Source organism: Bubalus kerabau, chromosome X (assembly GCF_029407905.1).
Source record: "Bubalus kerabau isolate K-KA32 ecotype Philippines breed swamp buffalo chromosome X, PCC_UOA_SB_1v2, whole genome shotgun sequence".
NCBI lineage: Eukaryota > Metazoa > Chordata > Mammalia > Artiodactyla > Bovidae > Bubalus > Bubalus kerabau.
The window spans coordinates 62,579,952-62,652,040 of record NC_073647.1 but is presented as its reverse complement, the minus strand read 5'-3'; the positions used below and the strand labels follow the sequence as shown (position 1 = coordinate 62,652,040).

Sequence of the window (72,089 nt, the reverse complement as noted above, 5' to 3'; positions counted from 1 at the left end):
ATCCCATCAGACTTTTCTGTCCATGGGATTCTCCAGGCAAGAATACTGGAGTGGGTTGCCATGCCCTCCTCCAGGGGATCTTCCCAACCCAGGGATCAAACCCGCTTCTCTTATGTCTCCTGCGTTGGCAGGCAGATTCTTTACCACTAGTGCCACCTGGGGAGCCCTGTAACAGTATAATTTTCAAGTAATTGAATACAATTCTAAAATGACTTTTGTGGTTTAATTCACAGATTTGTCCCATATTTTCAAATTATTTCATTTTCACTGATTGCAAAATTAATATAATATTTTTGCTAAAAACAAATAATAGTCTGGTATTTTTTTGACCTCCATCTATATTATGGTACTAATCAAGTTTTATAAATTAAAAATCAATATGTATATGCATGTGTGCTAAGTCACTTCAGTTGTGGTTGACTCTTTGCCACGGTATGGACTGTATCCCACCAGGCTTCTCTGTCCATGGGATTCTCCAGACAAGAATACTGGAGTGGGTTGCCATGCCCTCCTCAAGGGGATCTTCCTGACCCAGGGATTGAACCCGTGGCTCCTCTGTCTCCTACATTGCAGGCAGATTCTTTACCTATGGAGCCACCTAGGAAGTCCCATGTGTATACTGTATCTAAATATTAACTTTGTTTATCAATGGGTGTTTGAGTTACTGGTTATTTATATTATCACCTCTGAACTTCATTGTATTTTCAAGCAATTTACTGCTGCTATTGTTGTTGTTCAGTTGCTCAGTCTTGTCCGACTCTTTATGACCCGCCCCCCCACCCCGCCCCATGGACTGCAGCATGCCAGGCTCCTCTGTCCTCCATTATTGCCGAGATAGTGACACTGCTGTTACTGTTGCTACTTAAATGTCCAGTGATACATGGTTCCATTGCGTATGGGTTCTGTGGTGCTTGCCCTGTAGGGAGCTCAGGGAACTCTGAGCATTAGCTCTGCATATTTTATTTATTCCTGTGAGGAAAACAATTATTATCTCTATTCTCTAGATTAGGAGACTGAAGCTGGATAACAACAGACATATTTTCTAGGGTTGTGCCTGCTCAGTCACTTCAGTCGTGTCCGACTCTGTGAAAGAGAAAGACAGAGATGGTAACCAATGCCTCTCTGACTCCCATATTCTCTTCAAGATAACACCTAGTTCAGCTGCAACATAATTCCTCAGCTACAAATTACATACTTACAAAATTGAGAGGTGTTTTCATGTTAGAAAAGCAGCAGGATGCTGTAAAAGGAGCTTATGTTTTAGGCTTGGTTCAGTTTTCAAGAAACTTACCTTCTTTGTCCTTGCTTTATTTTCTTCATCTATATCATAGGAATTATATATCTGGTCCCCATTGACTGTGGTTAGGATTTAAAGGGTTTAAAAGATGCTGGCATGAGGATATGTAATTTCTCACCCTCCTCAGAGGTCTTCTTTCTCCAGAGTAAAACCTTTTACAAAAGGACCTCAGGAACTTGAAAATGAAAGTGAAAGTGAAGTCGCTTAGCTGTGTCCGGCTCTTTGTAACCCGGTGGACTGTAGCCTACCAGGCTTCTCTGTCCATGGGATTCTCCAGGCAAGAATACTGGAGTGGTTACCATTTCCTTCTAGGAACTTGAGGACTGGCTAAATCACATGGCCACCATGCTAAGGCCACTTATCCCTTATCTTCATGAAACAACCCATGGAGCCAACCCAGAAAATTAAGATAACCAAGCCTTGAGCCTGGAATCCCATAAGGCCTCCAGATAGAAGACTTCTGGGTATTATGGGTCAAGATCCAGAACTCTTCATAAGTCTCCTACAGGATGGATGAGCCTTTGTGCCTTGGTTGGGTAATATGTTAAATAAGACTAACAGCATCTTCCTCATGGGATCATGGTGAGGGGGAAATGGAAAACCCATAGGAAGTGTCTGGCATGTAGCTGGCCTGCAAAAAATGCTGGACCAAGCCTTAGCCCACCTACTCCATCCTCCAATAAAAGGGATGTCTGACACCATAATCCCTCTGAAGTGTGTCTGGGAATCTAACCTAAATATGAACCCCTCATGTTATGATTGAGGACCAGGGCCATTTTAAGCAATGAGGTGACTTATCCAAAGGTGTTGGGAAAAGGAGAGGATCTATTTGTATTTTTGCCATACTCTACATTAGAGACTGTGGCTCTGATTATTAGTGTGGGGTCCCAAAGTTTCCATATGCTGTTCTGGTCTCTTGCTTTTGACCCCAAAAATCTTACATCTGAAAAGTCTCTCAGCACAGAGTCAGAGAAGTTACCTAATGCACACCAATGACATTTGTATATATACATGGATGTATATTGCACAGCTGTCTATACATATATGCACATACACACATATAATGAAATCCTCATGATAATAAGAACAAGAAAAGGTCAGTTATTGCTGAGTAGGGGCAGTGATCATAATTCTTGTTTTTTCTGATACTTATCTTTATTTTATGCATTTTAAAATTTGAGTACATTTCCCAAACATCATGTAAATATGTTTGAAAGTATGATAGCACTTAAAAACTGTAAACATACAGAACACCTGAACCTATAATAAGATGTCTGCGAATTTATCTTGGTCTTATTTCTAGATTTCTGCTTGATAAATATACCTTACAGTGTTTTTTTTGTTTTTTGTTTTTTGTTTTTTTTGAGCAGTGGTTTGTTTAGAAGGAGGATAAAGTGAGAAAATTCAGGAAACTGGCAGAACTGTTGAAGCAATGGCATTGAAGCTGCCTTCTAGACAGGAAGGGGCTGATATTTACTGGGGTCACAGGAGTTGAACAAAGGGAGACACCTGATCTGGAGGGCTAATGTTAAGGTCAGCAAGAGCACTGGCAATAGAATGAGGGGCCAATTTCACACTGGCATTAGTTTCCTTTGGGAGTTTCACTGACCTTTCCTTGTTTAATTACTGTGCTGGGGAAGGCTGTTAGGACCACAGAAGGTTGAGGTGTAAGGAAGAAAAAGAGGAATCAAGAAATAAAGCACGTAGTTTCTGCCTGCTTGGGAGCTGAGCCTGTCTCTTGTGTGCCAGGCAGTGTGACTGCTGCCTTATCAGTGCTGTCAGTTTTTTCCTCTCCGTTCTTGGGATGTGGGAATTTATCACCTCCATTTCCTAAGTAAAGAGACTGGGACACAAATCAGTGAATCGTCTTGACTGGGATCACACAGCCACTTAGTGTTAAACACATGAGAACTAAAGTCCTTCTGCCTCCCAGTCCTACATTCCTTTCTGGATGCCATGGAGCCACAGCTGTAAATCCCACGGTTATAAATCAGCTGAAATAAACATCTTGACTTTCTGTGCAGGGTAATGGATATGCTTTATTTCTGAGAATCAAGTCCCAGACTTTTCTCTGTGATTAATTAACTGCATTATCTTGGACAGTTGGTTGGACTGCTCATTCCCCAGGACTGCTCATTCCCCAGTTGATTTATGTCAAAGCTCTGGCTTTGGGATGGATTTTCAAGTTTTCTTTGACTTTTTTACATCAGCTTTATGTTTCACTGTTTCCTCTTTTGGGCACTGAAGGTAATGATGTGCAGGCACTCTCTTGAGCACCTTAGGTGCGAACCTTTTCTAAACTAAATCTTACCTGATGAATGGATGTGAGATGAGAGTTTCTGGTTGAAGGCCACGACCTGGATCTGATTCACTCTACAGCAGACACATAAATACACACACACACACACACACACACACACACTCCAATGAAAGTGTCAAGTATAAGGAAGAGAGGAAAGGATCTGAATGTGTGATGTGTGACAACCAAGTTCCCTTCAGGAGAGTCAACTATCTGGACCACTCTTGATGCACCTCCATCTTCACCAAGCAAGAAGTTCCTTGTGTCTCCTGTCTGTCATTCCAGCTGTGCTTGTGTATCTGTTGCTGTTGCTCAGTTGCTCAGTCACGTCTGACGCCCTGTGACCCCATGGACTGCAGCAAGCCAGGCTTCCCTGTCCATCACCAACTCCCTGAGTTTGCTCAAACTCATGTCCATTGAGTCAGTGATACCATCCAACCATGTCATCCTTTGTCATCCCCTTTTCCTCCTGCCCTCAATCTTGCCCAGTATTAGGGTCTTTTCAAGTGAGTCAGTTCTTCGCATCAGGTGGCCAAAGTATTGGAGCTTGAGCTTCATCATCAATCCTTCCAAAGAATTTGATTTCCTTTAGGATTGACTAGTTTGATCTCCTTGGAGTCCAAAACACTCTCAAGAGTCTCTGTGAGTCTGTAGGGGAGACATAAGCTAAATATCTTAGTGCAGTGCTGACCCAAGCTTTAGTTTCTACAAGTGCTCGGAGCGATCAGCCTGCACTTCGCATTCCTTTAATTCCTTTGATTTTTAGGTTTGAGAAAATTTTTATAATTTGATTGCCATTTCTTTTTAGGATGATCTGTTTTTATTCATTGCCAATTCTTTTTATTTCATTTACTGTCTTCTCCCACCATTTTACTACCTGGTTGGATGTTAGACACAGTTTTCCATTGAGTAGTGGACGGATAAAGCAGTACATTCATTTTACAAATATTTGTTGAATGCCCACTTTGAACCAGGCATTCTTCAAGGTCAGAAGAATCAGCAGTGAAGAAAAGAGACATAAATATTTGCCATCCTGACACTTATATTTTAGCAGGTAATGATTGTAAAATGTTGGAGAATTACCCACAGTGTTCAGAAGAGAATTCACTGGCACCTTGCTAGACACAGAAGATATAGTATTAAACAAAAGTTAAACAAAAATGTCTGCCTTGCTGTAGTTGCACTGGGAGTCAATCTGAAAACTTGGATGTGGTAGCCCCAAGTACTCCTTGAACTGAAAGTTCAGTGATCAAAACCAGTGGGCTCATGTGTTTATCTTTAAAATTTACATTTTGTGACAGTTTATTGAGATATCATTCACATACCATAACATTTACCTATTTAAAGTATACAATTCAAGGGGTTTTTTTTAGTATTTTTGCAGATACATGCAACCACCATCAGAGTCAATCTTAGAATACTTTCATTAACTTTCATTAGAGAGAAATCCTGTACCTTTAGTTATCACTTCCTAGCTCTTCATTCTCCCTAGCCCCAAAAAGCCACTAATCTATTTTATGCCTCTATGGTGGCTCAAATGGTAAAGAATCTGCCTGCAATGTGGGAAACCCAGTTTCGAACCCTGGGCAGGGAAGAGCCCCTGGAGAAGGGGATGGCAACCCATTCCAGTATTCTTGCCTGGAGAATCCCATGGACAGAAGACCCTAGTGGGCTACAGTCTATGGGGCTGCAAAGAGTTGGACATAACTGAGCGACTAACATGGCTGTGCTTTTTAGGGACATGTCATATAAATGGAATCATACAATATGTGATCTTCTGCCCCTGGTTTCTTTCATTTAGCATATTTTCAAGGTTCATCCATGTTGGAGCATGTATCAGTACTTTTGACTGGATAATATTCCATAATATGAAAATGCCACATTTTGTTTGTCCATTCAAATGAAATGTGGATGGGCATTTTGTTTACTTCCACCTTTGGCTATTATAAATAATGTTGCTACAAACATTCATGCACACATTTTTATTTGAACACGTGTTTTATTTTTATTAATTTATTTGGGTGCACCAGGTCTTAGTTGCAGCATGTGGAATCCAGTTCTACGAACAGGAATCAAACCTGGGCCCCCCATTGAGAGTGCAGAGTCTTAGCTGCTGGACCACCAAGAATGTCACTTGAACACCTGTTTTAAATTCTCTTGTGTATACAACCAGGAGTGGAACTGCATGCATGTATTCATTTTAAAACCAAGGCAGATAATAACTGCATAATTGATCAGATAGACAAAAGAACAAGCCTGTTTTCATTATACTACCAAATAGCTGGATATGAACAAGAGCCAGAAGGGAGTATGGACAAATAAAATACCTGAAATTTTAAGGGAGGGCTTTAACAGTTAAGTTAATGCTTTCTCATGGTTCACAAATAAAAGTTACAAAAGTAGAAGGCAGTAGGAATTGCTTCTGTTATCTACAATTGAAGCCCATTAAATTCATTACCTAAGCTTTTATGCACTTATGTTGAATATTTGCAATACAATTCTTGTAAGGGCATAAAGCAAACCATTCTGAAAACAGACAAAGTTTGTCTTAGAGGTTTCTAATACAGACCAATATCTACCTCCTAAAAACTGAGCTGGCAAAGTTGAAATATTATTTCCATGTAGCTTCACTCATTGGGTCAGAGGAAAATATCATGGCGAGAGGTAACTTGGCACAAAACTGAATTTATATAATAAATTCAGATAACATGTTATCCTCAAAAATCCCTTTGTGATCTTCCAGCAGGAAGAATATAATCCTTTCTTTGATAAGAACACATGACAGCGCTAAATATGGCAAATGACGGTTCATTATATCCTGTCAAACATTCTTCTAGTCTGCCATTTAAAAAGTTGTTTTAAATATCCTTATCTTTTACTTGTTTAAAGATTTTACAATGTGTCTATACATCATATTCTCCTCAGAAAGATTGTGTAGCACATTAGTGGTGTGACATGGGAGACTTTTAATTCCAGGAAGGCTAAACTCAAAGGTTTATGGGGGTCATAATGGGAATGTAAATAATAGAGGCAGATATGTACATACATATAATGTGTGTGTGTATATATATATATAAATTTTGGGATGAGCCTTTGATTCCACAGATAAATGCTCTCTCTCTAGTTTTCTTAAAATGAACAATGCTCTTGGACTTTTGGCTCCCCACTTTTGTTTGACTAAGCGGAGGCAAAAGTAAAAGTGTTAGTCACCCAGTCATGTCCCACTCTTTGTGACTCTATGGCCCATAGTCCACCAGGCTCCTCTGTCCGTGGAATTCTCCAGGCAAGAATACTGAAGTGGGTAGCCATTCCCTTCTCCAGGGGATCTTCCCTACCCAGGGGTCAAACCCACATCTCTTGAACTTCAAGCAGATTCTTTAGCGTCTTAACCATGAGTATTGCACAATTACCTTTAGATATTACCTTTAGATAAAAAGTCAATTAAGGATTCTGAAATAGAAAAAGAAGGAATAAAATTAAGAAAGACAAAGAAGCTGACATTATATACTTCTTCCAAACAATAAGAGATGAGAAGAATTTATTGCTTGAGTTATTACGGAAGTTAATGAAAATGTTTACCAAAAATTCAAAACTATCAAGAGTAAGTATATTATTCAATGAGAAAAATGGGGACTCTATGGTTGGCCCCCAGGAACCTTCCTAAAATAAGAATGGCTCTCATTTTTTACCTGCCATGAGTAGTGTAAATATCACTTTCTTATGTTGTACAAGGATTGCATTTATAAGCTCTTATATATTGATCACAGTCCCCTTTGCATCAAGGAGTGATGATCCACATTTCATAGATCAGGAAATCAAGAGCATAAGGGATGTTCCAGAGAAAGGACTAGAAATAAGTAAACTTTTATTCAAGCAAACCGCAGTTACAAGTTCACATAGTGAAAATGGAAATGTCAACCGGATGTCTAGATTACAGAAAGTTAGCCCTAGTTTTGCTGAGCTTTGAACACTATTTTTAAAATCCTATTAATATGAAAACTCAGGACACCTTTCACCCCAATTTATAAAGTTTAATCTGCTAATACATTAACTGTTTACAAGAGAAAAGAAACCTATTTTTCATTTGACAGAAAAAAAATTCATCAGTTCAAAAATATCTCATTGTGAAAACTAGACAGGGAGCATAGAAAAACATAATTTCCTACTGCATGATTTTTCTTGAAATTACATATTTTAATTTTAATCCATTCACCCATACAAGATTGAATGACAATATATTTGCTTGTGGGTAACATAAATTCAGACCATACATATTGAGAACAAAATTAGACTGCCTTCATTCCTATTTAAGGGATGTCTGACAAAAACATAGTTTCACTATGAATGCTCTCTATTAAATTCTCAAAATAAATACGACTGAATACAAAGCATCCTTGTTCTCCAACTGAGACAGTCCATTTTCATGCACTGGAAACAGAAATGATTTGGCAGAAGGCATGAGTACAGGATATTACATTAAAGTGAAGAGGTCATGCCGCCACCGCTAAGTCACTTCAGTCATGTCCGACTCTATGCGACCCTATGAACAGCAGCCCACTAGGTTCCTCTGTCCACAGGATTCTCCAGGCAAGAATACTGGAATGGATTACCATGCCCTCCTCCAGGGCATCTTTCAGATCCAGGGATTGAACCCACTTCTCTTAAGTCTCCTGTATTGGCAGGCAGATTCTTTACCTCTAGCGCCACTGGAAAGCTCAATATTTTATCAAGTGTACATGTGAATGGAAAATAATAACAAAAGAAATAGATATTGCTTAGTAGCAAAAATCCTGCTAACAGAATTTGTATGGACAAGATTAGATAAACTATAGAAAGTACTTGGTACATATTAGGCCTTTAAGAAGTGTTAGTCCCAGAGGCCTTTTTTCCATAAATAAGGAGATTTTGATATAAAATAAATAGCATAACTGTAATAAAGGACATATGCATATATACACACAAGATATGAAATGTACACACATTTATGGGCTGTGGTGCTATTTTGTTGTTTTGTCATAGTGTGTTTTCTGATGGAATTTGGAAGAAGAAAGGATATTTGTGCCATTTATTTTTATTATTTGATGAGTTTTCCTATCTGATTTTTACTCTTCAGTTTGGTGGTGGTTTAGTTGCTAAGTCATGCCCAACTCTTGCAACTCCATGGACTGTAGCCCGCCAGGCTCCTCTGGCCATGGATTTCCCAGGGAAGAATACTGGAATGGGTTGTCATTTCCTTCTCCAGGGATCTTCCAGACTCAGGGATCAAATCCAAGTCTCCTGCATTGCAGGCGGATTCTTAACTGACTGAGCCACTAGGGAAGCCGTGCAAGAATACTGGAGTGGGTAACCATTCCCTTTTCCAGGGGATCTTCCTGACCTAGGGATCAAACTCCAATCTCCTGCATTGGCAGGTGGATTCTTTACCATCTGAACCACCAGGAAAGCCCCACTATTCAGTTTAACACAAGAGAGAAATAAACACACACACATACTCACTCCATACAAGTAGGAGGTAATTGTAGTCATTTTTCTCCAAATAAACAAGGTCTGTAGGTGGTTGGAAATGAGAATCTGGGAATCAGAGATATGAGTGGGATGGATAAATGGACTCAAGCTAGCAGTGTCCCATATATGTATGCTGAATAAATAAGTGGTTGTGAAAGACTCAGCTTTGGGAATCATCATCAACAAAGGAGGACCTCCCTGGTGGCACAGCTGTATAGAATCCTCATGCAATGCAGGAGACACGGGTTCGATCCCTGGGGTCAGGAAGATCCCCTGGAGAAGAAATGGCAATCCATTCCAGTATCTTTGCGTGGGTAATCCCACGGACAGAGGAGCCTGGCAGGCTATAGTCCATGGCATCACAAAAGAGGAGGAAACGACTTAGTGACTAGATAACAACAAATCAACAAATGAAACTGTACATACACTTCCAATTTCATATATATATGAAAATTTCACATATGTATGATTTTTTCAAGTGTATTGAGCACTATTCATTTTATATTGTCTTTATTTCTCTTTGCAAAAATTGACGCATTTTCTTTGCAGCAAAGGTAGCCTGTTGAGACTGTCACCACCTGCTGGTCAGAGCCAGAATGGCATGTCTCAATATCTGCAGCTGCTGCTGCTAAGTCGCTTCAGTCGTGGCCGACCCTGTGCGACCCCACCACATTGACGGCAGCCCACCAGGCTCCCCCGTCCATGGGATTTTCCAGGCAAGAACACTGGAGTGGGTTGCCATTGCCTTCTCCAATGCATGAAAGTGAAAAGTGAAAGTGAAGTCCCTCAGTCCTGTCCCACTCTTAGCGACCCCATGGACCACAGCCTACCAGGCTCCTCCGTCCATGGGATTTTTTCAGGCAAGAGTACTGGAGTGGGGTGCCATTGCCTTCTCCAATATCTCTGGGAGGAGGCTAAGAAAGGGTTTGGGGAGAGAGGGGCCTTTGGTCTGACCCACTATACAGGGCTTGTTGGAGGTTCGAATGGCAGAGATAGGCCTTACTACAGAAGCAGATACTTCTTGTTTTTCTGGGCTCTCCACTGAAGCTCCACCCTTATCTCATGAAAAAAAAGCAGTCAGGGTGAGGGTCTCTGAGGGGATGTATGTCTGTGTACGTAACTATTGTGGGTTCTATCCTTTTAGACACGTTTGCTTTATACAAGCATCTATACATACACATATGCAAATTATCAACAACAATTGCAATTATATTGTTCATACATCATGTAACTTTTTAAAAACAATTAACTGTGAATTCCTTTTCAGGCCGGTAGATTTGTATGAAATGTTTCTGGGACTGGACTATAACAAGTCTTGTTTCCAAAAGTGCATCTTGTTTACTTTCCTCAACTATAAAACTAATATATGTTTGTGATTGGTAGAAATAAAACAAAAAAAGATATGCATAGCAGGAAATGAAATGATCCTATATCTACCTCATTTCCCTCTGCTGAGAAATCCTTTTTCAGTGGTGTGGAGCACATTTCACAAATACTTTTCTCCAATATATATGTACACAATACATTCAGATGCACAAGATGTATGAGCAGATATATGCACTTCTGTGTGTGTGTGAATGGGATTACAGCAAACCGTATCAGGCAATTTACCTTTTTTGAGCTAAGAATAAAATTACCAAAACTTATTTGTATAATTATTGTGGTTGGTATCTTTTCATAAGTTTAATTGCAACCTATAGTTTTCATTTATTTATCTGTATCCTAATTCAAGAGAATTCCTTGTATACAAAATGCTTTCTGAGGTGTATATGGATAATTTTCTCTTCATTTTTTCATACATCTTTCAATCTCGTTGATTTTTATGGTGAAGAACTCAGTACAGTTCATTGTCAATGTTTTGAAGGAGTGTTTTGAAATGTTTTTATTGCCGAATTAAGGAATTAATCATGATTTTATTTTGCATAGTCTCGTAACTTCCATTTGAAGTAAAACTTGCTCATTTTGCCAAATGATTATTTTTCCCATTGGAAAATAAAACAAAAATTGGAGGTCAGTGCCATCTGGTGACTAAATCCAGAATTGCAGCTTGGCATCACTTTTTTAGAAGCCTGTAGAGAAAACTGCGACCCCTTGTGTCCAACCTTCTCAGCCTGCAATGTGGGAGACCTCGGTTCGATTCTTGGGTTGGGAAGATCCACTGGAGCAGGGATAGGCTACCCACTCCAGTATTCTTGGGCTTCACTTGTGGCTCAGTTGGTAAAGAATCCGCCTGCAATGTGGGAGACCTGGGTTCAATTCCTGGGTTGGGAAGATCCCCTGGCGAAGGGAAAAGCTACCTACTCCAGTATTCTGGTTTTGAGAGTTCCATGGGCTGTACAACCCATGGGGTCGCAAAGAGTTGGACAGGACTGAGTGACTTTCACTTCCCTTCCAAGGAGACAAGGTAGGGCTTCCCAAGTGGCGCTAGCAGTAAAGAACTCGCCTGCCAATGCAGGAGACGTAAGAGACATAGGTTCGATCCCTGGGTCAGGAAGATCTCCTGAAGGAGGAAATGTCAACCCACTTCAGTATTCTTGCCTGGAGAATCCCATGGACAGAGGAGCCTGGTGGCCTACAGCCCATAGGGTCACAAAGAGTCAGACACGATTGAAGCAACTTAGCACACAGCATGCATAGAGGAAACGGAAAGAGAGCCATCTGGGGTTTATATGGCAAAGGAAATGTTAAGTGGTGACGCAGACAGCAACCATGAATATTAACTCCTTTGACAAGAAGTTTTCTATTGCCCTTCTTTCAAATTAAAAAAGGAGAGCTTTTATGTGTGTGGTTATAAATATAAATATGTGTAACTTTTTAACTTTACAATATACTTAACATCTTTTAATGATCTAAATATATATTTTCAGCATTACTTTTAAAAATTTTATTGGAGCATAGTTGATTCACAATGTTGTGTTAGTTTCAGGTGTACAGCAAAGTGACTCAGTTATACATATACATATATCTATTCTTTTTCAGATTATTTTCTTTTATAGTTATTACAAAATATTGAATAGAGTTCCCTGTTCTATAAAGTAGGTCCTTGTTAGTTATCTATTTTATATATAGTAGTGTGTATATGCCAATCCAAAGCTCCCAACTTAACCCCCCATCTCCATTTCCCTCCTGGTAACCGTAAGTTGTTTTCTACATCTGCAACTCTATTTCTGTTTTGTAAGTAAGTTTATTTGTACCATTGTTTTTAAATTCCACATATAAATGATATCATATGATATTTGGCTTTTTCTTACTTAAACTCAGTATGACAATCTCTATATCCATTCATGTTGCTGCATATGGCATTATTTCATTCTTTTTATGGTTAAGTAGTATTCCATTGTATATATGTACCACATCTTGTTTATCCACTCCTCTGAGCATTACTTTTGAAAATAAAAACACAACTAGGTTTATCTCATGCTGTCATAATTTTATCTTAGATATTTTGCTTATTTAAAGTAGTGTACATGTTCCTCTAAGTCCCTGGAAACACTGAAGAAATACACATTTATAAAAAGAATTATTTTGTATATAAGGATTTATCTCCCCTCTTCAACTTTTATGTCCCACCTCAAGATAACCACTTGATATATTTCTTGATATTCTCCAGATATGTTTGTGTGAGATTGTTTATTATTAAAATTACATATGGAGACTTCTCTAGCAGTGCAGTAGTTAAGACTCCATGCTGCCAATGCAGGGGGTGTGGGTTCAATCCCTGGTCAGGAAACTAAGATCCCACATGCTGCAAGGCAGGGGGAAAAATTGAAAAAAAAATAAAGGATACATTTAAAGTATAAAAAAATAAAATTACACATGTATGTTCTTATGACAATATATATTCTTCAAAATTTAGATCATATTGTACGTTAAGTTCTGTATCTTGTTATTACATTTCTTTCATCTTTGGTGTGGTTGAGCAGTTTTACTTATATTTGATTGCCATTCATTTTTCTTCTTTGAATTACCTGTTGGTACATGTGAACATGACTCTTTCAACTAGTCAGATTTCCTTACAGATCAAGCATATTAATTAAGTCTGTAAATTATGTTGCAAATGTGTCATGTTCAGTGTAGACACCTCCCCCAACCCACTGCACTGATCCTATATCGGCCTCCTTTCCTCATGCATAGATACTTGAAGGATATTCTCCTGGGAAGGGGTGGTCTGGCACCCACGGTGGACTTACCACTACTGAACTGCAATAGGTCCCTTCTGACTTCAGGGAGGTGACATTTACTGGCACCTATTGCTTACTTCTGGGATCCAGGCCACTTCTCTAGGGGCATTACATCTGTGCACATTGAAGCTACTTTGCCTAGGAAGTTTTGTCCACTGGCTTCTCAGCACAGAGCTGTAGTTATTTAAATATGGTAGCTCTTAATTTGAATAAGGAAGAGGACAGAAAAATAGTCATTTCAGAATAAGGATAATCATTATTTTAGTGAAAAGTGTTCTATAACCAGTATTTGAAAATAGTATTTTGAGGATTTTATACATTTTGCCAAATTAATACGACCCAATGAACTACAGCCCACCAGGCTCCTCTGTCCATGGGATTTCCCAGGCAAGAATACTATAGTAGGTTGCCATGCCCTCCTCCAGGGGATCTTCCCAACCCAAGGGTCGAACTTGTGTCTCTTATGTCTCCTGCATTGGCAGGTGGGTTCTTTACCGCTGGGCCACCTGGGAAGCCCTTTTTCCAGTATATATCTTAATAAAATATACAGATATTTATCCAAATATAAAGGGATGATATGGGGAGAGAGGAGGGAGGAGGGTTCAGGATGGGGAACACATGTATACCTGTGGCGGATTCATTTCGATATATGGCAAAACCAATACAATATTGTAAAGTTAAAAAATAAAATAAAATTAAAAAAAAAAGAATATTCTTTTAGAAAATTGTGATCACTCTCTACATGCTGTGTTGATATTTACCTGTTTCACTTAGAATAGAGCTTTTTTGGCATTTCATCAGTTATATGTTCTGTCATGTTTTCAAGTGTTTCATTGTGCTTAATTTTCAAGTGTTTCATAGTTTTTAATGCACATTCTCTGTTCTAATCTTTGGCTTATTTCTCTGTTGGTTAAGACCCAGAGATACTAACTCCATATCTGCAATACAAGTTGCAGAATTTTCTTCTGTCCTTTTATATATTTGGTAGTTTAAAATTTTGCTATACAGATGGTGTTTTATGTATATACAGTGTGTATATATAATATATATATATATATATACACACAGAGAGAGATATATATATCACACACATATATATTTATCGACAATGACTTCAGATATAAAAGCAGTAAAGCTCATTGTTAAAGAGAAACCCTAGACAATACACCTAGCTTCAGTGAATGCCTGCTCACATAACAGAGCAGAAAAATAATGGCACACTTAAATTCCAGATTTTGAGTTCCTGAGCATTTTTTTTAAGTTTTTATCCTTGAGGAGATTTGCCTAACTTCTTATCAGTCCTGTATCCTGATCTGAATAATGTCAACAATGAACAGTACCTTGAATAGCTATAAGGATTAAATTAAATAAAGTATGAAGTACCTATTGATTAAAGTCCTTGTGTAAATGTCAGTAACCTTTTCTCAAGTCATTCTCCAGAGAGAGAGCAACAGCTTTGCTTTCATGTCAGGCTTGCTTAACACTTCAGGAACTAGAGTGACCATCCTGGTACAAGGTTTCATCTTGTAATCAGCACTGTGTTGAGTAAGTACCCATGAGCAAAACTCCAGGAGAGTTTGAAACAGTCAGTCCTTTAAGCTTTGGAAGCCCATCCTTAAAAAGGAAGCTAATGGGTATATAGTGGAGAAGGAAAGATTCTGTTTCTGAATCGATGTGTAACCCTGTAAGAGTACCGTGCTTTGTGGGCCTATACTTGATCATTCATAAAATGGGAATAATGATACCTTCCTCACAGGTCTCTGGGGGGAAAAAAGGAGAAAACCTATAGAAATGTCTCACACACTGTAGGACTAGGACAAAGAGTACTGCCCAGCCCATCCCTCCATCCCATGAAAGAGATGACTTTTAAATAAACCAATGAGCATATCTGTTATAGAAAGCATCTGGAAATGTAGTCAAGGAAGAAAAACATACAGATATTTACCTGATGCATGAGCTTTTGGTGTCATTTCTGTGTTGTGAGATGAATTGCATGAGAATTTTGAGAAAAAAAAGAAAATACTCTGCTTTTATTCTAGGTGATTTCCTGTCCCCTTTTCCACCTTCTGATTTGCTATTGGAGCAGCACTTTCCAACTGAGCCTCAGATTTAAAAAAGCATATATGGGAAAAGAGAAGTGAAAATCAACAGAGAAAGAGATATATTCAACTGAATGCAGAGTTGCAGAGAATAGCAAGGAGAGACAAGAAAGCCTTCTTCAAAGAACAATGCAAAGAAATAGAGGAAAACAATAGAATGGGAAAGACTAGAGATCTCTTCAAGAAAATTAGAGATACCAAGGGGAACATTTCATGCAAAGATAGGCACAATAAAGGGCAGAAACGGTATGGATCTAACAGAAGAAGGGATTAAGAAGAGGTGGCAAGAATACACATAAGAACTGTACAAAAAAGATCTTAATGACCCAGATAACCACTATGGTGTGGTCACTCACCTAGAGCCAGACATTCTGGAGTGTGAAGTCAGGTGCGCCTTAGGAAGCACTGCTGCCAATAAAGCTAGTAGAGGTGGTAGAATTCCAGCAGAGCTATTTAAAATCCTGAAAGATCATGCTATTAAAGAGCTGCACTCAATATGTCAGCAAATTTGGAAAACCCAGCAGTGGCCACAGGACTGGAAAACATCAATTTTCATCCCAGTTCCCAAGAAGGGCAGTCCTAAAGAATGTTCAAACTATTGGAAAAGCATATATGTGGGTCAAGAAGCAACAGTTAGAACTCTGTATGGAACAACTGACTGGTTCAGGATTGAGAAAGGAATACAAGGCTGTTTATTGTCACCCTCTTCATTTAACTTATACACAGAGCACATCATACGAAATGCTGGGCTGGATGAGTTACAGGCTGGAATCAAGATTGCTGGGAGAAATACCAACAACCTCAGATATGTGGAGGATATCACTCTAATGGCAGAAAATGAAGAGGAGCTAAAGAACCTCTTGATGAGGGTGAAGGAGAAGAGTGAAAAAGCTGGCTTAAAACTCAATATTTAAAAAAAAAGACAACTAATCATGGCATCCAGTCCCATCGCTTCATGGCAAATAGAAGGGGAAAGGTGGAAGCAGTGACAGATTCTCCTCTTGTTGGGCTCTAAAATCACTGCAGATGGTGACTGCAGTCATGAAATTAGAAGACAATTGCTTCTTGGAAGAAAAGCTATGACAAACTTAGGCAGTGTATTTAAAAGCAAAGACATCACTTTGCTGACAAAGGTCCATGTAGTCAAAGCTATGGTTTTTTCAGTAGTCATGTAAGGATGTGAGAGTTGGACCATAAAGAAGGCTGAGCACTGAAGATTGATGCTTTCAAACTGTGGTGTTGGAGAAGACTCTTGAGATTCCCCTGGACAGCAAGAAAATCAAACCAGTCAATCCTAAAGGAAATCAGCCCTGAATATTCATTGGAAGGACTGATGCTGAAGCTGAAGCTCCAATACTTTGGCCGCCTGATGTGAAGAGCCAACTCATTGGAAAAGACCCTGATGCTGGGAAAGATTGAAGGCAGAAGGAGAAGGGAGTGACAGAGGATGAGATAGTTGGATGGCATCACTGATTCAATGGGCATGAACTTGGGCAAACTCCAGGAGATGGTGAGGGGCAGGGAAGCCCAACGTGCTGCCTGTGTCCATGGGGTCACAAAGAGTCGGACATGACTTGGTGACTAAAGAACAACAACAACATATGGGAAAAAACAATGAAAGGTCTGCTGGACAGGAGACTGGGTTCAGGAGGCCTGTGCCCATGTCAAACCACGAGCTTGGCTGAATTCCTTACTCTGTGCTGACTTCAGTTTTAACACAGAAAAATACTCAGTACTTAAACAGTGGATCAGGGCATGGGTTTGAACTTAGGTCCCTTTACTTGCAAAATGCATGATCTTTAGTAACAGTTTCCTTTCTCTAAGTCTCACCTTTTCTCTGGTGTTAAGTGGGAATCAAGGCAGTATCTGCTCCCTAAGGTTACAGTGAACATTAAATGAAATACTATATTGAAAGCCCTCAGAGCAATGTGCAGCACCTACAGTGCTGAATGCATGTTTGCAGTATTCATTGTAATTACCATTACTCCTCCAGCCATCCAAAAGGACAGTCCTGTGAGTGGGATTTGCATAGCCAGGAAACATAATTATTCTGTGGTGCTGTACTTTCATCACCATTGGGAGCAGACTGATTGACATACAGATTAAAGGAAAACTGTAGAAAACTCATGAACAGGACTGAATATATATTTATTTAATATGAAAAAGGTGTGGCATTTCCAAAGGTGTGGATTAAGATGCATGGCTTAAGAAATTGCATATGTATAGTTATAAAAATTCAATAAAAATTGAAGTGAAAATGATGGATGCACACCATTATTCATCTGTAAACTGTGGATTAGGGGATGATTATGATGTCCAGTTCATTAATGGTAACAAATGTACAACTCTAGCATGATGTTGATAATGGGGTGGGGGAACTTCCCAGGTGGTGCTAGTGGGAAAGAATCTGCCTGCCAATGCAGGAGACATAAGAGACACGGGTTCGACCCTTGGGTCGGGAAGATCCCCTGCAGGAGGGTGTGGGAACTCACTCCAGTATTTTTGCCTGAAGAATCCCATGGACAGAGGAACCTGGTGGGCTACAGTTCGGGTTGAAAGAGTCAGACAGGACTGAGTGACTGAGCATGCACACATGCACAATATATTTGGAAATGGCCATTTACATATATTGTGAAAAGATCACCACAGTAAGTGGTGATATCATATAATATCATATAGATGTTAGAAAAGAAAAAAAGGTTTTTTCCCCTTGCAATGAGAACTTTTAGAATATACTGTCTTCATAGCTTTCCAATATACCATAAAGCAGTTTTAACTTCAGTCATCATGTTGTACATGATATCCTCAATATTTATTAATCTTATAACTGGAAGTTCATACATTTTGACCACCTTCATCCAATCCCCTCACCCTTCAAGTCTCATGTCTGGTAACCACAAATCTGGTTTCTTTATTAGTTTTCTTAGATTCCACATATAAAAGACATCATACCGTATTTATCTTTCTCTGTCTGACTTATTTCACTTAGCATAATGCCCTCAGCGCACATTCATGTTATAGCAAATAGCAGTTTCCTTAAAGGCAGAATATTATTCCATTGTATACATTTTCTCATTCACCTGCTGATATACACTTGGGTTGTTTCCATGACTTGGCTATTGTAAATAATGCTGCAGGGAATATTGAGATGCAGATATCCCTTTGACATAGTGATTTTGGTTCCTATAGATACATTCTCAGAAGTGGAATTGCTAGGTCATATGGTAGTTCTATTTTTAATTTCGAGGAACCTCCATACTATTTTCCACAGTGGCTGTGTCAATTTACAATCCCATCAACAGTGTACAGGGGTTCCCTTTACTCTGCATCCTCACTAGCATTTATCTCATCTTTTTGATGACAGCCATTCTAATAGGCATAAAGCGATACCTCATTGTGGTTTTGATTTTCATTTCCCAAATGATTAGTGATGTTGAATACCTTTTCATGTACCTCTTGACCATTTGTGACATCTTTGGAAAAAAGTCTAAATAAGGTCCTCTGCATATTTTTTTTTGTCTTTTTTTAAAATTTTATTTTATTTTTAAATTTTACAATATTGCATTGGTTCTGCCATATATCGAAATGAATCCGCCACAGGCATATATGTGTTCCCCATCCTGAACCCTCCTCCCTCCTCCCTCCCCATTCCATCCCTCTGGGTCGTCCCAGTGCACCAGCCCCAAGCATCCAGTATCATGCATCGAATCTGGACTGGCAACTCGTTTCATATATGATATTATACATATTTCAATGCCATTCTCCCAAATCATCCTACCCTCTCCCTCTCCCACAGAGTCCAAAAGACTATTCTATACATCAGCATCTCTTTTGCTGTCTCGTACACAGGGTTATCGTTACCATCTTTCTAAATTCCATATATATGCGTTAGTATACTGTATTGGTGTTTTTCTTTCTGGCTTACTTCACTCTGTATAATAGGCTCCAGTTTCATCCACCTCATTAGAACTGATTCAAATATATTCTTTTTAATGACTGAGTAATACTCCATTGTGTATATGTACCACTGCTTTCTTATCCATTCATCTGCTGATGGACATCTAGGTTGCTTCCATGTCCTGGCTATTATAAACAGTGCTGCGATGAACATTGGGGTACACGTGTCTCTTTCAATTCTGGTTTCCTCAGTGTGTATGCCCAGCAGTGGGATTGCTGGATCATAAGGCAGTTCTACTTTCAGTTTTTTAAGGAATCGCCACACTGTTTTCCATAGTGGCTGTACTAGTTTGCATTCCCACCAACAGTGTAAGAGGGTTCCCTTGTCTCCACATCCTCTCCAGCATTTATTACTTGTAGACTTTTGGATGGCAGCCATTCCTCTGCATATTTTTAACTGGATTGCTTTTTGTTGTTGAGTTGTATGAGTTCTTTATATTTTGAATATTAACCTCTTATTACATATATGATTTGCAAAAATCTCCCTCATTCCATAGGCTGCCTTTTCATTTTGTTGATAATTTCTTTTGCTGTGAAGAAGCTTTTTAGTTTGATGTAGCTCCACCTGTTTTTCATATTATTGTTTGTTCTTTAGTTGTCATATTCAAAAAATTATTGCCAAGACTCATCTCTAGGAGTTTTCTCCTAGGAGTTTTATGGTTTGTTGTTGTTCTGTTGCTCAGTTGTGTCTGATTCTTTGCGACCCCATGGACTGCAGCATGCCAGGCTTCCTTGTACTTTACCGTCTCCTGGAGTTTGCTCAAACTCATCCCCATTGAGTCGTTGATGTGATCGAACCATCTCATCCTCTGTCGCCCCCTTCTCCTCCTGCCCTCAATCTTTCCTGCCAACAGAGTCTTTTCCAATGAGTCAGCTCTTCACATCAGATAACCAAAGTATTGGAGCTTCAGCTTCAGCATCAGTCTTTCCAATGAATATTCATGACTGATTTCCTTTAAGATTGACTTGTTTGATCTCCTTGCTATCCAAGGGAGTATCAAAAGTCTTCTCCAGCACCACAGTTCAAAAGCATCAACTCTTTGGCACTCAGCCTTCTTTATGATCCAGCTCTCATGACCATACATGACTACTGGAAGAATCATAGCTTTGACTAGATGGACCTTTGCCAGCAAAGTGATGTCTCTGCTTTCTAATATTCTGTCTTGGTCTTACATTTAAGTTCTTGATCTGTTTCAAGCTAATTTTTGTTAATGGTGGAAGATAGGGGTCTAGTTTCATTCTTTTACATGTGTATATCCAATTTTCCCAGTACCACTTATTGAAGAGATGGTTTTTCATTGAGTATTCTTGATTCTTCTGTCAAATATTAGTTGATCATATATGCTTGGGTTTATTTCTGGCCTCTCCATTTTGTTCCATTGATCTTCTGTTTGTTTTTATGCCAGTACTATACTGTTTTAATTACTATAGCTTTATAACATAGCTTGAAATCAGGATATGTGATGCCCTGCTTTATTCTTCTCTCTCGGGACTGTTTTGATTATTCAGGATTTTTTGTGGTTCCATATACATTTTAAGGTTATTTTTTGTACTTCTGTAAAAAATGTCATTGGAAGTTTGATAGGGGTTGCACTGAATCTATAAAATCTTCATGTAGTGTGGACATTTCAACAATATTAATTATTCTAATCCATGAACATTAGAGATCTTTCTAATTATTTATGTCTTTTTTTATTTCTTTCATCAATATTTTGTAGTTTTCAGTGTAGAGATATATTTCACCTCCTTAATTAAATTTATTTCTAAGTACTTTATTGTTTTTGATGCTAATGTAAATGGATTATTTTCTTTATTTCCCTTTTCAGATAATTCATTGTTGTGTAAAGAAATGCAAATGATTTTTGTATGTTAATTTTGTGCTCTGCCACTTCACTAAATTTACTGACTAGCTCTAACAGTTTTGGGGCAGTCTTTAGGATTTTCTTTATATAAAATCCTGTCATCTGCAAATAAAGACAATTTTACTTCTTCCTTTCCAGTTCTGATGCATTTTATTTCTTTTTAACACCTAATTGCTCTGGCAAGGACTTCCAGTACTATGTTGAATAAGAGTGATGAGAGTGGGCACTCTTTTATTCCTAACTTTTGAGAAAAAGCTCTCAACCTTTCACCATTTGAGAATGATGTTAGCTGTGGGCTTGTCATATATGGCCTTTATTATGTTAAGATACATTCTTTCTACACCTAATTTGTTAAGAGTTTTTAATAATAAATGGATGTTGAATTTTGTCAAACATTTTTTTCTGTGTCCATTGACATTATGTAATATTTTTTCATTCTTTTAGTGAGATGAATCACATTTATTGATTTGCACATATTGAACCGTGCTTGTATCTCAGGGATAAATCACACTTGATCATAGCAAATGATCCTTTATTTATTTTTATTTGAATGTTTTATTGAAGTATAGTTAACTCACAATATTATATTAGTTTTAGGTGTACAACATAGTGATTCAATATTTTATAGATTACACACCATACAAAATTATTATAAAATATTGACTATATTCACTGTACTGTACATTACATCCCTGTAATTTATTTTGTAATTGGTAGTTTGTATCTTTTGAATCCCTTTATCTTACTTTGCCCATCCCCCATCTCTCTCCCCTCTGGCAACCACTTGTTTGTTCTTTGTATCTGTGAGTCAGCTTCTGTTTTATATTTACTCATTTATTCTGTTTTTTAGATTCCACATATAAGTGAAAACATACAGTATTTGCCTTACTTTGTCTGACTTATATCACTAGACATAGTACCTCCACATTCATCCACATTGTCACAGATGGCAAGATTTTGTTCTTCTTTATTGCTGAGTAATATTCCATTGGGAGAAGGCAATGGCACCCCACTCCAGTACTCTTGCCTGGAAAATCCCATGGACGGAGGAGCCTGTGGGCTGCCGTCCATGGGGTCGCTAAGAGTCGGACATGACTGAGCAACTTCACTTTCACTTTTCACTTTCATGCATTGGAGAAGGAAATGGCAACCCACTCCAGTGTTCTTGCCTGGAGAATCCCAGGGACAGGGGAGCCTGATGGGCTGCCGTCTATGGGGTTGCACGGAGTCGGACATGACTGAAGCGATTTAGCAGCAGCAGCAGCAGCAATATTCCATTGTGTGTGTGTGTGTATAACACATTGTTTTTGTCCATTTGTCTGTTGATGGGCACTTAAGTTGCTCCCATAAATTGGTTACTGTAAAATAATGCTGTTATGAACATTAAGGTGCATATAGCTTTTTGAATTAGTGTTTTCATTTTCTTAGGCTAAATACCCATTAAAATTGCTGGATCATTTGGCAATTCTATTTTTAACATTTTGAGGCACCTCCATACCCTAGTGGCTACACTAATTTGCATCCCCACTAACAGTGAATGAATGCTCTCTTTTCTCCACATCTTCACCAACAGGCACATGAAAAAAGATGGTCAACATCACTAGTCATCAGGGAAATGCAAATCCAACCCTCAATGAGATAGCACCTCACACCTATCAGAATGACTAGTCAAAAAGACAAGAATGGAATTGCTTTTTTTGGGATGAGTGCAGCAGGTGCTCCATGGTCAGATTAGTATTCTGCCCTTGGAGGCAGCTGAAGCCAGGCGCCTTCACCCACCACCTACCTGGGTTAGTGGAACATGCAGAGCTCAGTCAGAGGGTGGAGGCAGGGGTGGAGCTGCCAGGGCCCAGGGATGATGGAACAGGAGCCAGTGGCACCAACTGGGCTGCCTTGGTCAGCACGGACTTCCCAGGGCCCAAAAAGTGGGCTGAGGCTCCCTGGGAGAGGCAGGCAGGCAGCACAGGGTTGGGGGAGTACAGGCCTTAGGAGACACTAGGCCCATGGTGGGCAGAGGCCTGCAGGAACACACCTGTATCTGGCCAGCACTCCCAAGAGCTGGGCAATAGCCAGCCTTTCACCAGGAGGGTCTGTCTCCCACCCCAGGTCTGTGTCCTTGGAAGGGGGACACAGAGGGCAAGCTGAGGCTGGAAGGTTGAAGCCAAAGGCCTGGGATCTGGGGAGCTTGGCCTGGACAGCTGGTCTGCTAGGGGACCTTAACTTCCAGTGGGGAAGGGGCTTCCTGAGCAACCTAGGAGAGGCAGTTGACCAATACTCACTGCCATCCCCACAAGGCCCATGGAGTGAGTGGGTTGATCCTGAAGATAGGAGAAGCCCTGGTCCTGAGGTCCCTGCTGCTGGGGGCTACCCCTGCTGCCAGGGCAGGTTGGACTGGGGTTGGGGTTGAGTGCAGCTGGTCTACAAGGCTGGGGGGAGCCTTGTCCAGATGGAACCCCCTGGGGAGATGGGAGGGCTGAGTTGGGGGCCCACCTCTGGACCCAAGAATGATCATTTAAACATGTTGTTGAATTCAGTTTGGTGGTGTTTTGTTGAGAGTTTTAGCATCAGGGATACTGGCCTGTAGTTTTCTTTTCTTGTAGTGTCCTTTCTGGTTTTGGTATCAGGGTAATAATGCTGACTTCATAAAATGGTTTGGGAATGTTCCCTCTTCTTCAATTATTTGGAAAAATTTGAGAAGGATTGGCATTAATTCTTTAAATGTTTGGTGAAATTCACCAGTGAAGCCATCTGGTCTTCAGCTTTTTTTCATTGAGAGATTTTTGATGACTAATTCAATCTCCTTACTAGTGATTAGTCTATTCAGATTTTCTATTCCTCTTGATTGAATCTTCGTAGGTTGTATGTTTCTAAGAATTTCCCATTCCTTGTAGGTTGTCCAATTTGTTGGTATCTAGTTGTTAATTTTTTAAAAGAAATTGGCTCATGCAACTGTGGAACCTGGCAAGTCTAAAATCTGCAGGGTAGGTTGGCAGGCTAGAGACCTAGGGAAGAGCTGTAGTTAGAATCTGAATGCAGTCAGCTGGCAGAATTCCCTCTCTCTCTCTGGGGAAGTCAGTCTATTCAAACCTTCAACTGATTAGATGAGGCCCACCTACATTATAAAGAGTCATATGCATTACTCAGAACCTACTAATTGGAATATTAATCTCAGGACTTCCCTGGTGATCCAGTGGTTAATAATTGACTGTCCAATGCAGGGGATGTGGGTTCAATCACTGGTTGGGGAACTAAGATCCCACATGCCACAGGGAAACTAAGCCTGTGTGCCACGACTAGAGAGTCCACATGCAACAACTACTGGACCTGGGTGCTCTAGAACCTGCATGCCACAACTAGAGAGAAGCCAGTGTGCTGCCATGAACCATCCCCCATGCTGCAACTAAGACCCCATGCAGCCAAATAAATAAATAAATATTTTAAATAAATAGGTATTAAGATCATCCCCAAAATGCCTTCACAGAAATATCCATAATAATGTTTGACCAAATATCTGGGTACCACAGTCTGGACAAACTGACACATAAAATTAACCATTACACCTGGGATCCTGTAACAACTGCAGAATTTCAGGCCCTGCCACAAACACTCACCCGCCTCAACCCCCAGAAAATTTGCCCTCCTACCAGTACTTCATCACCTTTCTTTGATGCATGTTAGGGTGCTAAGAACAGCTGAACATCAATTCTTCCTGCTTTAGATTATTTTGGTGGGGGTGAGGTACAATGTCTAATCTTGCATGACATGGGTCTGAGGTTTCTGCCCTTGGATACTGGCCACGGAAGGATTCCTCATATTTAACTACTGTCTCTCCAGCACAGGGGTTACAGGGTGGTAGACTCGTAAGAGGCTTTTCTGGTGGCTCAGACTGTAAAGACCCAGGTTCAATTTCTGGGTTGGGAACATCCCCTGGAGAAGGGAATGGCAACCCACTCTATTAATCTTGCTTGAAGAAAACCATGGCCAGAGGAGCCTGGTGGGAACTACAGTCCATGTGATCACAAAGAGTTGGACACAACTGAGTCACACACATACACACACACACACACACACACACACACACACACACATCCCCCACAGGAACAGCGCTTGGAGGGTAATTCTGTGCTCATTAAGGGAACGATACCATTAAAATCTTGAAGACTTGTTTCCGGCCATGGGTGGGCGCAGGCTTGGCTCCCGGCTCACCCCGGGAGCACTGGCCCAGGAGCACAGCTCCTCTGGACTCTTGAGCAGGAGTTTGGGCCGCGGGCTCATCAAGGTGCCCGTGCGCAGCCTTGAACTAGACTGCCAACCTGCTGCTGGACCGCAAGGAGAACTACCTGCACATTACTTGCAGCTGGACCGAAAGGAGCACGGGCCTCCTTGCACAGCATGCGCTATGACTTTAAGCCTGGGTCTATAGACGCTTCCGATGAAGGAGAGCTTTGGGAGAGCTTCCAAAAGACAGAAGTACTTCTATCTCCAATTTAGATTCAAAAAGGAGTGAAAGTCATTCAGTCGTGTCTGACTCTTTGTGACCCCAAGGACTATACAATCTATGGGAGTCTCCAGGCCAGAATACTGGAGTGGGTAGTCTTTCCCTTCTCCAGGGTATACTTCCTAACCCAGGAATCGAACCCAGGTCTCCCACATTGCAGGCGGATTCTTTACCAACTGAGCCACAAGGGAAGCCCAGGAATACTGGAGTGGGTTGCCTATTCCTTCTCCAGGGAATCTTCCCGACCCAGGAATCGAACTGGGGTCTCCTGCATTGCAGGTGGATTCTTTAACCGACTGAGCTGTTCGGGAAGCCCAATTTAGATCCAAACAGTCCCTGAATACAGCAGTCCCTAATGATGCTGGGGAACAGATTAAATCAGCAGCCACTGTGCTGATGCATGTGATTTGATTAAATTGAGGCTTTTAGTTCTATGTAGATCCATAATGTGGAGAAGGCAATGGCACCCCACTCCAGTGCTCTTGCCTGGAGAATCCCATGGATGGAGGAGCCTGGTAGGCTGCAGTCCATGGGGTCGCTAAGAGTCGGACATGACTGAGCGACTTCACTTTCACTTTTCACTTTCATGCATTGGAGAAGGAAATGGCAACCCACTCCAGTGTTCTTGCCTGGAGAATCCCATGGACGGGGGGGCCTGGTGGGCTGCTGTCTATGGGGTCACACAGAGTCGGACATGACTGAAGTGACTTAGCAGTAGCAGCAGCAGATCCATAATGAGTGTGCTTCTTTCAGTGGGTTTCAGTGGGGTCTAGGAGTGGAAGAGACATGAGGTGAAGAAGCCTCTGAGCAAATGAGCCAGCAGCCAGTTTCTAAATCAGAATCTGAATAAGAGGTGTGCAGTGTGAAACCAACATGTGTTGGTAAGGTTCCTCTGTTCATGCTTTTGTACCACTGTTTGTTCCTGACTCCCAAACTGACTCAGATTTTGTATGTACAACTAGAAGAAAGTCATGGGATTGCCTTCTGCAGTGTGCAGTTTCCAGATGGATCTGCCATTGTGGGAAACTGGTCACTAGTAAATGTTCCTTACGCAGCAGATGTATGATAGGTCATCCCATAATTAGTATAGTGTGTTGGTCCCTCAGTTGTGTCCAACTCTTTGTGATCTCATGGACTGTAGCCTGCCAGGCTCTTCTGTCCATTGGATTCTCCAGGCCATGCCTTGCTCCAGGGGAATCTTCCCAACCCAGGATAAAATTCAGATCTCCTGCAGATTCTTTACTGTCTGAACCACCAGGGTATGGAGTCGCCCATTTCTGTCATTTGAATGACTATTCCTGAGAAATTTCTGTCTGCTTCGGTTTAGTGTTACTGAGAACATGAAGACTGATTTTTCTCCCTTGGGGTGGCCTCTCCCTCCCCAGCTAGTAGAGGGAAGCAGTCTGGACCTAGAAAGAAGTTAGATGATTCGTGTCGGGGGCTTTGATTTGAGTCACCTGTTCCAGCCACATGGCGAGCTGGAGAGGGGGCCTGACAACATGTTCATGCCACTCCACCAGTGTCATTCAGGGTTTACACGCCAATGGCCTGTGCTGGGTTCTCAGCCTTTTGTGGGGCTTCAGTGGATTTCATAGCAGGTAGAAACTTATTTATAATGAATTGATTGTTGCTTTTTAATTATTTGGTAATGACAGCTCAGGGAAGCTGAAGGTCATGGTTGGGAAATGAATTGTTACTGGATGTGGGAATCATTTCACTGCTCTTAACTGGCTTAAGCTGGAGCAGGTTCTAGGAATTTGAACTAAAAATATTTGTCTCTCTTTTTTTTTTTCTTCCCAAAGTCTTGATGTATGTGGACAGAACCGTGGTTTGGGGCCTGTTGGGTCAAGCTGTTTGTTTCTATAGGAAGTGCTTGCAGGTGTCATTTGGGGCTTTCCAGGTGGTGCTAGTGGTAAAGAACCCCCCCTGCCAATTCAGGAGACTCAAGAGACACGGGTTCGATCCCTGGATCAAGAAGATCCCCTGGAGGAGGAAAGGGCAACCCACTCCAGTATACTTGCTTGGAGAATCCCATGAACAGAGGAGCCTGGTGGGCTACATTCCATAAGGTCTCAAAGAGTCGGATGAGACTGAAGCAACTTAGCATGTGCACTCGCAGGTGTCAGTGGGCTTGGTGAGTCTGGCTTTCTGAATTCAACGCATCTCCTTGTCATCCATTGTGCCTGGCCCTGCAGGGTTGTACCATCTGCTAGCACAGCCTGTTTTGTTCTCTGTGCAAGCCTTTGGCGGTTCCCTCTGCAAACCCTCCAGTTTTACCCAGCAGAGTAAGGAATCTTTTCTTTATGGAAATGAAGAATCTGGCTTCATAAACTACTTCTCACATGTGCCCTCCTGCCAGTCAAACTGGACTTGTTCTTCCTGCCTTTGTGCCTTGTCAGCTGCCCTCGTCCAGCCCTACTCAGGGGCTCTGTGGGTGTGCCACCTTCATGGACTCCTCCTCTGTTGATTTCTGTTATGTGGATGTACATTGCTGCTGCTGCTGCTGCTGCGGCTGCTGCTAAGTCGCTTCAGTCGTGTCCGACTCTGTGCAACCCCATAGATGGCAGCCCACCAGGCTCTACAGCCAAATTGAATGTTTCCATTTGGCAAGGAAGGTAGGATTCATGAAACTCAGGCTTTAACCAGTAGGTTGGACGACAAGACCAATTGAAGACATGCATGTTTATGTGAAATGTTTACTGTAAATTTTTTGTTTACTCTCTTTTAAAAAATTAATCAGTTCAGTTCAGTTCAGTCGCTCAGTCGTGTCCGACTTTGCGACCCCATGAACCGCAGCACGCCAGGCCTCCCTGTCCATCACCAACTCCCAGAGTTCACTCAAACTCATGTCCATCGAGTCAGTGATGCCATCCAGCCATCTCATCCTCTGTTGTCCCCTTTTCCTCCTGCCCCCAATCCCTCCCAGCGTCAGAGTCTTTTCCAATGAGTCAACTCTTCGCATGAGGTGGCCAAAGTACTGGAGTTTCAGCTTTAGCATCATTCCTTCCAAAGAACACCCAGGACTGATCTCTTTTAGAATGGACTGGTTGGATCTCCTTGCAGTCCATGGGACCCTCAAGAGTCTTCTCCAACACCACAGTTCAAAAGCATCAATTCTTCAGCACTCAGCTTTCTTTACAGTCCAACTCTCACATCCATACATGACTACTAGAAAAACTATAGCCTTGACTAGACAAACCTTTGTTGGCAAAGTAATGTCTCTGCTTTTGAATGTGCTATCTATGTTGGTCATAACTTTCCTTCCAAGGAGTAAGCGTCTTTTGATTTCATGGCTGCAATCACCATCTGCAGTGATTTTGGAACCCCAAAAAATAAAGCATTCTATTTCCCATGAAGTGATCTATATTTAAGTAAAAAATGAAGATCAGCAATAAAAACAAACGTATGAGCAGGTAAATAGGATAAATATAATCCATATTTTCGAATATAAGCAGTAGTAGTAGAGCTGGGGATGGGGGCTACAGGCGGAGATCCCAGGGGTAAGGGATCAGTTCAGACAAAAGTTCTGGGACAAAGTGTTGGAAGTAGAAAGTACCACACAGGAGCCAGAGCAATTCTGAGGGAAGGTTCACAAGTTAGTTGGAAATGAAGGGCAGAAAGAGATTCAGAGAGACAGGCTGCAGAGTTAACATTTGCCCAGAATCATCAAAGCAAAAGAACTGAAAGTAAGGAATCTGCAGGAGAACAAGTGAATGGAAGACCAAGGTAGCATCTGAGCTGGCTAAAGAAGGAGGTCAAGGATGTGGAAGCCTGATGATGTAGAGCGAGGATGTAGAAGGTCCATGTAATGAGTTCCATGTTCCCTGTCCACAAGGGATCTCAAAGAGTCTGAGTTGAGCCAGGCAGTGCAATTGTTGGTTTACACTGGAGTCTGCCTCTATTCCTCACATGTGACTGAGACGTGTACACAGTGATCTCTGTTCTCTAGCTGAGAATGTCAAGTCTGGTCTGTGATAATTGAGGCATTACATGAAATAACATTAATTGCCGACATTCGTTGGATCATAGAGAAAGCAAGGGAATTCCAGAAAAACATCTACTTCTGCTTCATTGACTACACAAAAGCCTTTGACTGAGTGGATCACAACAAACTGTGGAAAATTCTTAAAAAGATGGGAATACTAGACCATCATACCTGTCTCCTGAGAAACCTGTATGCAGGTCAAGAGGCAAAAGTTAGAACATTAAGTGGAACAACTGACTGGTTCATAATTGGGAAAGGAGTACGTCAAGGCCATATATTGTCATCCTGCTTATTTAACTTATATGCAGAGTACATCATGCGAAATTCTGGGCTGGATGAAGCACAAGCTGGAATCAAGATTTGGAGAAATAACAACACCCTCAGATATGCAGATGACTCCACCTTTATGGCAGAAAGTGAAGAACTAAAGAACCTCTTGATCAAAGTGAAAGAGGAGAGTGAAAAAGTTGGCTTAAAACTCAACATTCAGAAAAACTAAGATCATGGCATCCGGTCTTATCACTTCATGGCAAAGAGATGGGGAAACAATGGATACAATGACAGACTTTATTTTTGGGGGTTCCAAAATCACTGCAGATGGTGATTGCAGCCATGAAATTAAAAGATGCTTGCTCCTTGGAAGAAAAGTTATGACCAACATAGACAGCTTATTAAAAAGCAGAGACATTATTTTGCCAACAAAGGTCCATCTAGTCAAAGTGAAAGAAAGTGAAAGTGAAGTTGCTCAGTCGTGTCCGACTCTGCTACCCCATAGACTGTAGCCTACCAGGCTCCTCTGTCCATGGGATTTTCCAGGCAATAATACTGGAATGGATTGCCATTTCCTTCTCCAGGGGATCTCCTAACCCAGGGCTCGATCCCGGGCCTCCCGCATTTTAGACAGATGCTTTACTGTCTGAGCCACCAGGGAAGTCATCTAATCAAAGCTATGGTTTTTCCAGTAGTCATGTATGGATGTGAGAGTTGGACTATAAAGGAAGCTGAGCACCGAAGAATTGATGCTTTTGAACTGTGATGTTGGAGAAGACTCTTGAGAGTCCCTTGGACTTCAAGGAGATCCAACCAGTCCACCCTAAAGGAAATCAGTCCTGAATATCCATTGGAAGGACTGATGCTGAAGCTGAAACTCCAATTCTTTGACCACCTGATGCGAAGAACTGCCACATATGAAAAGACCCTGATGCTGGGAAAGATTGAAGGCGGGAAGAGAAGGGGACGACAGAGGATGAGATGGTTGGATGGCATCACCAACTCAATGGACATGGTTTGGGTGGACTCCGGGAGTTGGTGATGGACAGGGAGGCCTGGCGTGCGTGCTGCAGTTCATGGGGTTGCAAAGAATCGGACACGACTGAGCGACTGAACTGAATGAAATGAAGAGGGATTAAAGAGCCTCTTGATGAGGGTGAATGAGGACAGTGAAAAAGCTGGCTTAAAACTCAACATTTAAAAAACTAAGATCATGGCCTCTGGTCCCATGTCTTCATGGCAAATAGAAGGGGAAAAAGTGGAAGCAGTGACAGATTTTATCTTCCTGGGCTCCAAAATCACTGCAGATGGTGACTGCAGCCATGAAATTAAAAGACACTTGCTCCTTGGAAGGAAAGCTATGGCAAGCCTAGATTGTGTATTAAAAATCAGAGATATCACTTTGACAACAAAGGTCTGTGTAGTCAGAGTTATGGTTTTTCCTGTAGTCGTGTAGGAATGAATGTGAGTTGGACCATAAAGAAGGCTGAGTGCCGAAGAATTGATGCTTTTGAACTGCGGTGTTGGAGAAGACTTTTGAGAGTCCCTTGGACAGCAAGGAGATCAAACAAGTCAATCCAAATCAACCCTGAATCTTCATTGGAAGGACTGATGCTGCAGTACTTTGGCCACATAATGTGAAGTACCAACTCATTAGAAAAGACCCCTGATGCTGGAAAAGAATGACGGCAGGAGAAGAGGGTGGCAGGGGACGAAATAGTTAGATAGGATCACCGACTCAATGGACATGCATCTGAGCAAACTCTTGGAGACAGTGAATGAAGGGAAGCCTGGTGTGTTGCAGTCCATGGGGCTTCAAAGAGTTGGACACAATTTAGCAACTGAACAGCAAAATTCCTAATGTAATGGCAATCATCCCCTTAGTTCATATTTTTAAAGAGTTCACAAGCCAATATATGGATCCTTCATGTACATAAAGAACTGAAAAGTTGCATGTGGTAGAAAATAACTTATGCAAGACCCCAAAATGGAGGCATAATTTGTAAACGGGTAGTACCACATCTGTATCATCATGTAGCTTAAAATGTGATATTGCTATTATTCTCATTTCAAAAACCATGCCTGCTTGTTGTCTGAAGGGTAGACATTACAGAAGTGCAGAAAATAAGTTGTGTCCCTTTCAACTCTTGCTTGCAATTCTGTACTGCTAATTGTGTCAGTGAGAAAGGTCACACAGACTTGACCATAATGTGAGATTTCGTGTTATTTGTTTGGAAGTGAAATGAAATGGCTCAACCCCCTCAAGCACCCTATGTCTGCTCTCTGAGAGACGCATGGGTAGACAGGCTGACTCTCCCCTACTCTAAGGTACTGAAGTGAGATCCCTTCTACAATGCACCTTCAGAAAGGGGGAGAGGGCAGTACAGGGGATGAATGAGAATCCCTATGGAAGCCTGGTGAGAAGTGTGAAAAGGCCCATTTCTCACTCGTGCATGCATGTTCACATCACTTCAGTTGTGTCCAACTCTGTGTGACCCTTTGAACTGTAGAAAATCCATGGGATTTTCCAGGGAAGAATACTGGAGTGGGTTACCATGCCTTCCTCCAGGATTTCTCATTCATCTGTATGACAATCTTGAAACTGTTCATAGTATGGTCTTTGGAAGTAATTAGGAATAAGAAGTAAAACATGTACGTCCTCATCTTCTTTCCTTCGTTTCACTGCCCTCACTAGCCAGTTGGCATCCCTTGCAAAGCCTCTGTTGTTCCAGGTCACGTGCCTGCTTCTGAGAATCTCTAGGAAGAGCATCTGGGTCACACCACCTCCAAAAACCAATCCCTGGAAGCATATCATGTCTCCTCTCATCATAATTTATTGACATCAAGCTTGATGTATCTGCCAGGGACTACCAAGGGGAATGTGAGTCAGGGAGGAGGGCAGGACTTTTCAGGCCTGGACCCACTGGCTCATGATTGGGGCAGGGAAGAGCAATGCAGGACACATAACATATAACATTCATCATCACTCTTTATTATGAAAACAAACACAACAATAATGAGTGAGGGAAATATGCAGAACAACTGACCCTCAGGATATGTTAACTGGCATATAATGTAACTTTGACTTCTTGGTCAGTCTCCAACCCCAGTCACTGGCGTGGCCTGAGGCTAGAGAGAAAAAGACGATGTGGATGAAGCCAAAGATGACATCCAAGGGCTCCTTTTAGGGGATTTCTTTGAAGGCTTCCTCTGGGATCTTGCCCTCAGTCTGGAGGGAAGGAATTGGGGTGTTAAAAAGCCCGTCCCCAAGTTCCATTCCCAGGCCATCAGCCTCCACTTTCTTGGCCTCCCCAAAGGCTCAGGAACATTCATCTTTAATCTACTTGATTCCCAGACCTCACCTTGAACATACAGAAGACTTGACCAGCTCTGGTGTAGTTCCATTCATTGTCCTGAAGACACCTGTGTGGGAGAAGAACAGGTGCTCTCCATTAGTGCCACAATCCAGACACATTGACATTGCAATGCCACCACTAAATCCATGCCGCTTTCTTGCTGGGACACATGGACCAGTGTGAACACTATGTGTAATGATGAAGAAAGACCAGTGAAAACCAAATCATCTGTCACTAGCATTCATGCCCACTAGAGTTTAAAACAGAAAAATAGAGTTGTGCAAAAGAACAGGGAATTCAATATATACTGATCAAGATATTCAAGAAAATGACAAATGAAAAATTATAAAGTACTAGTTTCCAACTGTCTTTTATTGAGATATAATCACACATCATTTTAAAGTATACAAATCGGTGCTTTTTATTAGTCAAAAGATTGTGCACCTATAGCATCTATCTAATTCCAGAATCATTTTAACACCTCAAAAAGAAACTCCTTAACCATTAATGATCCCTCTCTATTCCTCCCCTTCCCCTGGTAACCACTAATATCTTTTGGTCCCTGTGGATTTGACAATTATGGACATTTCCTACAATATCTGACTTCTTGTGACTGGCATCTTTCACTTAGCATCATGTTTTCAAGGTTCATCCATGTCATGACATATATCAGAACCGAATTCTTTTTTATGACTGAATAATATTCTACTATATGGATGTACCAGTTTTATTCATCCATTCATCAGTTGTTTCCATATTTTGGCTATTATGAATAATGCTATTCCTGAATAAGTTTTAGAGTGAACATATGCTTTCATTTCTCCTGGTAGATACTTAGGAGTGGGATTACTGGGTGATATGGTAACTCCATTTTAATATTTTGAGGAACTTCCAAATGTTTTCCTGAAGTGAGTGTTCCATGTACCTCTAATATATGAGCATTCTAACTTCTCCACACCTTCACCTATGCTTATCTTTTGTTTCATTGATTAAAGCCATCTTAGTGGATGTGATGCGAGTGGTTGTTTTGATTTGTATTTTCCTAATGATTAATGATGTTGAGCATGTTTTCATGGGCTTGTTGGTCATTTGTATACCATATTTAGAGAAATATCTATTCAAATCCTTTCTCCATTTTTAAATTGGTATTTATGTTTTGATTGTTGACTTGTAAAATCCTTCAATATTCTAGACAGTGGAGCTTATCAGATATGAGATTTGCAAATATTTTCTCCCATTTTGTGGGTGGTATGTTCACTTTCACAATTGTGCCCTTTGATGCACAAAAGTTTTTATTTTTGATGAAGTGCAATTTATTTGTTTCTTTGGCTGCTTGTGTTTTTGGTGTCACATATAAGAAACCAGTGCCTGATTCAAGGTCATGAAGATATACACCTATGTTTTCTTCTAAGTGCTTTTTAAAATTTTTATTGGAGTATAATTGACTTACAATGTTATGTTAGTTTCAGGTATATAACAAAGTGAGTTTATATATATATTTATTTTTTTCAGATTATTTTCCCACATAGGTTATTACAGAACATTGAGTATAGTTCCCTGTGCTATACAGTAGGTCTTTATTAGTTATCTATTTTATATATAGCAGTGTGTAGATATTAATCCCAATCTCCTAATTTATGATTTCTCCCCACACTTTCCCTTTGGTAACCATAAATTTATTTCAAGATCTGTGTCTATTTCTGTTTTGAAAATAAGTTCATTTGTATCGTTTTTATTAGATTTCACATGTAAGTGATATCATATGATACTTGTCTTTCTCTGTCTGACTTACTTTACTTACCCAACCAAAAAATGGGAAGAGGATCTAAATAGACATTTCCCCAAAGATTATATACAGAAAGCCAAAAAACACATGAAAAGATGCTCAACATCACTAATTATTAGAGAAATGTGAATCAGAATGACAATGAGGTATCACCTCACACCAGCCAGAATGGCTAGCATTAAAAAAATCTATGAACAATAAATGCTAGAGAGGGTGTGGAGAAAAGGGAACCCTCCTACACTGTTGGTGGAAATGTAAATTGGTACAACCAATATGGACAACAGTACAGCCTTCACTTGTGGCTCAGCTGGTAAAGAATCTGCCTGTAATGCAGGAGACCTAAGTTCGATCCCTGGGTTGGGAAGATCCCCTGGAGAAGGGAAAGGCTACTCACTCCAGTATTCTGGCCTAGAGAATTCCATGGACTGTATAGTCCACGGGGTCACAAAGAATTGGACATGACTGAGTGACTTTCACTTTCACTTTTCACGAAGGTGCCTTAGAAAACTAAATATAGAACTATCATATGATTCAGCAATCCTATTCCTGGGCATATCCAGGGAAAACCATAATTCAAAGAGATACACACATCCCAGTGTTCATAGCAGCACTATTCACATTAGATAAGCTATGGAAGCAACATAAATGTTCATTGTCAGAGAAATGGGTAAAGAAGATATGGTACATATATACAATGGAATATTACTCAGTCATAAAAAAGAATGAAATAATACCATTTGCAGCAACATGGATGGACCTAGAGGTTATCATACTAAGTGAAAGTCAGCAAGAGTTTTTACACTTGTAGATTTTATATTAGGTCTTTGATCCATTTTGAGTCAATATTTGTATATGGTCTGTGATAGGGGACACAATTCTTTTTTTTTTGGCATGTGAATACTCATGTGTCCCAGCACCATCTGTCAAAAAGATTATTTGTTTTTCCTCCATTAATTAATTTGGCATCCACTAAAAATTAATTAGCTACAAATGTCAGGGTTTACATCAGAACTCTCAATTCTATTGCACTGATCTATCAAATGTCAGTGCCATGCAGCCTTGATTATAGTATCTTTGTAGAAAGTTTAGAAATTGTGAGGTCCAGGACTTGTGAGTCCTCAACATTATTCACTTTCAATATTGTTTTGACTATTCTGAGTCCATGCACTTCCATGTGAAAATTGAGGATCATTTAATCAATTTCTGGAAAGGAGCCAACAGGGATTTTTGCTATGGTATAGACTCTGTAGATCACTTTGAATAGCACTACAATCTTAACAATATTAAGTCTTTCAACATGAACACAGAATATCCTTCTGTGTTTTTTTTAGATTTTCTTTAATTTACTCCAACAATGTTTTGAAGATTTTAAGGTACAGTTTTTTTACTTCTTTAGTTACATTTTGCTATAAATATTTATTCTTTCTGATACTACTATAAATCAAATTGTTTTCTTAATTTCAATTTAGGATTTTTTCATTTTAAGCTTATAGAAATATAAATGATTTTTGTATACTGACCTTATATCTTGAAATTTTACTGAACTTATTTATGTATTTTTACAGTTTCTTAGTGAATTTCTTAGCATTTTCCATATAAAATATCATGTCATATGAGCATGTACTGTTTTTAAAATGCTTTACATACATAATCATAAAATTTGTTTATCTTTTCACGAGCTTACTTTTTTGCAAGCAAAATATCCAAATACTTATTTTTCCAAATTGCCTGTGTGTTGCCATTATTAATTCCTTCATTCTCCCAGCTCCCCCTTATCTTCATGCACACACAATACTCACTTCTGAGACCACTGACAGTTCATCCCAGACTGAGCGGAGAAGGCTTGTACCATTTGCTGCTGTTCCTCGGACAAAGTGGCCACGGAGCTGGTGGACGGTGTGGGCTCTGGGATGGAGAATGCACTCTGGGTGTTTTTAGGCCTGGCTTCCATCACAAATAGCTCGTCATTCACTATACAAAGACTGGAGGGAAAATACACATTTAGACAAGTGATGGATGGACAACCAGCACCCCCAATCCTGACTGCTGCCACCGCCACTCAGCAACCAGATTCCTTCCATCCCCCTCCTGTGTCTGTCCCCAGGCTCCTTGACTGGTTCTTCTGCCCCTCACACAGAGCCCACCTTCAGAGAGATTGTCTACCAGCTTCACTCAATGGATAGGTTGATCCCCAACCCAGGGACAACTTCACATTTACCCTGAACAGCAGCCCAGTACACTACAGTACAGGACTGTACAGTCTGATTCCCATTTTCAGAAGACACTGAGTCATGGAGAGGTCATGTGACTTGACCAAGGTCACACAGAGAGTGTTGGGTCAGGGAGAGAACCCATGTGCCAATTCCAGAGTCCATGCTCTTCCTAACCACTAGGCTAGACTGTTCCTTGGAGCTCCCTGCTGGCTTTCCACAATACTGAGTAAACGTAAGGTCTGCACCACCACATGTTCAGGACCCTGAAACCACGCTGGATGGGTCATTCTGCCCACAACACGGCTCTCACCTTGAAGAGCTGGTAGGGGTAATGATGAAGGTCCGGGTGAAGGCACGCACACACTCCTGAGACCCTCCTTCCACTTCAACAACAAACAACAAACAATAGCTCTTAGAGCTCTACATGTTTACAGGCTCCCAGGGTGGACCCCAGTCATGCTGAGGGGACAGCTATTCATTTGGGGAGCCACGGTGTCGGGAATGGGGAGGGCAACTGTAGGAGCTGTCTGCTCCCAGTGTACATGTCCCCATGACAACCACTTCACAAGTTCATGGGATGCATTTTTCATAGCTGCCCAAGAGGTGGATATTATGACCCCATTTTGCAAATGAGGAAACTGTGAGGTTAAGTAATGGCCCAAGTTCTCAGTGTAAAGATCTGAGATGGGAACCACCAAACTCCACAGCCTATGTCCATAATGCCCAGGGCAGGAAGGCAGACATGGAAGCAGTTCAGATCTGGGTTGTCTATGGGAAGACTGAGGGCTGGAAGACACAGAGGGGAAGGGAGGGGAAGGGAGGGAAAGAAGGGGAAGGGAAGGGAGGGGAAGGGAAGGGAGGGGAAGGGGAGGGGAGTCCAGGGGAGGGGAGAGAAGCTGGAAGGGCTCTTGAGTGGGGAGCCTAGCCAGAGGAGGGAGCAGTGGGGCATCTGGGCGAAGAGGGCTATACACACTTACCTTCCTTGAACACCCCATTGACAGAGAAGCAGAGCATCGTACCCTGAAAAGGAAGAGCCCAGGTAATGTCACCCCCTCAACCTCTTCCCCACCTGTGGCTTCCTGCCTGACCATCCCCCTACAGGCTCTCCCCCGTCACTGCCGCCCCATCAAGGGAAGAAACAAACGCTCACTGTCCAGAACCACATGTCCACCAGGAAGGAGCTGAAGTCATGCTGAGTTTTGGGCAACACACAGAGGGCACGCACAATGTCATTATTTGTGTGCTTCAGCTGCTGGACACGCAGGTCTGTACGGGAGGGGAAGAAAGCAAAAGTTAGGGCTGCCACACCCTGGACCCTATGATTGGCTCCCTCACCACTCTTTCTGCCCAGCCTTCCCACCACACACTCACTGGGGTCCTTGACCTTCTTCATATTCCTGCTGTCCTTGAAGTACGGGCATAAGCTGCTTCTAGGAGACAGAGGAAAAATGGGTGGTGGTCCAGCCAGCAGGGATGTTAGCAAGAGCTGGCCTGTGTCTGCTGGGGAACCACACAGCCTGAGGGAGGAGTCTGGGCAGTGATACTCACAGGGCTGGATCCTCAGAGTGGAATGGAATGGTCAGGGAGAAGCAGGCATTGTGGTGGTAAGCACTGAGGAGGCCATATCTGTTTCCAGAGTCATAGATCGAGTAATATCTGTGGAACAGCAATGAGGACAGGCTGTCAGTGATCCGAATCCCAAAGGAGACTTGAAAGTCTCTGAGAGGAGACCTGCGGTTTGGTGGCCTGACCCAGTCTCAGCCCTTTCTATTCCTCATGGTGCCAAGTCCAAGTAAACTTACTGCTTCAGGAATTGAAGGATCACATTCTTCAGTGTGTCAGTTTCTTTATTGTTTTCCTGGAATCAAAAGGCATTTGAGACTATGTAGTGGATAAACCCTCACTTGCAATAGCCCCAAATATTCTCTGATCCTCTTCCTCACCTTGCTGGGCTTTGTTGCACAGCGAGTGTGACTGTCAGTGACAACTGTTGAGGGTAACTCCTGGCCATCCTGGAGAATGGAAGAGGAAGTCAGGAGTGGAGACCAGAGGGGTGACCCCGGATGATCAGGGAAAAGGATGATCCCAGGACACGAAGGATAGGAGGTAAGTTGTAAAAGGGTCCTAGAAAGTCCATAGGCAAGCTTACAGTGGGTTTCTTCATCATGATGTCTTAGAGGTCTCTAGTATTATATGCAACTTTTATGTGTGTGTGTATGTGTTTATGGATATTTTTCCAGTGAGCATATCCATGTCATTTTCAGGACTCCATATCCCCTAAAGTGGTCAAGGGTCTGATGCCAACACATAATCTAGGCAAGACCCAAAGGGCTTGAGTGTAGGAAGTCTGAAATGTTAGTAAGATACAATGATTTACATAAGAACTTACCAGGCGCAGTAACTTTGGGAAACATTCTATGATGGCACTGTCCAAAACCAAAAATAGAGAAGAGGTGATTGATAGTTCAAGGTTGTAATGCCTAATTTGAGTTAAAACATTAACATGATAAACACAGATTGGGGTGTTCTTGCCCATTCAGCAGCCCCTTGTACCCACCTCAACTTCTGATTTTGAGGGTTTTGGGTTGAATTCCCTGTTGAGCACTGAGTATCTCTCATCTGACTGAAAGGCACCATCTCCTCATCTCTCTGAGTACCTTAAGTTTAATATTCCTTCCTCCTCTCCTTCTCCCGCTCCTTTCCCCTGGGTAGCTTCCACCTAGACTGTCCTGACTCCCTTCTCCTGTGCCTCAAGGACGAGCACTTCAAATCCAGTCTGCAGGCCTTCCTCTCCTCCCTGCCTTCCTTCCTCCAGGGCCCAGTGAAGGCTGTGGAGAGAAGAGGGAATGGGAGGATGGGAGCCTGGGGCTTTGCTACCTCACTGGGCATCCAGCACTCTGCCAAGTCAGGTCATACCTCAGGGATGGCCCAGGAGGCTGTGGCAGGGAGGTGAGTGAGGTGGAGCTCAGGAGGGATGAAGACAGAAGGAGAGTGGAGGGAGGAGGGGAGAAACAAGGGAGACACAGGGGCTCAGAGACAAGGGAGAGAGAGAAAGCAAAGGGAAGGGAAGGGAAGGAAGCTCTACCATGGTGGGGGGCAGGGGAGAAGACAGAAGAAAGAGGAAGTAGTGCCCCTGCTGCAGCCCTTTCCTTCCCCTGCCCTGCAACAGCCCAGGCACCCCAGGTAGGAATGGAAACTATGCACATGTTGGGCTGGGGGCCGGCCACTGGATGCTTCTTGAAGCTTTGACACCTGTGTGAGCTCGGTCGGACCTGGGCATGGGAAACGGAGTAGCCATGGGGGTAGATCTTAAAAGGCCAGGTCCCGGTTCAGTGTGGAGCTGAGGGTCTTTGGCCCGCCCTCATGATCACCACTTTCTGTCCTGATGGCCTCTGCACCTGTCTGAGTTGGATCTTTCTCTGAGGAATCACACGTGTCTCAGGCTACCGGGGGTTCCTCTGGAGGAGAGGCAGGATGATGTGACGTGTGCAGGGAGGGAGAGGCGGTGTCCCCTGAGAGGCCTGTCCTGCAGTCTCCTCTAACTCCTCTGTCCCCTGCCTTCCTCTCCTGCCTCAGGAAGCTCTCTGCACACTGGCAGTGGCCAACTTCTGGCCCCTTGACTCAAGGAACACTGCTTTTTCCTAAGAAGGATCCAGCCCCTGGCTTTGGGCCAGGGGAATGGATGTCATGACAGCAGCCACCCAGGACCTCAGCCCCCAGCACTGGGCAGGAAAGCCCCTGTGTAAACATGGAAGAGGAGGGGAACACTTTTGGAGGTAGGGGGAGAAGGACCCTCTCTGAATGGAGGAGGGAAGCCCTGTCTCAGCATGGAGAAGGAAGGCCCGTCTCAGCATGAGGCCTGGACTTGGAGGACCCTTCTCAGTCCAGGGCCCAGCAGTAGGGTCAAGTCTGGTCACTCCTGGTCTCGGTGAGGGAGAGGAGCCCTGATTCCTGAACCATGCTCTTGGGAGGCCCTGGTGGAGAATGCTAGGGGCAGAGAACCAGAAGCAGATTTCTGAGACCTTAAGAGGTAAGCAGGTCAGAGGAAGGAAATTCCTCACGGGTAAGGGACACAATAACCTCAGATATGCAGATGACACCACCCTTATGGCAGAAAGTGAAGGAGAACTAAAGAACCTCTTGATGGAAGTGAAAGAGGAGAGTGAAAAAATTGGCTTAAAGCTCAACATTCAGAAAACTAAGATCATGGCATCTGGTCCCATCACTTCATGGCAAATAGATGGGGAAACAGTGGAAACAGGGGCAGACTTTATTTGGGGGGGGCTCCAAAATCACTGCAGATGGTGACTGCAGCCATGAAATAAAAAGATGCTTACTCCTTGAAAGAAAAGTTATGACCAACCTTGACAGCATATTAAAAAGCAGAGACATTACTTTGCTAACAAAGGTCCATCTAAGGCTATGGTTTTTCCAATAGTCATGTGTGGATGTGAGAGTTGGACTATAAAGAAAGCTGAGCACCAAAGAATTGATGCTTTTGAACTGTGATGTTGGAGAAGACTGTTGAGAGTCCCTTGGACTGCAAGGAGATCCAACCAGTCCATCCTAAAGGAGATGAGTCCTGAATATTCACTGGAAGGACCGATGCTGAAGCTGAAACTCCAATACTTTGATCACCTGATGCGAAGAGCTGACTCATTTGAAAAGACCCTGATGCTGGGAAAGATTGAAGGCGAGAGGAGAAGGGGATGACAGAGGATGAGATGGTTGGATAGCATCACCAACTCAATGGACATGAGTTTGAGTAAACTCTGGGAGTTGGTGATGGACAGGGAGGCCTGGCGTGCTGCAGTCCATGGGGTTGCAAAGAGTCGGACACGACTGAGTGACTGAACTGAACTGAACTGAACTGAAGGAACACAGAAAAGAGAAGGCAGAGCCTATGATCCTTCCGGAAGATCATGGCTGCCACCTTTGGCAAAGAGGTTACTGTCAGTAATAATTTAGGCCCCTATGGGTAAAGGTCACCAAGAAGGGTGACAGGATGGTCTCACACAGACCTTAAGTAGGTGGACTGGTCTGGAAATCTGTCACACAGTGGGTTCCCTCGCAGCCACAGCTCTTCAAGCTTCAGCCCCTTCATCTTGTTCAACTCCCACATAGAGTTCAGCTGAGAAATATGGAGAGGAAATTGGAAAAGGAATCCCAGGGCAAGAGAAACAACCAGGCCCCTGCAGCCCAGCCTCCACCCACTCACCCCTCAGGTGCCCTCATCTGCCTCCTGTCATCACTCTGATGACCACAACCAATCCCCCTACTCTCATCCCAACTTTGATCTGACTCCCTCTTCTTACCTCATTGTTGGAGAGGTTCAGTATCTTGATTGTGGGGACCATGTGCACAATGTCAGACAGGCCGTCCAGGTGGTACAGTTTGTTGCAGCTCAGGTTCAAGGACAATAGCTTTGGGTGAAGAAGAGTTAGAGTGAAGGTTACTATTCTGGATCTTGGAGACAAATCTGTCCTCCACCCCATCTCTTCCACCCCCTACCATAATATCAGAGCTGGGCCTTCAGCCTCACCTCAGGGAAGTTCTTCTTGATGATCTGCAGGGCAGCAGCCATGCAGTTTCTTCGATTCAGAATTATCTCAATATCATGGCCCATCAAGTCTTCAGGAAGGAGAGGGGAGGGAATCAGAACACCAAGTGGGGTCCAGGCCCATAATCAGCCCCTCACCACATTACCATCCCCAAGACTCCCTCTAGGAAGACCCCCTCTGCCCGCACCCACCCTCAAATTACTACTGTCAGCCATACTTGGGTCAAAGCGGAGCCTCTGGAGGTCAAGAGATTGCTGGGAGACATCAAATCGTTTGTTAAAGGCCAGCTGCAGAGACAGAGAGAGGGAGAGAGCCACTCTGAGACTGTGGTGGTGGCAGGGAAATCGGGGGTGAGAGGGATGGGGGGCTGGGGGAAGAAGAGACAGAGGTGAGTGCTGGCATACAGGATGCCTTGAGTTGGCATTACCTTTAACATCTCCATTTTTTCTGGTCCCAACTTATTACGCACAGAGTAGGGAACAGCAGAGGGGTTGACAAAGATAGGTATCTGCAGGAAGAAGAGGTGGGGTAAGCAGCAACTCTAGTTCAAGAAGACGACTAGCCCCAGGCCCGTCCTCCTGTCCCAGGATGCATTATAGGCAATGATATGGACACACACCTTTTGGTTCTCCTCATCATAGATCTTGTAGCTTACATCCATCAAGGCAGAGGCAGTGCTAGCTTTCTGGACAAAGAATTGAGCCCCATTTTTCACATAGTGGAACTACAGGGATTAAATGCATCAGCAATAGTATCAGAGGCCAACACACCCTGCTATACCAGATCTCTCCCCCTTCCCTGTGCCCACTCATCTGGCTTCAGCATCCTCTCTTACATCCACTGGAGTAAAGCAGACACTGCAAAGGCTCTGGATTGAGTTCATTAGCCATATCTTGTCATACTTTTTCCCATGAGGAATCTAAGGATGAAAAGAGGGGTTAGGACAGAGGACAGATGACAGGGAATTTAGCCTGGAGAACAAATCTTTTCCTGTTCTTTTCCAGTCTTCTACTGAGCTTGAACGGGGATCTAAAGAAGGGACCACTGGTATGATTTCTTATGTTTGTGCATAATATGGATTTCCAAAATACTCCTCTCCAGTCAAAGCTCTCTGCCAATTAATCAAGGTGTTAGAGATGATCTTTCTTTAATAAAGTTCCAGGGGATCCTACCTAGTGCAGATACTGCTTGCCCCTCATACAAGGTCTCCAGAGACTCGGCCCCCCATGTCCCACACTCAGCTAGCCAAACTGAGACCTCTAGTGCAGAGCTGCTCCATATCCTAATCAGTAGTTTACGTCTTTGCCTTGAGATAGTCTCCAATGTTCTCCTTACAGTCGGTCTGTTCCCTTTATATTGCTTCTCTGAATTTTTCCTTAGATGAACAAGACTGTTAACTAAGCAATAAAATGGTCAGATTACAAACTGTCCCCAGCATAATAAACTAGCATCTCAACATGAGAACAACATAACTCCTCCTGACTTTTCTCTCCTTCGCATTCCATACTTTTTTCAGGATACTCACTGTGACCTTAAACCAGCTCCCTTGGGCACCATCTTGTGTGTTCTCCCTCATTTCTTTCATCACAGGTTTTCCTTTTCCCCACACAGTAACAGAGATACTGCCTTCTCTGCGCCATCTCACTCTCCTCCCGTTGCCTCGGAAGGAATAGGGAAAGCTGACATGGAGAGAAGAAGGGTGAGTGGCCATAAGTGCTAAGAGAGTCTTCTGTACACACTCGTCTCTTTGACACCAGCACTACAGTTTGGATCATTGTTTAGTCACTAAGTTGTGTCTGACTCTTTGCAACCCCATGGACTGTAGCCCACCAGGCTCCTCTGTTCATGGGATTTCCCAGGGAAGAATAACGGAGTGGGTTTTCATTTCCTTCTCCGGGGGGGGGGGGGGGCGGATCTTCCTGACCCAGTGATTTAACCCTCGTCTCCTGCATTGGCAGGTGGATTCTTTACCACTGATCACCAGGGAAAACTCCACAGTTAGGGTTGCACAACCATTATTCCACTTCTAGCATACTTCAGTTTTACAGTGAGAGAAGGAAAAGAAGTCCACAGGGAGAGCTGGACTGTCCCAGGGGCTGCTGTGTGCAAACCCTGCTGCCTGGTCACTTACTGTCTTTTTTTGGGGCCCTCATGGACATTCCTCATCACCATACTTCCATCATCATCACAGTGGTGTGAAGGCTGAGTCTCATATCCATTATCTTCATAACGAGGGCTCCTCTTGTCAAAATCATCTTGGAAAGAACTCCAACCTTCATTTCTTCCTTCAGGTGAACTATCACCACCTCTGTATTCTGAAAAATGGAACAAAAATACAAGTTTGAACACACATCAGTGGCCTACTCACCATGTACAATGTCTTAGGCTAACAGGCAAGCAAAATGCCAACCTGGCCCAAGGGTTCAATCCCACACACCCCAAAAGGAAACTCTTCTGTCAGTTCAGACGCATACTCAGTCCCTCAGTCCTGTCTGACTCTTTACGACCTAGCAGCCCACCAGGCTCCTCTGTCCATGGGATTTCTCAGGTAAGAATACTGGAATGGATGCCATTTCCTCCTCCAGCGGATCTTCCTGACCCAGAGATCAAACCTGTGTCTCCTGCATTGCAGGCAGTTTCTTTATCTGCTGAGCCCTCAGGGAAGCATTATCTGAGAGATGGCACTATCGTGGGAGAAATTAAGGAGAAGCAGGATGAGGAATAGGAGAGGTTTGGAATGCAGGTGTTTGGAATACACAATAGTTATACTTTCATGTCCATGCTTTACTTGTATAAAAAAGTTAGGTCAGAGTTTTACCAGGTTCTTGGGGGGAAGCACTATTACTATTGACTCATTACCTAACATAATAGAAACAATTATTGATAATTAGATCCACCTGTCTTCTCTCTGATTATTAAACTACATCACTTTGGACAATTCACCCAACTTCTCCTGATCTCAAATTACTTATAATAATATGTAAAAGTCAAGGATTAAAGCTAAATACCACCTCAATCAAGATATAAAGCATATACCACACTCCAAATTGTTCCCAGTTAATCTTTTCATCTCCCAGCTCCATATAAACCTTTATCTGCTCACAGTTTCTATATAGTAGTTTTGCTTGCCAAAAATCCTAGAAGTAGAATTTCTTGTAAATGGAATCATACATACTGTATACCTTTCCATCTGGCTTTTTAAATTCAGCATACTGTTTCTGAAATCCAGTTATGTTCTTTCCTTTTTCATTGCTGTGTAATACCCCACTGTATGGGTTGTAGCTCTCAACCTTGTTTACACAGTAGAGGTACTTGGGGAGATTGAGAATATCACCAGCACCAAGCTATACTCAAAATAATTAAAGGCACCCACATTTTCTAAATTCTCCATGTGACTGCAGTGTACAACCACAGTTAAAAGTCACTGTGTTAAAAGTATCAGCTTTGGGTTTATGGTCTTTCCTAGTGGCTCAGACTGTAAAGAATCTGCATGCAATGCAGAGACATAGGTTCAATCCTTGGGCCAAGAAGATCCCCTGGAGAAGGCATTGGCAACCCATTCCAGTATGTTTGCCTGGAAAATTCCATGGACAGAGGAGTCTGGTGGGCTACAGTCCATGAAGTCACAAAGAGTTGGACACAACATATTTGCCAGAGATCCTAGAAATGGATGCCACCTCATTTTGCTAGCTTTCCACTCTGTTGTTTTAGGGACCTGGTGATTCCATTAGCTTAAATCAGAGATTGAGAAACTATAACCCATGGGCCAAACCTGATCTTTGGCCTGTTCTTCTAGGGCCTGCAAGCTAAGAATGGTTTTTACATATTTGAATGGTTAAAAAAGTAATAATTCTTGACATGCAAAAATTATTTGAAATCCACACATCAATGTCCATATACAAGGTTTTATTGGAACATAGCCATACTTGTCTCTGGAGGCTTCCACCCTACAACAGCAGAGTTAAATAGTTACAAAACAGATAAAATGGTCCTCAAGGCCTCAAATATTTGTGATCTGGCCCTTTCCAGGAAAAGTTTGCTGAGCTCCGGCTCAGAGTGAGTGTCTTTAAAGCAAATGCACAATAACTGTGGTAAATGGCTGGTGATCCCTTTGGCTAAGCCTGGGAAAAAGATTTACTATAGTGCCTTGTGACTTCACTGTAGGGTCCCTTCCTCAGTAGTTCACTCATTCATGGTGTTCTGGGTAAATGTGAGAACTGAGTAAAGGATTACCATTCACCAACAAGACAGCTCAAATCACCAGATCTAGAGCTTGATTTACTTATTTTTATGTTATTCTATATCTTATTATAAATAAATATTTATTCAAATTTTATTTATTTATACATGGATCAAATGCAACTTAAGGGTATGTTGAGATATTTCAAGATCCAAGGGATCTATTGATCACTTAGCTACATTTAGAGACTGAAAGTGAAAGTTGCTCAGTCATGTCTGACTCTATGTGACCCCATGGGTATAGTCCATGGAATTCTCTAGGCCAGAATACTGGAGTTGGTAGCCTTTCCCTTCTCTAGGGGATCTTCCCAACCCAGGGATCGAACCCAGGTCTCCTGCATTGTGAGCGGATTCTTTACCACCTGAGCCACAAGAGAAGCCCAAGAATACTGGAGTGGGTAGCCTATCCCTTCTCCAGCAGATCTTCCCAAACCAAGAATTGAACTGGGGTCTCCTGCATTGTAGGCGGATTCTTTACCAACTGAGCTATCTGGAGGTCAAACCAATGTGACCCCCCTTCCAGTCTTGCTGTTTATCAGATGAACTGCACTCACCTTGAGGCAGGCAGTTAAGTGCTCCTCCTGGGACTACAATTCCAGGACCCCATCATACCCGCTGAAATGAGGGTGACCATGTCAATGGCAGGGTCTCCCATCTCATCTGTGTCCTACACAAGTCAGCCACTTCAGAACACTTCAAAGATGAAGAAGCCCCCCTCACTAATATGTTTCTCAATGCTATGGGGAAAGGATTGACCTCTGAGTTCCAAATAGCAGGTGCTTGGTCCACTGACACATTGACTTCAAAGGTATTTCAATTCAAGTGATTTCAGGTGATAACTCTTGAACCTGCTGCTGTTGCTGCTAAGTCACTTCAGTCATGTCCGACTCTGTGTGACCCCATAGACATCAGCCCACCAGGCTCCCCCGTCCCTGGGATTCTCCAGGCAAGAACACTGGAGTGGGTTGCCATTTCCTTCTCTAGTGCATGAAAGTGAAAAAGTGAAAGTGAAGTCGCTCAGTCGTGTCTGACTCTTAGCGACCCCATTGACTGCAGCCTACCAGGCTCCTCCGCCCAGGGGATTTTCCAGGCAAGAGTACTGGAGTGGGGTGCCATTGCCTTCTCCAGACTCTTGAACCTGAGTCCCGCTAAAACCAAGTTCATTAGTCAAGTTTATGACTAACTTCTCTATCCAAAACTTCATTCCCTCTCTTGTCCCACTCATGATCTCCTCAGGATTGAGGAGTATACCAGAAAAGGGGGGTTTGAAACTGAATAGAAACATGCAGGGCCCTCCTGAGCACAAAAGCCCCTCTGTCTTCCCTGTTTCTTGTTTGTAGAAAAAGGCTTTGGGCCCCTCAGTCTTCCCTGAGTTCCAAAGAACAGACTGAAGCAGTTACTAATTAGGGAGGTGAGGGAATGCAGAAACAAAGGGAAAGCAGTCAAGAAACAATAGTGCAGGTCAGTCCCAAGATGGCAGAGGAATAGGATGGGGAGACTACTTTCTCCCCCACAAATACATCAAAAGATAACCTGCATGTGGAGCAACTTCCACACAACAACTTCTAAATGCTGGTGGAGGACCCCAGATACCCAGAAAGGCAAACCAATCTCTTTGAAATGAGTCTTGATGTTAGTCTAAAAGGGGGACAAAAACCCTAAGGCAGAAGGCTCACCTTCAGAACTTTGGACAATCATAGAACTCCTAACCCCAGGGAACATTAATAGATAAAAGCCCACCCCAAAGCCTTCATATCTACACTGAAACCAAGCTCCACCCAAGAGCCAGCAAGTTCCAGCACAAGACACCCCATGCTAATCCTCCAGCAAAATAGGAACACAATCTTGAACATTAAAAACAGGCTTCCTGAAGTCATACCAAATCCAGAGACACCCCCAAACTCATTACTAGACACTGCATTACCCTCCAGAGAGATGAGAGCCAGCTCCATCCACCAGAACACAGACACAAATCCCCCCAGTCAAGAAACCCTCACAAGGCAGTGATTCAACCCCACCCACAGGGAACAGACTTCACAGTTAAGAGGAACTATGGCCTTCCAGCCTGCAGAAGGGAGACACCAAACACAGCAAACTAAACAAAATGAAAAGGCAAAGAAATATGCAGCAGGTGAAGGAATATGATAAGAACCTACCAAACCAAACCAAAGAGGAGATAGGGAGTCTACCTGAAAAAGAATTCAGAATAATGATAGTAAAGATAATGCAAAATCTTGAAAACAAAATAGAGTTATGGATATATAGATTAGAGACACAGGTTGAGAAAATGCAAGAAATGTTTAAGAAGGAACTAGAAGAAATAAATAGTCAATTAGTAATGAACAATGCAATATGTGAGATTTAAAACACTCTGCAGTGAACCAACAGTAGAGGAACTGAGGCAGAAGAGAGGACAAGTGAGCTAGAAGATAGAATGGTGGAAATAAATGAAGCAGAGTGGAAAAAAGAATAAAAATAAAGGAGGACAGCCTCAGAGATTTCTGGGACAATGTTAAACGCTCCAACATTTGAACATAGGTGTCCCAGAAGAAGGAAACAAAAGGAAAGGGCATGAGAAAATATTTGAGGAGATAAAAGTTGAAAACTTCCCTAAAATGGGGAAGGAAATATCCACCCAAGTCCAAGAAGCCCAGAGAGTCCTATATAGGATAAACTCAAGGTGAAACACACCAAGACATATATTAATCAAACTAACAAAAACTAAACACAAAAAACAAATATCAAAAGCAGCAAGGGAAAAGAAACAAATAACATACAAGAGGATCGCTATAAGGATAACAGCTGATCTTTCAAAAGTAACTCTTCAGGCCAGAAGGGAATGGCAGGATATACTTAAAGTGATGAAAAGGAAAAACCTACAACCAAGATTACTCTACCCAATAAGGATCTCATTAAGATTTGAAGGAGAAAGCAAAGCTTTACAGACAAGCAAAAGCTGAGAGAATTCACCATCACCAAGCCAGCTTTTCTCCTTGGAAGAAAAGCTCTGACAAACCTAGACAGTGTATTAAAAAGCAGAGACATTACTTTGCCAACAAGGGTCCGTATAGTCAAAGCTATGGTTTTTCCAGTAGTCATGTACAGATGTGAGAGCTGGACCATAAAGAAGGCTGAGTGCCTAAGAATTGATGCTTTCGAACTGTGGTGTTAGAGAAGGCTCTTGAGAGTCCCTTGGACTGCAAAGAGATCAAACCAGTTGATATTGGAATATATTGGAAATAAAAGCAAAAATAAACAAATGGCACCTAATTAAAATTAAAAGCTTCTGCACAACAAAGGAAACTATAAGCAAGGTGAAAAGACAGCCTTCAGAATGGGAGAAAATAATAGCAAACAAAGCAACTGACAAAGAATTAATCTCAAAAATATACAAGCAACTCCTGCAGCTCAATTCCAGGAAAATAAACGACCCATTCAAAAAGTGGGCCAAAGAACTAAACAGACATTTCTGCAAAGACATACAGATGGCTAACAAACACATGAAAAGATGCTCAGCATCACTCACTAACAGAGAAATGCAAATCAAAACCACAATGAGGTACCATTTCACGCCAGTCAGAATGGCTGCTATCCAAAAGTCTACAAACAATAAATGCTGGAGAGGGTGTGGAGAAAAGGGAACCCTCTTACACTGTTGGTGGGAATGCAAACTAGTACAGCCACTATGGAGAACAGTGTGGAGATTCCTTAAAAAACTGGAAATAGAACTGCCATATGACCCAGCAATCCCACTGCTGGGCATACACACTGAGGAAACCAGAATTGAAAGAGACACATGTACCCCAATGTTCATCACAGCACTGTTTATAATAGCCAGGACATGGAAGCAACCTAGATGTCCATGAGCAGACGAATGGATAAGAAAGCTGTGATACATATACACAATGGAATACTACTCAGCATTAAAAAGAATACATTTGAATCAGTATAATAAGGTGGATGAAACTGGAGCCTATTATACAGAGTGAAGTAAGCCAGAAAGAAAAACACCAATACAGTATACTAACGCATATATATGGAATTTAGAAAGATGGTAACGATAACCCTGTATGCGAGACAGCAAAAGAGACACAGATGTATAGAACAGTCTCTTGGACTCTGTGGGAGAGGGCAAGGGCGGAATGATATGGGAGAATGGCATTGAAACATGTAAATTATCATATGTGAAATGAATCACCAGTCTAGGTTCGAGGAATGATACAGGGTGCTCTGAGTTGGTGCACTGGGATGACCCCCCCAAAAATGGCAGCTCTAATTATTAAATAATAACTAATTAGTTTTGAAAAAGTGTGGAAATTGATATAAAATGTGAGACAGTTCATCTGCTCATCCTTACAATTAAGTTGTATCATCTTCTCCAGAGTGGGACATTTTATTTTGCTTATAAGATTTCCTAGTGACTAGCACTTATGCACTTATTTCTTGCCATCATGATATCAGAAACATAAATTGAGGTTATATATTAAAAAATGAAAAAACGGAAAGGCTAAGTAAAAGAATCACTAACGAAATAAGATAAAATGAATAAGCAATAAGTAGTTTCTTAATGAGAATAGATTATAATTATCAGTAAACATACATTGTTCTTAGTAAACAAAGGTACAAGGCATTAACATGTTAGAAGAGATTTAGTTTGAACAGGTTCTCCCAAAATGTTTTCTGAGGAACATTGGTACTTCAAATGGTCTGTGGGAAAATGTTCCATTCCCATAGAAATTGAGGAAATTAACTGCTACAGACTGAATGTTTATGTTCCAACCTAATCTCCAAGGTGAGGGTACTTGGAGGTAGAGTCTTTGAAAGGTGATTAGGTCATGAGAGAGGTTCCCTCATGAATGGGATTTGTGCCCTTATAAAGAACCCAGAGAGCTCCCTTGCCCTTCCTGCCCTGTGAAAATACAACATGAAGACAGCCCTTTATGAAGCAGGTAGCAGATCTCACCAGACACTGAACCTGCTGGTGTCTTGATTTTGGACTTCACAACTTCCAGAACTGTGAAAAATAAATTTCTGTTGTTTATAAGCCACCCATTCCACAGTGTTCTACATAGCAGCCTGAACAAACTAAGTCACTACCCCTTTCTCTGATAGTCAAGTTGCATACTAGCATACTTTATCTTTAAAGTAAGACATTATAAGAATCCTTTTACCTTCATTTTTGTATGTCCTATTGTTCTTTGTTCGATGAGTATTTTTTTGTTGGTGCTGTCTCTCAGACATAGTGTTTTGTAGAACAAATCTTAAAGTGCTGAAACGAGAGAAAAAACAGCTATTATATAATAAAAATACCACCCCTATAAACATCTCTCAAACAATATTTAAATCCCTCACAAGAAAGTGAAAAGTGAAAGTGAAGTCGCTCAGTTGTGTCCGACTCTTAGCGACTCCATGGACTGCAGCCTACCAGGCTCCTCCATCCATGGGATTTTTCCCTAAGCCATTTAGAGGTTCCAAGCAGAAAAAGACTATGAGTACATGCTAAGTTGCTTCGGTTGTGTCCGACTCTTCAAGACCCTACAGATTGACGGAAGCCTGCCAGGCTCCTCCATCCCCCACACACTTTGAAAAACTACTGATAGGCAAAGCAAATACAAAAAACAAATTCTGAATCTTCATGTAATGGCTAGTTTCACACTTTTATTGAAAAAATATCAAATTCTTAAAAAATAGTCCCCTCTCGATATATGGAACCAATTAAGAGACAGAAATTAAGATCAGATATAAAATTATCTATATAAATTGGCATCTAGTTCTCGGGTATTGATAAAAACGTGGTCAGAGGAGTGCAACGGACACCACCACATGGCAGAAAGTGAATACCGAGTTGAGATAAGCAAAAGGTACGGCTTTAATATGGGGGCACCTTCACTTTTCACTTTCATGCATTGGAGAAGGAAAAGGCAACCTACTCCAGTGTTCTTGCCTGGAGAATCCCAGGGACGGGGGAGCCTGGTGGGCTGCCGTCTATGGGGTCACACAGAGTCGGACACGACTGAAGCGACTTAGCAGTAGCAGTAGGCAAGAAGAAAGAGAAGCAGGGGAGTCAACCCAGTTTCCCAAGCCTGAGAAGTCCCTCAGATTTGAGAAAAGTCCCTGTCTTTTCCCAAGAGACGCTGAGAGAAGTCCCTCAAACCCTGTCTCTGCACCGCCTGCTGTTCCACTGGTTCTGAGTAAACCTGGTACCGGTGGGCGTCTATCCTACCCAACTAAAACCTCCCGCAGCTGGATATAAACGTTAGTGGAAAGGTTGGAATCCGAGCCAGAGTCTCCTCGAAGTTTCCCGAGTCAGGACACATACCTTAATTCTAAAGGCTTTCCTCACAGAGTGGTCCGACTCAGAAAACTAAGCCGACCTACCGAGAGCCAGTCAGAAGGCTCTCCGACCGTTTAAACGGTGCCCCCTATCGCGCGAACAGAGCGTCACATGACTGCGAGATTCGCATAGTGGCGCCACCATGGGGCGCGCCACCGTCCACCGTGGGGCGCGCCACCATGGGGCGTGCCACCGTCCACCTTGGGGCGCGCCACCATGGGGCGTGCGCCACCATCCACCGTGGGGCGCGCCACCATCCACCGTGGGGCGCGCCACCGTGCGGCGCGCCACCATCCACCGTGGGGTGCGCCACCGTGGGGGGCGCGCCACCATCCACCGTGGGGCGTGCCACCGTGGGGCACGCGCCACCATCCACCGTGGGGCGCGCCACCGTGCGGCGCGCCACCGTGGGGCGCGCCACGCCCTCTCACCCAGAACTTCCGGGGTTTGGCGCACGTGGACCACGTAATAAAAAGATCCAAGTCACCTCAGGGTTCAGGAGCGTTCAATCCTAGTGTGACTGAAAATTAACCATCAAGTGACCACAGCATGTCACATGGACCATAGAACGAATACACATGACCAAGAGCCACTGGATAGGTGCAGTTGTTCATATGACTGCAAGCAGTTTGCTTGCCATGTGATGGTAGGAGCCATGTCACTGTTGATGCAGGGATCTTGATTGGGTAGCCAACAATCTTTACAAGATAGAGATGGCTGAGCCTTTTATGTGACCAAGGGGGACCATAGCATCCATATGATTCTAAGAAGCAGGTCATCTTTGTGACTTGGAGGGTTGAGGTTTCCACATGTTACTAGCTAGTATGGGCCACGTGACAGGATGAATCCACATGATGTGCAAGGTTTAGGAGTCTGCTGTACTTTAGTGATTTGAAAAGCTGGACCTCTGACATGATCATAATGGCAATCGGTCCAGAGAGACTAGGTGAGCTCAGGATTTAAGATCTCATGCTAATGGCAACCCACTCCAGTACTCTTGCCTGGAGAACCCCAGGGACGGAGGAGCCTGGTAGGCTACAGTCCATGGGGTCGCTACGAGTCAGACACAACTGAGCGACTTCACTTTCACTTTTCACTTTCATGCATTGGAGAAGGAAATGGCAACCCACTCCAGTATTCTTGCCTGGAGAATCCCAGGGAGAGGAGCCTGTTGGGCTGCCGTCTATGGGGTCACATAGAGTCGGACACGACTGATGTGACGCAGCAGCAGCAGCTAACATGATCCGCAGGTCTGGGCCTGCCATGCATCTGTAGTGTCCACAAGATGGCAGCATCCAAGTAACCACAGCCTTAGGTACCCAGGATGCTCACAAACTGGATCAGCTTCCTGAGTGATGGTGACAGTAGGGTTCTCGTGGCCGCGTGTTTCAGGAAACCGTTCTCTTCTTGAGACATGGAGATCCGAGATTGCTCACATTCCTGGTTTTCTCATTGACGGTGGTGTCTGTGGGTGATCTTGAGCACACAAGCCTTGGTTAATCCACCCTCTTTAATGTGCTAGTAAATTTCTTTAATGTGCTAATTTTGTTTTTCCTAATAACACATGAAATTTAATACATAAATTAACACATAACAATGAACTGTGCATGCTGCATGCTCAGTCGCTGAGTCACGTCCTACTCTTTACATGGTCTTCCCTAAAACCAAAACTGTTGCCATATTGTAAGGACTGCTTAAAAAACCTAAGTGGTGGGTATAGGTAAGTTCTGTTGACTTAATTTCATGCAAGTCTAAGAGAAATTAAAGCAAACCCAGTAAGTGAATTTCAGTTGTTAATTTGAAAAAAAAAAAAGTGTATAAATGATTATAATGTGTCAAGCATTTTATTTGTGTATGTGTGTGTCAAGCACTTTAAAACATTATGTTAACTCATTTAATAGTGGTAATTCTATAAACAGCTTCCCAGACAGCTCAGTTAGTAAAGAATTCGCCTGCAATGCAGGAGACCAGGGTTCAGTTCCTGGGTCGGAAAGATCCCCTGGAGAAAGGATAGGCTACCCACTCCAGTACTCTTGCCTGGAAAATTCCATGGACTGAGGAGCCTGGTAGGCTACAGTCCATGGGGTCGCAAAGAGTCGGACACAACTGAGTGACTTCACTTTCACTTTCTTTTCACCCACTCCAGTATTCTTGGGCTTCCCTGGTGGTTCAGCTGGTAAAGAATCTGCCTACATTGTGGGAGATCTGGGTTCAATCCCTGGATTGGGAAGGTCCCCTGGAACTATTATTATTCCAGTTTTCACAGATGAGAAAGGTGAAGCCAGATGTGTGAAGTCATTTGCCTAAAAAGTAACTGAATTTATAGGTGCCAAGTTGGGGGTTACCCCTAGACACTCTGATTCCAGACTTTGTATTTTGAACACCCACAAGATTTTCCAAAGAAACTTAAGAATGGCTCAGTCTTCCTTATTCGACTAACTGGAAAACCATCCTCAGTTACCAAAAAGTTGAGATCATAGAGGACCTCTTTAAAATACCATTTAAATAATTTCAAGTACTACCATTATTATTATTCAGATCAGATCAGATCAGATCAGTCGCTCAGTCGTGTCCAACTCTTTGTGACCCCATGAATCACAGCACGCCAGGCCTCCCTGTCCATCACCAACTCCTGGAGTTCACTCAGACTCACGTCCATTGAGTCAGTGATGCCATCCAGCCATCTCATCCTCTGTCGTCCCCTTCTCCTCTTGCCCCCAATCCCTCCCAGCATCAGAGTCTTTTCCAATGAGTCAACTCTTCTCATGAGGTGGCCAAAGTACTGGAGTTTCAGCTTTAGCATCATTCCTTCCAAAGAAATCCCAGGGCTAATCTCCTTCAGAATGGACTGGTTGGATCTCCTTGCAGTCCAAGGAACTCTCAAGAGTCTTCTCCAACACTACAGTTCAAAAGCATCAATTCTTTGGCGCTCAGCCTTCTTCACAGTCCAACTCTCACATCCATACATGACCACAGGAAAAACTATTAGAGCTAATCAAAGTTGAAACCAATTAAGTCCTTCAGATTCATTTTAATGTATATTCATTTAATTCACTTTAATATAAACATCCTTAATACATGAAGTATTTGTGTATATAAAAGGTGGTATATGCTAGATGCTAGGTTAAAACATTTCCTTCTTTTATTTTTAAAAATAATTTTATTTATTTTTGGCTGTACTGGATCTTTATTGCTGCATGGGCTTTTCTCTAGTTGTGGTGAGTGGGGGCTATTCTAGTTGTGGTGCACAGGCCTTTCTTTGTGTTGCCTTCTCTTGTGAAGCACGGGCTCTAGAGTGCTCAGACTTTAATAGTTGTGGCCCATGGTCTCAGTGGTTGTGATTTCCAGGCTTAGTTGCTCTTTGGCATGTGGAATCTTCCCAGATCAGGAATTGAACCTGTGTTTCCTGCATTGGCCACTGAGCCACCAGGGAAGCCCCCTTCTTTTATTTTTAAAGACTATAAAGAGAAATATGACAGTCTTTATAGCTCTTGATGGAATTCCAAAAATTAAAAATGAGTGGAATCTGAATTTACATTTAGTTTGCACCTTCCTAGAAAGAACAGAGAAAGAAGGGCCATATATATTTATTTCTTTTTTAGTTGCTGTTTTACAAACACTGTTTTTGCTGATTTGTGTGGAAAACTGAAGCTTTGTCTGTATATCCAAAATAAATTTGATGTGGTCTTTCTGGCTTGCTGGCTTAGGCAAACTTAATGCTGTAGAAGCAATGGGATTATTTTGCTAGCACTCTGCAATGTGGCATGGCTATATAAATAATCTGAAGAAAATACTGCAGACCAAAGTTTGCACCATGGTTAAATCTGAATATGCTAGTAAAGACAGCAGACTGTGTGTTTGTAGTTCTAAGCCTTTTGAAGGAAGTCATGATTTTTTGGAGTGACTATGTATGGGCAACTTGGTGTTTCTTAGATAATTTTGGATTATTTATGGAACACGTGTAAATGCAGAGTATGAAAATGAAGCCACATATTAACAGTAGAACCTATTATGAAACTTTGAGATGGATGTAGGAAGCATCCGTATACAATCACAGGATGGAATCTGACATCACAACCTGATGTTGGTCCCAACTCTAGTTTCTGTAATTAACTGGTGGTGTGGTGGTTTAGTTGCCAAGTCATGTCCAACTCTTGTGACCACATGGACTGTAGCCTGCCAGGTCCCTCTGTCCATGGGATTTTCCAGGCAAGAATACTGGAGGAGGTTGCCGTTTCCTTCTCCAGGGGATCTTCCCGACCCAGGAATCAAATCCGGGTCTCCTGCATTGCAAGTGGATTGTTTACTGACTGAGCTACCAGGGAAGCCCCTTCTGTAATTACCTACAGATGGACAAATCCACTAATGGCTATTGAGGTAAACTTCTCTTACCAAAAAACAAACCCTGGAGTTCTAATTATAACTTTTCTTGTGCAGGGTCAGATATTCTCCTGTCAAAACTAATGGTCATATCATTTATTTTTTCTCTGAGATGATTACCAGGTGGTTTTTTTTTTTGAGATTAGAAAATATATTTAGTTACACTGATGGGTGCCTATCAGCTCTTTCTAATATACATTGTGGAAGGGAGGCTAAGCCTATGGATAAACACCTACATGAACACAGCTTATATGAGCTAAGCTGTTTAGACGTTGCATTTATCAGATGTTGTGTCTATTTAGATGAGGCAGGTTGGTAAGCCATTCTTCTTAAATATTATTTGGCAAGATTTACTGGAAATATTTACTTCTTTTATATTTCTGTTTTGTGGTGGATATTTTGGAGGTCAGTGCTAGTGTTGCAAAGAAGCAGCAAATTAATTCTGACTCCATGTTGGAACTGTTTCTTTGACAAGCTTTTCATTGTTTTTGTTATTATAATCATACATAATGGCTTGCTTAGAAGGACCCTGCCCCTCTGCCAGACCGTTAAACTAAAGTGCCTTTGTTCAGAACCCTGTCCACCTATAGATGGCAGGAAGGAAGAAATGAACACATCCCCTCCCTGAGGCTTGCCATTCTAGAAATGTTTGCAAGATTAATGGCCTTTTTACTTTGCTTCCTCACGTCCCCCATCTCTGATCTAAAAAAGAATCTGGCATCCAGACCCTGATAAGATGGTTATTTTGAGGTGCTAGCCTGCCATCTTCTTGGTCAGCTGCTTTCGAATAAAGTCATTTTCCTTGCCTCAACACCTCCTGTCGTGCAGCGAGCAGAGCAAGCTTGGACTCCTTAACACTAGTGGCTTTATTTAACACATAAATGGGAAAGGGGAATAACAGACAGTTGTGATACTGCCAAACTACACACAAATACTCAAATGCTTTTGGTTCAAACACAAATATGTACAACTAAAGAAGAAATCCTGTGTGAATTTACTTTAAGAAAGTAAAATTGACAGTCTGGTAATAATATTCAAAAAAATTGATCAGATATGGCTGTACCTTTATAGGATTTGTAATCAAAACACGGTTTTCTTTGTTCCTTTAAGAAATTTATTAATTAACTAGAAGTGACTTTACTGTCAAACAATGGGAAAGAAGAGAATCAATTGTAGATAGTGCTCCCTGTCAAAGTACTCCATATGCTCCCTTCTCCCAACACAATGTAAAATTTAACAGCTCTAGGTGATGATCTCATTCTTGGGGACTTCCCCATTATGGAAATAGGAAATCACATCCACAGTGAAAATGTCTTTTGAGGTCAGTGGATAGGAAAAAGTGAGAAGGCTGGGATTCCTTACAGGGTTTTTGTTCATAAACTATGCCATTTGTGATGGTATGATTCACAGTTTGAAAATCCCATCCACATGAAGCCCATTAAAAAATAAACGTGTGGTTCAAGACTTTAAAAATTATTAGAAATGAAGAATTTAAGTGGCCTTAGCTTGACTCTTGTTATCTACTCATTGTAACTATTTTTCCCACCCCCAAAATAATTCTAACTATTGTCTTTGGAAATAGTATGAGACCAGTTTTTACATAAACAGCCACATTGTTTTCTTGTTATAATGTCACACTTTCATTTACTGTAGTGGATATGTTCACATCTGATGTAAAAGAGTGACCTTTGCCAGCTTTCTTTAGAATGAAGTTAGGATTGAAGACTAAATTATGTCAATGAACTTTGTATTTCCATAACATCACCAGATGATCTGTTAATTATCTACTTCATGTAGCCTGTTTTGGTCCAATTATAATCGAAAATGTGCAAGATGCTCTACCTTTTTTCCCTACAAAGTCTAAAAAAAATGTGGCATATCCTGTGCTTTCTAAAAGCTAACAGGTACTTGCAATAGTTGACTATAACTGGAGTCTGAAATTTTAATTTAGTCTAAAGCATCTGTTTTTATATCTGATAATTTTATACAATTAAAAATCTCTTTAATAGAGGGAGAATCAAGATGGTGGAGTAGGAGTACATGGGACTCACTTCCCCCTACAAACACATTAAAAATACACCTACAAGTAAGACAGTTCTCACAGAAAACAAATTGGAAACTCGTGGAAATCTACACAACCAAAGCTGCAAGAAATATCTCTATATAACCAGGAAGGACAGAAAAATATTTTAAAGGCATCAGGACAGGCCGAACACCCTGGGAGAGATATATAACAGAGAGGAACCTTAAAGGAACCTTGCAAGGCGAGTGCAGAGAAAAAGAGATCAAGCCAGGCAGTCAGGCGAGAAAAGGGAAATTTATTAGAGGGAAAAGAGAGCGTGACTGGCTCTTAAGGAGAACCAGCATCCTCCCTTTCTGACGGAGTCCTTCTTATACCCCACCAATGAAAAATTCTCTGAAGGGATGGTCACATAGCCAGAGGTCTTGAATCTGGTGGTCTCGCAGCTTTGAGAAGATAGGCACCAGTGAGAAAACAGGATACAATTTGGGCAATTTGGTCAGTCTCAAGGATCACTGTGATTTTATTCTTTGTTTGTGAGGTTGACATAATGAGCCATCTTATCAATGAGACTCCATGTAGGCCCTATCATTCCAGCCTTTTTTAATTTAGGATAACGGTCGAAGGTCAATCTTCTGTAACTTCTTCCTTCAGGACAAGGGTGTTGTGGGGGTGAGATAAGAGAAGGCTGGAATGTGGGTCAAGGGAATTTGTGTGGAGTCGAAGTTTTTGATAATCTGAGTGAGTTAGAAGTAGCTCCTGGATAGTTCGGTTGGTGAAGGCTTGTAAACCATCCTGAAGAAATTTGAAAAAAGATGCATTAAACATGGAACAAAAGTTAGAATAAGGGTAAGTAGAAGGTTAGAAATAAGGGTAGTTTCCAGGTTATGCCAAGGGATTGAAGAGGAAAAGTTAAAATTTTACATAATCTCTTTCTCCTTCTGCCTCTGTAACTCAGCTTGCCCCTTGCAAAGTATAGATCATGTAGGTCACATAGTCGCAGAAGGTGGGGACTTGCAATACTAGGAACTGGAGTTTATCTCACTCACCCTTGTCCTGCTCTTTGCAATTGCCCAGCCCTTGCAAACCTGCTTAATCATGCCTGTCCAGGCCAGGCATCCCCCTCCCCATCTTGACTGCTGTTCCCGTGCTCATGAAACCCCTTAGTTTAAACCAGCTTATTAACAGCTAGTGCTGCCTACTACAGTCTATTTATAAAAACTCTATATTCCCTTTGTTCAGGGCTCAGAGCTTTGAGTGTTAACGCCTCTGGGGCACTGACATATAAACCTGAGTTCTCCTACTCTCAAAGTGTGGTGCTTGGTTTCTCCAGTACTGGTTTCTGTAACAGGATTGGGCTACTTGTTGAGTGATTTGGGAGATCAAAGCTGGCCCATTATTGGATTGGAGAGAGAGTAGGAGGCCAAAGTGAGGGATGATTTCTCATATGAGAAACTGTGTTACCTCTGAGGCAGTTTCTGATCTCATAGGAAGAACCTCAATCCACCCTGAAAAACTGTCTACTAGAGTGAACATGAGTTTTATTTTTTGTGTTGGAGGCATGTGAGTGAAGTCAATTTGCCAGTCCTCTTCTGGGATATGTCCTCAAGCCTGATGTGTTGGGAATGAGGGAATAGGCTTTAAGGCTCCCTGTGTTGAGACTGAGGAACAGATAATGCAAGAGTGAGTGATTTGTTGTAGGAGTGAAAGAAGGTTAGGATAGGTGATAAGAGGTCTTAAGAGATGATTGGGCTCCCCTCGTAGCTCAGTCGGTAAAGAATCTGCCTGCAATGCAGGAGACCCAGGTTCAATTCCTGGGTCAGGAAGATCCCCTGGAGAAGGAAATGACAATCCACTCCAGCATTCTTGCCTGGAAAATCCCAAGGACAGAGGAGCCTGGCGGGCTACAGTTCATGGGGTTGCAAGAATCAGACATGACTTAGCAACTAAACCCACCACCAAGAGATGATAAAGAGGTTTAGTACCTAAGTGTAGGACCTGATGAATGTCTGTAAGAATCTGTGTGGCCTGAGATTTGTGAAAGACATAGCAGCCCTGTTTTTGTAACCAGTTTCTTTGTGGTTGTGCTTCCTCTTGTAATAATCGTGTTTTTTCTTCAGGGAGGTAAAGGGGCTTTATGTTGGGGATTACCATAAATTGTTGAGCTGGTGATTGGAGTGAGGCTTGTTTTGCTTCTCTGTCTGTGGCATCATTGCCCCATGAAATGGGGTCTGAGGCCACCTGGTGACCTCGGCAATGTATGATGCCTACTTCAGTTTGCATGTTAGCTGCTTTTAAAAGGTGGAGTATAAGCAGGGCGTTAGTTATGGGAGAGCCTTTAGTAGATAGGAGCCCTCGTTCCTTCCAGATGGCAGCATGTGAGTGTATGATGTGGAAAGTATGTTTAGAATCAGTGTATATATTTGCTCTCTTGTTAGCTGTGAGGGTAAGGGCTGTAGTTAGTGCAACAAATTCTGCCTTTTGGAAAGAGGTTCCTGAGGGGAGAGGCTGGGATTCAATAATTTCGGTGTCAGAGACAATTGCACATCCAGCTACTTTTTTTCCTTCTGATGTCATAGAGGAGCTGCCATCAATATGCCAAGTAAAGTCAGGGTTATTTAAAGGGGTGGAGGAAATGTGGGAGAAATGGGACATCAGGTCTTCTAAAGCCTCTTTACAAGTATGGATGGGGGGCACAGAAGAATTAGGGATAAGAGTGGCAGGGTTGAGAGTAGGACAGCGTTCAAAAGAACTTGGGAGATTCGAGAAGGGTGACATGAATTAGTTGGATGCGTGAAGGAGACAGAGGGTCATGGATTTGTGAGAAAGTCCATAAAGTCATGTGGTGAGCGAATGACAGTGGGTGCTCCAAAAGTAAGTTTTTTACTTTCCTGAGTGAGGAGGGCAACTTCTGCCTGAGCATGTAGGCAGGCTGGCCATCCTTGAATTGTGGTATCTAATTGCTTTGATAGATAAACGACAGGGGTGAAGGAGGGGTCCTGATTTTGTCTCAAAACTCCTAGGGCAATTTTGTGTCTCTCAGTAGTGTAGAGTATAAAGGGGCGAGAAAGGTCAGGAAGTGTTAAAGCTGGGGCTGAGAGAATGGGGCTAAGAATGGCTTAAGGGTGTTAAAGGCTGAAAGGGAATTTGATTTTAGCTCTAGGGGTTCTGAAAGATCTCCTCGGGTAGCTTGATATAGGGGTTGTGCCAAGAGGATGAAATTAGGAATCCAGAGGTATAGATATTCAGCTGACCCCAAGAAGGACTGGATCTCTGTTTTTGATGTAGGGAGTGGTAGGGTGGATATAAGGAACTTTCTATCGGTAGTAATATATCTCTTTGTTGATGTTAAAAGGACTCCAAGATAGGTCACTCTAGGAAGAGAGAGCTGAACCTTGGTAGGAGATACTTGATAGCCTCGATCAGTTAGAAAATTGAGAAGTTGTATAGTGCGTTGTTTGGAGAAGGCAATGGCACCCCACTCCAGTACTCTTGCCTGGAAAATCCCATGGATGGAGGAGCCTGGTAGGCTGCAGTCCATGGGGTCACTAAGAGTCGGACACGACTGAGCGACTTCACTTTCACTTTTCACTTCCATGCATTGGAGAATGAAATGGCAACCCACGCCAGTGTTCTTGCTTGGAGAATCCCAGGGACGGGGAGCCTGGAGGCCTGCCGTCTATGGGGTCACACAGAATCGGACACGACTAAAGCTAAGTATGTTGTTAAGAGTGTGTAAGTGAAGGACTACAAAGGAGGAGATCATCCACATATTGGAGGACACTACTTGGAGTAAGGTCAAGAGAGGTTAGGTCTGATGCTAGAGCTGGGCCAAAGAAATGAGGGCTATCACGAAAGCCTTGTGGAAGGACTGACCATGTCAGCTATTGGGAGTGATGATTGTCTGGATCAGTCCAGGTAAAGGCAAAGACGTCTTGAGAGTCTGAGTGTAAAGGAATAGTAAAGAAGGCATCTCTGAGGTCTAGAACAGTGAAGTGCATAGTGGAAGAGGGAATGAGAGACAGAAGTATAGGGATTTGGAACTACTGGGTATATGGGGATAACAGCTGCAATGATAAGTCTCAGGTCCTGGACCAGGCGATAGGAACCATTTGGCTTTTTGACAGGTAGGATAGAGGTGTTATAGGGAGACAGAGTTGGGCACAAGAGGCCCTGATGTAGGAGTTTAGTGACGATAGGCTTTAACCCTTGTTAATGTTTTTGGGAGATGGGGTATTGTGGTTGATTGGGGAATTTAGAGGGGTCTTTGAGACAGATACGAATTGGAGCATGGTAAGAGGCAACAGATGGGTTATCTGTATCCCAAACTATGGGGTTTATGGACAAGGAGGGCAATGGGGTGTGCGAAGAGGAGGTGGGGTTGAGGAGCAGTAGCCAGGTTAGATCAGAGGCTGGGCTTGGGATAGTAACAGAGGCTTTGAATTTTGAGAGAAGGTATCTCCCAAGAATAGGAGTGGGGCATTTTGGGAGAAATCGTATGAGAAAAGAATGGGAAAATGGGGTATCTTGAAATGTGCAAGGTAGAGGCTCAGTTATTCGTGGTGTAGATATAAAACTGTCAACCCTCTCTCTGAGAGACCTTGGTTTTTTTGGAGTAGGCAGACATAGCAGAGTAAACGGCCCCTGTGTCAATGAGAAAGGAGATCAGCTTACCTGCCACTGTAAGAGTTATCCTGGGCTCCGTACCAGTGATGAGAGTTGGGGCCTGGGGCCCTGGGCACCTTCAGTCTTCAGTGGCGAGTCCCAGAAGGCTGGGCAGAGCTGGGTTGGGGGACTCCTGCTCGACACCAGGAGGAGCTGTCCAGATCCCTAGAGCAGGATTTGGTCAGTTGACCTTTCAATGTCCCTTTTATGACACAGCTGGGACATGGACCTCGAGGGGGCCTTCGCTTTAGGCATGAGTGGGCCCAGTGGCCTTTTTTGCTGCATTTGAAGCAGGGCCCAGGTGGCTTCCTTTCTTTGTTGGTTGATGGAGGCTTGGAGCCATGTAGGCCAGTGGCTAAAAGCTGGTATTTGGCCTAATCTCATTGGGCCTTCTCTAGTTTTGACTGTTCTTCCTGGTTTTTTAAAATCTTAAAAGTTAAATTTAAAAGGTCTCATTGAGGGGTTTGAGGGCCTTCTTCTGCCTTTTTTAGTTTCTTTCGGCTATCTGGGAATGACTGGGAGATAAAATGCATTTTAAGGACAAGAGTACCCTCTGCTGAAGTGGGGTCTAATTTTATATATTTTTGTAGGGCTTCTGTTAGGCCTTTTGTATATTTTTGTAGGGCTTTTGTTTTGTAGGGCTAGAAATTGTGCTGGGGTTTTCATCTAGTCTTGAGTTATTTCCTGGAGCTTATCAAAGGTGATGGCTTTATGCCCTGCCTTTTGAAGGCCCAGAATGAGGCAAGAAATAGTATGATTACGGGCTGCTCATCCAGGTCTCCCTGCCTGATAATCCCAGTTGGGATCATCTTGGGGGACAGCCGTTGCCCCTACAGGCTTAGTGTCATCTGTCCTGTGTATCTCGTCAGCATGCGCCTGAGAGTCTTGTCATACTTGTTCCTTCTCTTCTGGGAGAAGAGTGGAGGAAAGGATGATGTAAATATCATGCCAGGTTAAGTAAGACTGGGTGATATACTTGAATTCTTTTAGATAATTATCAAGGTCTGAGGAGAAGGAGCCAAGATGCTTTTTAATCTGAGATAGATTGGTGAGGGAAGGAGAATGGGACAGGAACCCAAACAATGTCTTCTGCTCCAGCTACTTCCCTTAAAGGGAGGAGTGGAGCAGGGTCCTGCGGTGAAGTTTCCTGTTTTAAATTTGTTTGGGACCAGGTATGGGGACAGGATCTAGGGAGGTCAGGATAAAGCCTTGGGACCCTCAGGGTATAGAGTGGGGCTGAGGTCTCAGAGCTTCTCTCAGACACTGGCTGGGGAGGGGCGGGTGGGAGCTTCGGAGTCAGCCTGTGCTTGAGAAGGAGGGAGAGAGGAGGGGACATAAGGTGGAGGTTTTGGAACTGTATCTGGGGTGGCTGCAAATGGATTGGGAGCGATAGGGGGTGGGCTGAGGTAGGAAGGGCCGAAGGAAGAAGAAGAAAAGTCTGAACAGGGATCAGGAGACATTGTATTAGGAGGTTGTGGCCCAGAGTGGGCTAAGAGTATTTGAGAAGTAGAACAGGATTCATAGAGAGAGGGTCAAGAGCAGAGAGCGAAGAAAACCTGAACTTAAGGGATTTCTAACCACTTGCCATTTGGCGGCAGAAGTTATCGAGGTCCAGTAGAGTATTTAATCAAGAGTTCCAAAAAAAAAAAAAAAAGAGTTCCGTTTTCAAGCCATCAGGAGCTGTTATCAAGTCTGTATTGCGGCCAGACAGTGTTAGAATAGTAAATAAGTCTTTTTGGTCTTATCTCCCCTTGGAAGCCCAAAGCGTTTAGGTTTTGGAGAAGGCATCCTAGAGAAATAGATTTTGAGGGCTGGGATTGAGAATTTCCCATTGTGGCTGAATAGGGAGGTTAGACAAGGGCGAGAGAAAGCGAGGAGAAAGGTCCAAGAGAAAAGGCGTCCCCATTCTCAGGTCTTTCTCAGAGTAATAATAGTCTGCTTTGAAATGGGCATCCCCTATTTCAAAGTCAGACAGGGCACAAGGCTGGGGCCAAGGAGTGTGGGGATCCTTGCGCCTAGGACTTGGAAATGAGGCAAGAGAGGGGGGATCCAAGAGAATGAGATTTCACTCACTGTTGTAACTGACCAATGAAATGTGGGCCAGTGTGTGGATGTCAGTCCAGCAAGGCAAGTGGAGAGTCCTGTCCTGGATCTCATGTCAGTTTCTCAGCAAGATCCAAGGGAGGGGACCACCAGAGGTGGGCCTGTGAGAGGAGCCCACCACTTGCGGTGGATCTTCCCTCCCAGGTTTCAGCACCAGAATGTAAGGCGAGTGCAGAGAAAAAGAGATCAAGCCAGGCAGTCAGGCAAGAAAAGGGAAATTTATTAGAGGGAAAAGAGAGGGTGACTGGCTCTTAAGGAGAACTAGCGTCCTCTCTTTCTAACGGAGTCTTTCTTATACCCCACCAATGAAAAATTCTCTGAAAGGATAGTCGATGACATAACAAGCCATCTTATCAATGAGACCCCATGTGGGCCCTATCAATGACAGACCTAGACAGCATATTAGAAAGCAAAGACATCACTTTGCCAACAAAGGTCCATCTAGTCAAAGCTATGGTTTTTCCAATAATCATGTACGGATATGAAAGTTGGAACATAAAGGCTGGGCATCAAAGAATTGATGCCTTCGAACTGTGGTGTTGGAGAAGAGTCTTTAGAGTCCCTTAGACTGCAAGGAGATCAAACCAGTCAATTCTAAAGGAAATCAACCCTGAATATTCATTGGAAGGACCGGTGCTAAAGCTGAAACTCCAATACTTTGGCCACCTGATGCAAAGAGTGGACTAATTGGAAAAGACCCTGATGCTGGGAAAGATTGAAAGCAAAAGAAGAGGGCAGCAGAGGATGAGATGGTTAGATAGCATCACCAACTCAATGAACTTGAATCTGAGCAAACTCAGGAAGATGGTGAAGGACAGGGAAGCCTGATGTGCTGCAGTCCAGGAGGTCACGAAGAGTTAGACACAACTTAGTGACTGAATAATAACAACAACTTATAACTTCATTAATTACTGCTATATATGTTTTTGAAGATATGTTATCAGGTGAATATAAGTTCAGAATTTTTATCTTTTTAATACATTTTATGATTAGATAATAGCTTTCTTTATTGCAATTGCTTGATGTCTATTTTGCCTAATATTAATACAAATTAACCACCTTTCGGTTTAATTGGCCAGTTTACTGGTCATTTTTTTTTTATCATCATTTTATTTTCATCCTTTCTGACAGTCGGTTGTACCTGTTTCATGGCCTCCTGAAACACGTTCATAATGCCTGTATTAGATTGTTCAGACTGCCACAACAAAAATGCCACAGACAAAGTAGCTTAACAACAGAAATTTGTTTCTCACGGTTCTGGAGGCTAGAAGTAGAAGATCAAGGTATGAATAGGTTTGTTTTTGCCTAAGGCTTCTCTCCTTGGCTTGAAGATGACCATCTCCTTGCTGCTTTTCCCATGGTTGTCTCTCTGTGTGTATACACTTCTGCCGTCTCTCTGTGTGTTCTAAACTCCTCTTCTTATAAGGACACTGGTCAGATTGGATTAACATATACCTTCACAGCCTTAATTTAACTTAATCACCCTTTAAAGGCCCTGTCTCCAAATCCAGTCACATTCTGTTGTTGTTGTTCAATTTTTCCATGGAGTGGTAGTGCTAAGTTGCTTCAGTTGTGTCTGACTCTTCGCGACCCTATGGACAGTAGCCCACCAGGCTCCTCTTTCCAAGGGATTTCCCAGGCAAGAATACTGGAATCAGTTGCCATTCCCTTCTCCAGGGAAATCTTCCCAATCCAGGGATCAAACCCACTTCTCCTGCATTGCAAACAGATTCTTTACCAGTGAGCCATCAGGGAAGCCCATGTAATCAGGGCTTCAGTATATGAATTTTGGGAGAACACAGTTCAGTCAATAACAAAACCTAATGTTAAGATGACATCATAGAAGACAAGAGAGCAGAGGCAGGAACAGTGATGCAGAGCAGGCAGGAAGATGGTATGTTAGGCTTTCATTATTCTATGGCTTTTCCAGTTCATAAAATTCTCTATTTTCCAATGAATCCCAGACGACTGACTAAGAAATTTGCATTGCTACTACCTTAGCCTGTACCTAAAGGATGGGAACTAGTATTCCATACTGGTTACTAGTACACCACCTAGAATCTAACACTTTCCTATTATTAATAGGTCTGCTATTTTTTTCCAAGATACTTGACCTTTCTTAACCTCAGCTTCTTGAATTAGATACAGAGACAAGATCATTAGTCATATAACTCCAATTGTAAGAATTAAATGAAATTTACATATATTTTTGTATATAATAAGGGCTGTTTGCAAGGTTTAGGAGGCTGGTTACTCAGCTATTATTTACAGAATGGTCATGCCATTCTGCATGCCTATGAAACATACAGGAGGGGAAGAGTAGAATCTTTGAACTGGGGTTAGACCTTTTGTGGGCCCAATTATCTCACCAAATACCTCCCTTACTATTTAGCAACCAGAGCTCCTTGCAGTTCTCTATATAGATTCCTAACCTTCAGGGAGAAAGGAACATTGTCTGAATTTTTTCATTGTCCTATCTTCCCTTTTTGGCACTAAGCTTGACATGTAGAGGTGCGTGAATGAATGAATAAGTAAATGAATGAATGAAAGTTATATTCTAGACATATATCTTTCTTCTCTAACAGTTAATGGCCCCTGGCAGACCAGAACCTTAGTCTTGCAGCCAGTGCTTTTAAGTGATTCATCAGAAATTTAGAAAAGGGAAGCCTAGACTTACCTCTAACTTGATGAGCCTTCGCAGGGACATTCTGGAAATCTTGGTATTTGTATCTTCAGACAACTTCTATACGCACTCCTTGAGCATCTTATGTAGTTGGTTTGAGAGATAGCTAAAGATCAAGTGAAATTTCTGATGGTGATCTAGCTTATTCAATAGGGCAAAGCAGTCAAAATTGAAAGTCCTGGGGATATGGGTCATCATGAGGTTAACTTGGTTGCTCATTTCCACTACTCAAGTAAAGAACTGGAAGTGAAACCTTATTCAGTGATGTAGGCTCACCTCTTGGAAGGATTCCAGCTCCAGCTTTCCAAGTATCTCCTCAAGGCCATAGAATGGCATGTGGTTGATGACTAGTATCCTATAGCAGACACACGGAAGCCTTGGTTCTCCTCAAATTTCTGAAATACATAAGAAAGAAACTCAGACAGCTGACTGTAAGAAATCAAATAAACCACCTACAGAAAGTCCATGTGTATTTCCACAGGTTCTAAGTTATATTGAGGGGAAGGGAAGGGAAGAGAAGGGATTGGCAATGAGCTGGTCTGCCTCTGTCTCTTCCTTTCTCTTCTCTATACTGAAATCCATTGCCCACCCTGCAACCAATGATAAATCTAACCACGAAACTATGCAAGGTGCCTTTTATTGACATCTTCCGGGAAACAAAGAAGAGGTACCCTGGCACACTGTGCAGCAAAACCTCATCAAACTTCTTTCATTAGACAACCCTGCCTCCTTTCCCTACAGCCAAATGAGATGAACAAGCATTAGCTCCTGCCCTTCTTGAATAATTTCCTTCTCTCCAAATCTGTCTTAAGTGGAGCCATTTACCTCTCTCAGTTTCTCACAATGGAATCCTCACATATATCACCCTGTTCAGCATACAGAGGATTCTTCTTTATATCCCTCCTCTCTTAAACATGGGAGAGTTTTATATAATAAATGTTTTTTTGACTCTCATATTGATTTTTGTATTTCTTTCTAATAACTCCCAATATAGCTCCTCCTCATCACAAGAATTTTCAGTCATGGACCACAGTGTCTCTTTTCAACAGTACAGCTGTGGTTCCTGCCTTGAGCCAACAATTCTAGCAAGTCCCTCTTTTTTTGTCCATGAAACAGCAAGGATGTTCATTGCTGCCTGGTCTTGGCAAAATAAGAGCTGCTTGTCTAAAAAGCATTTTATTTCACATCAATTTTTATTAAGGTTTAGGGTGGAGCTGTGTTTTTCCACGAAAAAGATAAAGGTAGAGGGTGTAGCCATGTTTCTTAAGCCCATTCCTAAGACCCAGAGGGTCAAAGGCCTAGTTTATGCATTGTGGAACAAGGAGCAGAGAAAGTGCATTTTAGGTCGATTTCTGGGGAATGACAGTCCTGGGTTATATATTCATTATTTTATCCAACTGATAATTATTTTAACAGATTTTCTAATGTATAATTGACATGTAATCAACTGTATATATTTAAATTTTACAACTCAAGTTTTGACATATGCATGCACCTATGATATCATAACCACTATAAAATAATGAACATATTAATCAACCCCCCAATTTCTCATGCTTCTTTGTAACTCCTCCTCACTACCTCCTTCATCCCCATCACCATCCCCCATGCCCAGACAACTAGTTTGTATATTCTAGAGTTTTATATAAATGGAAGAATATAGTTCATCCCAACTTTCTCTCAGATTCTTTGATTTTGCATAACTGTTTTGAGATTCATTCATGTTGTTAAATGCATCAATAGTTTGTTCCTTTTGCTGATAAGTAGCACTGCACAATTTATTTTTCCATTCATTAATTGGTATGGGGCTTCGCTGATAGCTCAGTTGGCGAAGAATTGCCTGCAATGCAGGAGAGCCTGGTTCGATTCCAGGGTTGGGAAGATCCCTTGGAGAAGGGATAGGCTAACCACTCCAGTATTCTTGAGCTTCCCTTGTGGCTCAGCTTGTAAAGAATCCATCTGCCTGCAATGTGGGAGACCTGGGTTCAATCCCTGGGTTGGGAAGATCCCCTGGAGAAGGGAAAGGCTACCCACTCCAGTATTCTGGCCTCCATTCTACATGGAGAATTCCATGGACTGTATAGTCCATGGGGTTGCAAAGAGTTGGACATGACTGAGCAACTTTCACTTTAATTGGTATATGTTTCAGCTGTTTCTTAGTTTTGAGATATTATGAATATAGCTGTTATGAAACTGGAGTACAAGTCTTTGGCTAGACATATGTTTTCATTTATCTTGGGTAATTCTCTAGAAGTAAAATGGATAGATTAAATGATAGGTCTAAGTTTAACTTTTAAAAAACGTCCAAACTGTTCTTCAACGTGTTTGTACCATTTTATATTCCCACTCAACCAGTAATCATTGAGGTTCTACTTTCTTCTAAGCATTCTTCTAGATACTTAGGAATAAAGCATTGAACAAAGCAGACAAATATGTAGGTTCTCATTTAGAAGAGCTGGAGGTGGTCCCAAGGTGGTCTCTAGAATGCAATCTCTGAGATTATATTTAGCATTCTGGATGCTTATTACAGAGTCCTATAGGGATGAACACTTGTAGAATGGAGGAGGAAGTAGGATTGAGACAAGGAAAAAATTAGTCTTATGATGCAGGACTACTAATAGCTTTTGCCCACCCTGTATGGAGTTATGGAGCTAAAATGTCCTCCTAGATTTGTCGAACATTAGGCCTAAATGGCTGGGCCTTTATATTCTTCCTCAACCAATGAGGAATGCCATAGTAAGGGCATGGCTATGGGCAAAGAGTTGGACATGACTGAAGCGACTTAGCATGCACGCA

At 42.3% G+C, this 72,089-nt stretch overlaps 1 protein-coding gene and 1 long non-coding RNA gene across 2 annotated transcripts; both read right to left on the bottom strand.

The window, feature by feature from the left end:
- Positions 1-32,937: 32,937 nt before the first annotated feature.
- Positions 32,938-52,285, bottom strand: LOC129640036 (nuclear RNA export factor 2-like). Its single transcript, XM_055565293.1, has 23 exons — positions 52,280-52,285; positions 48,642-48,746; positions 46,045-46,213; positions 45,001-45,184; positions 44,395-44,548; positions 43,705-43,788; positions 43,489-43,593; positions 43,297-43,377; positions 43,087-43,156; positions 42,851-42,939; positions 42,624-42,731; positions 42,330-42,439; positions 39,698-39,734; positions 39,252-39,320; positions 39,111-39,166; positions 38,857-38,964; positions 38,680-38,738; positions 38,459-38,574; positions 38,286-38,328; positions 37,619-37,691; positions 36,895-37,077; positions 33,316-33,376; positions 32,938-33,182 (listed from the first exon to the last, which is right to left on the bottom strand). The coding sequence occupies exons 1-23, from the start codon at positions 52,283-52,285 to the stop codon at positions 33,138-33,140; spliced, it is 2,115 nt and encodes a 704-aa protein (XP_055421268.1). The 3' UTR covers positions 32,938-33,137.
- A 7,577-nt stretch (positions 52,286-59,862) lies between these two features.
- Positions 59,863-68,011, bottom strand: LOC129639507 (uncharacterized). The gene is made up of 3 exons (XR_008708441.1): positions 67,864-68,011; positions 64,517-64,672; positions 59,863-60,637 (listed from the first exon to the last, which is right to left on the bottom strand). It is a non-coding gene; the product is annotated as an uncharacterized LOC129639507 (long non-coding RNA).
- Between the last annotated feature and the right edge of the window lie 4,078 nt (positions 68,012-72,089).

Bases quoted from the DNA above. Each gene is read 5' to 3' on its own strand.
- LOC129640036 (XM_055565293.1), bottom strand. The intron at 42,440-42,623 runs GTAAGAAGAGGG...CATATTTCTCAG, and splicing joins TGAACCTCTCCAACAATGAG to CTGAACTCTATGTGGGAGTT. The intron at 38,739-38,856 runs GTGAGTATCACT...TCTGTCTCCTAG, and splicing joins CACTCTGAGGATCCAGCCCT to AAGCAGCTTATGCCCGTACT.